Source organism: Mercenaria mercenaria, unplaced genomic scaffold, assembly GCF_021730395.1.
Source record: "Mercenaria mercenaria strain notata unplaced genomic scaffold, MADL_Memer_1 contig_2122, whole genome shotgun sequence".
NCBI lineage: Eukaryota > Metazoa > Mollusca > Bivalvia > Venerida > Veneridae > Mercenaria > Mercenaria mercenaria.
In genome coordinates, this window is record NW_026460161.1 from 1 (window position 1) to 72,089 (window position 72,089).

Consider the following 72,089-nt stretch of genomic DNA (forward strand, 5'->3'; position numbering starts at 1 on the left):
CCGTCACCAAATCTTTCAAAGAAATGTCAGATAAAGTGACAGGCTCCTCGAGCGTTTCACACCCATATGCACCACCTATAGATGTACATATACTGTCATTAGTCTCTAGAGACTCTTCACCTGGAAACAGAGGATATTGGTCCACATTTATGCTACAGTTACTGTCGCAAACATCAGTTAGTTCCTGCTGTTTATCAAGTAAAGGTACAAAATGATTAGCATGAAAACTAGAAATTGAAACAGGGGCAACCATCGATGTCCACATCAACATTATTCTAGGAATCTTATCTGCACAAGTGCTGCTTCCTACAATTTTTCTTGTGAAAGCAGAGGATAATTCCGGCTTAACTTGAGGCGGATAATAGGACTGTATAGATTCATCTAATGCATATATATGCGCCATTTCACTGAAAGAATTCTCTTTCAAAACGTCATTCAAAAGTTTATCATAGTCACTTGTGACAATTCTAATATCGTTAATGAAGTCGTTGTGTTTTTTATTTGTGTCATAACATGATTTATTTAGTATCATTTCTAACACAGTCAATAACCTTAGCAGGATATGTGCATGCTCATCTCCCGACAACACACGTGACACAGCTCTATAAAGGCAATTCCCGTCACCTATAGTGCGTAGCGGAACATATGCTGAATTCATCGATAATTGGTACATTTCCAGAATTTTGACAGCGTCCTTGTCTATTTCATTTGTCGCAGAATCTGGTGTATGTGTAGGTAGTTCTACACCGTAAGTTTCCAACAACATTGATTCAGATTTTGCCTGATTGGTCAAACTGTTTCTGCGGTTTGACAACAAAGCTGTATGCAGTCTGGAATAAAAAAAAAAGTTAACAACAAACTGTACGATATCCGCTCGATTTACATGTTAAAACATATAACAAACTAGAATGTGTCTGTAGGACACAGGGTGTGCCCCCCACTGGTACATTTGTCACAAATAAGTAGCAATAATTCAAATGTTTGCAGTCTTAATGGGGTATAGCCTCAACAAACATTTTATGAAAAGATTCATTATTCTAGGCGCTATACTTTTTGAGCTATGAGCATAACAAACAAAAAATCCACTATTTTGGCTATTTCAAGGGCCATAACTCTGTAATAAGAGCTAAGATTCTCAAGAGGAATGCCAAATGTGCAAGGTCACATCACGATAAAGACTCCAGCAAGGTTTCCTGAATTTACATCAAATACTTTTTGAGCTAGGTATATAATTAGGTGAAAAAGTGCATTTTTTTACTATTTCAGGGGCCATAACTTTAAAAATAAGGGGTGGAGCCAGCCAAAAAATTAGAGGTGTGCAAGTTTATATCATGATAAAGACTTATGCGAGTTTTCAACCATTTATATTAAATACTTTTTGAGCTAGGTGTGTCACAAGGTGAAAATGTACATTTTTGACTATTTCAGGGGCCATAACTCTAAAAATAGGGGGCAGACCCAAATGAAAAATAGGAGGTGCACAAGTTCATATCATGATTAAGACTCATGCAAGGTTTCATGAATCTATATCAAATACTTTTTGAGCTAGGCATGTCAGAAGGTGAAAATGTGCATTTTTGACTACTTCAGGGGCCATAACTCTGGAAATTGGGGGCAGACCCAAATGAAAAATAGGAGGTGCGCAAGTTCATATCATGATTAAGACTCATGCAAGATTTCATGAATCTATATCAAATACTTTTTGAGCTAGGCGTGTCACAAGGTGAAAATGTGCGTTTTCGACTATTTCAGGGGCCATAACTCTGAAAATAGGGGGTGGAGCCAGATGAAAAATAGGAGGTGCACAAGTTCATATCATGATTAAGACTCATGCAAGGTTTCATGAATCTATATCAAATACTTTTTGAGCTAGGCATGTCACAAGGTGAAAATGTGCATTTTTGACTATTTCAGGGGCCATAACACTGAAAATAGAGAGCGGAGTCAGATGAAAAACAGGAGGTGCACAAGTTCATATCATGATTAAGACTCATACAAGGTTTCATGAATATATATCAAATACTTTTTGAGCTAGGCTTGTCACAAAATCAAAATGTGCATTTTTTACTATTTCAGGGGCATAACTCTGAAAATAGGGGGTGGAGCCAGACGAAAAATAGGAGGTGCGCAAGTTCATATCATGATAAAGACTCATGCAAGGTTTCATCAATTTATATCAAATACTTTTCGAGCTAGGCGCGTCACGAACTTCGGACGGATGGACGGACAAGACCAAATCTATATGCCCTCACCACTCATTCATGGGGGGGGGGGGGGCACAAAAAGAGTTTAAATGGTTTAACTCTTAATCGTTTTTAAACATAAATATTTCAGTAAGTTAGTTTTAAAGCCTCTTAAGAAATATATCAATAATTTTCCGATATCTAAGGGTAAGCCAACGCTTAGCCCCCCTCACTAGGTGTTTTACGCACGTGAAACCAACATCATCGAGTAACAGAATCCTATTAAACATGTAAAATTGGTAAAATTCTTGTCGAATTCAATAACAAACTTACAACATACACATTTAAGACGATCCAATGCATTCAAATTTATTTTGGCGTTAAATTTAATATAAAATATCCTAACGATATTCATGAAATTTGATTCAATTGTTCCGAAAATATAAGATAATAAATGTACAGAGTTTGGTTAATAGTACTGTTTATGCGAAAAAAGAAGAGAATAACCACAGTTTGCGTTGAAAATGTACTGAAAATCTGTTCATATTTTTTTTTGTTACGAAACACGATAAATCATCAATTAATGAGAAAAAAGCGCTTACCATCTATTTGCTTTTTTTCAATATCATAAGAACGTGAGAATGTACATGTAGCAATAAGGAATAGTTTATTTGCGTTTTAGCAGGAAATCTGCACGTGTCATCATGCCGCTGCTTTTGCAATGATAACATGTACACACTCAACAAAATTCGTAATCGGTCAGTTTATATTGTATAACTGTTAATAATACATGACTTGTATTCTCTAGAAATTTCACATACCGACATTTGATTAGATACTGCAGGTTACTATTTATTTATTTTGACCAATATTGCATATTTTGCATGTGCAGGGCATTACTGTTTGGTAAATAATGCATGTATTCATACGAAATTTCTCATGCCGACACTTGAATAGGTACTGCAGCTAATTATTCATTTATTTTGACCAATATTGCATATTTTACATGTGCAGGGCATATGCGGCAACATGCACGTGTAAAAAAAACCACATCATAGTGATACTGACAAAAGAATTTTGATACAAATTGTTTGAAGCTGTCACTTTGATGCGTATTTCCATTTTTAATCTCATTTCCGTTTACAAGAACCTTTAATCGGTGATCTACCATCCGCGCTCTAATGTCGAAATTTAACCAAACTACAATATAAACTGACCAAGTGGGAGTTTTGTTGACTTTAGTAATAATGAAAAATGTTAACGTTAAGTCAAACAGTGCCTGGTAATGACGATTCTTCACTTATATTGCATATATATTCTTACCTTGCTAGGGCTGCGCTGGCATCATAGCCGGTTCCAGAGAATACACAGTTCTGGCATAGAAAGTTCAAATGAGCAGCTGACCAAGCTCGCAAATCTTTATCACTCAGATTTAAACTATGAATCCAATTCTTACGATCTGAACATTGTATGGTGTTTTGCAGACACTCTAAAGCACAGATGGAGCATGGATATTCCATAATTATGTGGCTTATTTGTTTCTCTGTTATTTTTATTTCTTATATATATGGGTGTGAACTTGCAAATTCAGCTGATGTTTCCGTTTTTAAATTTCTTGTAATAAAAAATCTGACAATACCCCGCTAAAAGTTAGAATAAGTGTCACCTTCAGGATGTTGCACACTGAGAGTTAGGCCAATATAATGTGTGCAATATTTGAATGTTAATTGAATTAACAAACAATTTATGACCAATATGTTTTAATAACTTGCCAGTTGCAGGTGACTTCCACTAGTTAATTTTCTTTAAAAAACATGGGAAAATATTTCACAAAAAAAAAAAAAAAAAAAAAAAAAAAAAAAACCCACATAATTACGCCGTAGATCAAAATGGTGTTGAAAAATAAATTAGAAGTCAGTGGAATACTTTGAATACAGAAGAATATTCTTAATCATTTGTGTAATTCTGGAAACAAAACTTTCTCAGGGAATAATAGTTATTTTCTTGTTTCGTTTAACAAAGAACAGAAATAAATTTAATATATGAATGAATATATTTCGTGTTTAATCAGTGTAATCATATCAAATTGATTATACAATTAGGACATGCTGTGCGTTATAATTATGACACCTATGTGTTTATTGCTGTCTCATAAAAACGTTTATTACAACTGCTGATCAATATATTTCTCAGGCGAAGGTGAAATGCAATTTTTTTTTCTATTTAAATAGAATATCATCAAACATTTTCTTTAAATTGACAACGGGACTGGTGAATGAATATCCTCGTCTTTTTTAACGAAGACAGAAGGGTAGGGGGCTTTCCCCTTGGAAATTTTTGAAATACAGGCATGAAATGGTGGCCTTTGGTGCATTTTAACGTCTGTAATTTTGAGATAATGGAGAGGTTAGTACCCTTTTGATGAGGGGGAGGGGGGTGGGGGTCAGGGGGCTTTCCCCCTGGGAAATTTTGAAATACAGGCATGAAATGGTGGTCCCTGGTGCATTTTCAGGTCCAAAATTTTGAGGTAAGGGAGGGGTTAGTACCCTCTTTATGAGTGGGGGGCCAGGATTTCCCCCCTGGAAAAATTATAAAATACAGGTATGGAATGGTGGCCTCTGGTGTGTTTCTTGGTCTAAATTTTGAGAAAATAATATTATTATTTCTTTGCCAAAATAGTAGGGTACTTCTAAGCAAAAATTAAAAAATACATTTGCATAGGTAGGTCTTCTCTGAATGACTTAAATTAATTGGAATTGGGGTCACGAAAATGTGTGTCAAAAGAAAAAAAGGCAAAAAGGCAATCAAGACTAGCATCATTTATAAAATGAAAATTTAATATGAAATAAGGCAAAGCCTCAAAGCGAGCTCAAAGAAATCGGATTAAGCTGAAAAATATATGCATCATTGTCACAAAGAAACTATTCACTACTCACAAGAATTCAGGATAACCTATTCACTTGAAAAAGTCTACATTTAGTGTCACCATACCTATAACAGTGAATGTCATACGTTGCAAAATTAATGGGAAGTCGGTGTCACGGTGACGTCATTATCGCGTTCCATTTTCTTTCTGCTTATTAATGACATTTTTTTCCATTTTCTGACCGATGCTTGATCTTTTAAATTAAAATAATATTTTTTTAAACAACTTGAAATCATTCTTTCATTGTTGTTGAGTGATGAATAATTTTTAGCAATTGAATGAAGTTCTGTATTCACTCCGGAAAGAAGTACTTCCTGTGAGCACCTATCCGCTAGGGTGCGCTTTTTAAAAACTTCCGACGAAACTTTTCAAATCCATCACCAAGTGTGCAAGTATACTTGCGTTACCGTAAAGCTCGATTCTCGAGGAGGCCCTTCGGGCCTGCTCTTCGAGCTCGCTATAACATATTTTCTATGACCAGAGAGCCAGAGTTAATTTTGTCCACCAAAAAAGTTCCTTAAAGGACTGATTATACCAAACCGGAAGTGACTACATAGTGTTACATGTGAAGTAGTCCAAGAAATAGTTCCATGCTGTTGATAAAATATAACAGAAACGAGTGAAATATGATGTGACAGTTACATTTTTGGTTTAGTTTGATTGCAGATTATATTGAGAAAAGATCTAAGCAACTGTCACAGTGCATTTCCATGTTTTAGTATATTTTTTTGATTAAAGTGTCTACCTACGCGTACTTGTTCGATTAGCATTTTCATGGAAGCATTTTCAGACGGTGTTGTTTTTTCTGAACAAATTTTTTTCTTATATTCAACATAACATGTCAATATTTTTTTATTTCTGGTAAGTAGACATGTTATACTAAAAGGCTATATATGGTTTCCATACCTTTGAAATGCTCTAAAGTACAGAAAATGGTGTCTGAAAATTTAATTCCCTATATGAAATAAAGAAGGAATCGAATTGGTAGAGTGTAACCTAGAAGAGTATTCGGATGTAACATATCGTCTGCTACAAAATCATGGAAGGTGAAAATTACAGAGAAATTGAAAGAAAAATGGAAAGAAACTGCATGCTAGAACCTGAAAAGGGCTGTATTGTTTGGACAGGGGCATGTTCTGGACATTTAGGGCCTAAATATGGCAAGATTAGGGCTAAATTTCCAGAAGATGCCCCTTCTAAAGTACATTTTGTTCACCGTTTGGCATATATGCTTCATTTTAAGTTGATTTTGACATCTAACCAGCCTCTCTCACACCTGTGTGGCCACTCTTTGTGTTTTAACACAAGTCACCTATCCCTAGAACCCATGGAAATTAATCATGACAGGAAGACTTGTGTTGCCAGAGGCATACGTCTTGGGCATACCGGCTACCCAAATTGTATTATTTAGAGCCTGAAAAAATCCCTGAAAGAAAATGTGACTTAAATCTAATTTTTGTGACAGTGTCTTGTTTGTTTTGTTAGTATGTACAAGCTAGACCACTGAAAACATAAGAAATATGTAGAAAATATACAGAAAAAGCACTTTATTTGAACCAACAGCATAACTTCTTATATACATTTGTCACACATTTTTTCTGTATATACATCTAAGCTTCTATATCACTTATCATGCAGTCTGATCACTAAATCATGCAATTTTAGGCACTAAATTATGCATAGCAGTGGTCTTGCAAGTGTTTCACGCCGATAATTTGGTTTAGGATCTGTAAGGCCTGACGAGTAGTGATTTTTTTCATGAAGTTTGTACCGCCGAGCCCGAGCAGCATACCGAGCTCTTTTCGCTTTCTGTTTCATGTCCGACCGAAGCCGGGTAACATCTGTTTTTTCAGTTCTTACAATTTGTTTTACTACTTTTGAACCCTTTTGAAATGTAGCCTTAAAGAACTCAGTTTTTAGTAAGACAGATTCAGCATAACCATGGTTTAACTTAGTAATTTGCCCGTGTATGCGTCCTGACGGAACGGGCAAATGTTGTCTGTTTGGGAATGACCGCTTGATATGAACGATTTGACGGCTTCACATTTTTGTGTTGATGTCATAAGTTTGGTTTTACTGATGCTGTCAGGACCAAGGAGAATATTAATGCACTTTCGCAAAACATTTTCATCGCATTCAGTCATTCGTTACCTTGACATTTGCCGGCATATAACTGTAAGCATGTTTGAAGTTACCGCAACAAACCAGGCTATCATTTTTACATGTTTGTCCGCAGTACCCTTTAAAACACATAAACAATGGCAGATATTACTTTTTGGCATATTTTTTTTTATTTTACTTATGTCACCATTATGTACTTTGTGAGCTTTTGAGCTCAGCAACACTTCTCAGCTTTACAGAAATAGCAAACCTATTTTTAGATTTGATTTTGTTTACTACCGCATTTAAACATTGAGCTACTGAATGGGGCCTTGTACAATTCACGCCGCATTGAATTGCTAAGATGCCTGACATTCTTTAAGTGTGTTTACTTTATTGTTTTGAGATTTTTCAATACCGGCATGACTCTTTGAGTCACCATCTCCAGTGTAGGAAGCTATTGCGCTTTGACAGTTTACTTGCTACCTTTTGACTCCATCTACCCTCATCACCAATTGAATCAGTTTCAGGAACATTAGCACTACAGTGTCCTTCATGATTTGGACATTCAACATTTCTACCATTATTGCGAAGTCTGGCAGCTACTACACAAAGTTTACTGCCAACATGAAACCCCTATGATTTTTTTTGATTTGGTATTGTTCTCGCATAAAATAGTCGCAACGATTGTACCCGCCTGAAACGGGGTTGAATCCGAGTTAAATATAGGATTATTATAACAAGAGTCTCCTTCAACATTCACTAAATCAGGCTCTTTTGACCTATTTGTTCATTTACTGTTTTAAGATTTGTTTGAATATCACACATGCTTTGTTCATTTAGTACTTGTAAAACCTGGCCAACTTTTAATGCAGTTTTGTGCATAGAAGCTACACACGGTAAATTTATGTTTGCGTTATTTAGTATCGGCAAGCGCCAGTATTATTTATTGGGGTGGTGTATAATCCTAATTGCAAACCTATATTAGCTGTGGCAGCTTTTTCTGCCACGTTTACCAGTATCCACCTCATCATAAGATTGTGAAACTGACTCAAAAACATGCATTTTGTACATTTGAGTCTTTCACGCCACACTACCCCCACTTTTGTGACGCCTCACCATCAAACACAAGATCACCTTCACATTCACTGTGTACAGCCCTGTGATTTCTCATTTCAGAATTGAACATAGCCTGTACATTCACGGGAAGATACAGTTTGTTAGTTCGCAAGTCCGGGTGAACAGAATCAGTTTGAGCAGTACCATACTTATCGATAATCCCAACACTATCTGGTTTGGCCTGAGTGGTTTTGTCATTGTGGCATTGCCATCAACATCTTTAAAGGTTAGTACTTCAGAGTTCTCATGAACTGTTGCATTGTGAACCTGTTTTTCTAACCTAACATACTATATTCTAACTTATCAGTGTTATAACAAAGTTTCATACCTTTAGTTGTGCTAGGAGCACCTTTCTTGAACCCAACACTGCGGCAGTGTTTTACTTGTTTCTCCAAACGAACCATTTTATGCAATTTAGTGACAAAAAAAAAATAGATAATATTTTATAACTAATAACTAACACATGCATATACTGTTAAATTTTAACATCTTAATCTGTACAAAACAACAGGTTAAGTGACTATGAACAAAACAGGAGATAGTGTAGAACCCTGTGGAACACCTGAGGAATTTCACACCTTCACAGCCAGATGCACAGACATGACAATATACCTTAATAAAGCCCCTAGCATGGATTATCTTGTCTCTAAATTATTGTAATCACTAAATGACACTTTGCTTTTTATCAAATAACCAAATTTAACATGTTCTTTGGTTATAGAAAGTCATTTGTGTACCATCTTAATTGCAAAATTTGGAAAATATGGTGCATTTTTTTTATAAAAAAAAGTATGTTTCAAGCCATATTAAAAGTAGGAAATATGATCATATGTGAAATTTTTTACTTTTTATTATTCAAATGTCATCCCAGTAATAGCCAATAGCAGTTAGAGTCTTCAGTTTTAAGAAATACAAAAAATATATACATTTTCCTATCAGAGGTATTTCTGTAAAAAATCAGAAAATAGCAATTGGCCGAGCCTGAAAAATATCATCATTTAAAAATGCATATTTTGAGAGAATGCATGCATGGATTCCTTTCAAATTTTAACATGTTTGTAGTAAAAGGTGGACCTAAAGGTCAGTGTATTAATTTCAAATTTTGTCCACCAAAAAAGTTCCTTAAAGGACTGATTATACCAAACCGGAAGTGACTACATAGTGTTACATGTGAAGTAGTCCAAGAAATAGTTCCATGCTGTTGATAAAATATAACAGAAACGAGTGAAATATGATGTGACAGTTACATTTTTGGTTTAGTTTGATTGCAGATTATATTGAGAAAAGATCTAAGCAACTGTCACAGTGCATTTCCATGTTTTAGTATATTTTTTGATTAAAGTGTCTACCTACGCGTACTTGTTCGATTAGCATTTTCATGGAAGCATTTTCAGACGGTGTTGTTTTTCTGAACAAATTATTTTTCTTATATTCAACATACATGTCAATATTTTTTATTTCTGGTAAGTAGACAGTTATACTAAAAGGCTATATATGGTTTCCATACTTTGAAATGCTCTAAAGTACAGAAAATGGTGTCTGAAAATTTAATTCCCTATATGAAATAAAGAAGGAATCGAATTGGTAGAGTGTAACCTAGAAGAGTATTCGGATGTAACATATCGTCTGCTACAAAATCATGGAAGGTGAAAATTACAGAGAAATTGAAAGAAAAATGGAAAGAAACTGCATGCTAGAACCTGAAAGGGCTGTATTGTTTGGACAGGGGCATGTTCTGGACATTTAGGGCCTAATATGGCAAGATTAGGGCTAAATTTCCAGAAGATGCCCCTTCTAAAGTACATTTTGTTCACCGTTTGGCATATATGCTTCATTTTAAGTTGATTTTGACATCTAACCAGCCTCTCTCACACCTGTGTGGCCACTCTTTGTGTTTTAACACAAGTCACCTATCCCTAGAACCCATGGAAATTAATCATGACAGGAAGACATTGTGTTGCCAGAGGCATACGTCTTGGGCATACCGGCTACCCAAATTGTATTATTTAGAGCCTGAAAAAATCCCTGAAGAAATGTGACTTAAATCTAATTTTTGTGACAGTGTCTTGTTTGTTTTGTTAGTATGTACAAGCTAGACCACTGAAAACATAAGAAATATGTAGAAAATATACAGAAAAAGCACTTTATTTGAACCAACAGCATAACTTCTTATATACATTTGTTCACACATTTTTCTGTATATACATCTAAGCTCTATATCACTTATCATGCAGTCATGATCACTATAATCATGCAATTTAGGCACTAAATATGCATAGCAGTGGTCTTGCAAGTGTTTCACTGCCGATAATTGGTTAGGATCTGTAAGGCCTGACGAGTAGTGATTTTTTTCATGAAGTTTGTACCGCCGAGCCCGAGCAGCATCCGAGCTTTTCGCTTTCTGTTTCATGTCCGACCGAAGCCGGGTACATCTGATTTTTTCAGTTCTTACAATTTGTTTTACTACTTTTGAACCTTTTGAAATGTTAGCCTTAAGAACTCAGTTTTTAGTAAGACAGATTCAGCATAACCATGGTTTAACTTAGTAATTTGCCCGTGTATGCGTCCTGACGAGGAACGGGCAAATGTTGTCTGTTTGGGAATGACCGCTTGATATGAACGATTGACGGCTTCACATTTTTGTGTTGATGTCATAAGTTTGGTTTTACTGATGCTGTCAGGACCAAGGAGAATATTAATGCACTTTCGCAAAAACATTTTCATCGCATTCAGTCATTCGTACCTTGACATTTGCCGGCATATAACTGTAAGCATGTTTGAAGTTACCGCAACAAAACCAGGCTATCATTTTTACATGTTTGTCGCAGTACCCTTTAAAACACATAACAATGGCAGATATTACTTTTGGCATATTTTTTTTTATTTTACTTATGTCACCATTATGTACTTTGAGAGCTTTTTCTGAGCTCAGCAACACATCTCAGCTTTACAGAAATAGCCAAACCTATTTTTTAGATTTGATTTTTGTTTACTACCAGCATTTAAACATTGAGCTACTGAATGGGGCCTTGTACAATTCACGCCGCATTGAATTGCTAAGATGCCTGACATCTTTTAAGTGTGTTACTTTATTGTTTTGAGATTTTTCAATACCGGCATGACTCTTTGAGTCACCATCTCCAGTGTAGGAAGCTATGCGCATTGACAGTTTACTTGCTACCTTTTGACTCCATCTACCCTCATCACCAATTGAATCAGTTTCAGGAACTTTAGCACTACAGTGTCCTTCATGATTTGGAACATTCAACATTTCTAACCATTATTGCGAAGTCTGGCAGCTACTACACAAAGTTTACTGCCAACATGAACCCCTATGATTTTTTTTGATTTGGTATTGTTCTCGCATAAAATAGTCGCAACGATTGTACCCGCCTGAAACGGGGTTGAATCCGAGTTAAATATAGGATTATTATAACAAGAGTCTCCTTCAACATTCACTAAATCAGGCTCTTTTTGACCTATTTGTTCATTTACTGTTTTATAGATTGTTTGAATATCACACATGCTTTGTTCATTTAGTACTTGTAAAACCCTGGCCAACTTTTAATGCAGTTTTGTGCATAGAAGCTACACACGGTGAAATTATGTTTGCGTTATTTAGTATCCGGCAAGCGCCAGTATTATTTATTGGGGTGGTGTATAATCCTAATTGCAAACCTATATTAGCTGTGGCAGCTTTTCTGCCACGTTTACCAGTATCCACCTCATCATAAGATTGTGAACTGACTCAAAACATGCATTTGTACATTGAGTCTTTCACGCCACACTACCCCCACTTTTGTGACGCCTCACCATCAAACACAAGATCACCTTCACATTCACTGTGTACAGCCCTGTGATTTCTCATTTCAGAATTGAACATAGCCTGTACATTCACGGGAAGATACAGTTGTTTAGTTCGCAAGTCCGGGTGAACAGAATCAGTTTGAGCAGTACCATACTTATCGATAATCCCAACACTATCTGGTTTTGGCCTGAGTGGTTTTGTCATTGTGGCATTGCCATCAACATCTTTAAAGGTAGTACTTCAGAGTTCTCATGAACTGTTGCATTGTGAACCTGTTTTTCTAACCTAACATTACCTATATTCTAACTTATCAGTGTTATAACAAAGTTTCATACCTTTAGTTGTGCTAGGAGCACCTTTCTTGAACCCAACACTGCGCAGTGTTTTACTTGTTTCTCCAAACGAACATTTTATGCAATTTAGTGACAAAAAAAAAATAGATAATATTTTATAACTAATAACTAACACATGCATATACTGTTTAAATTTTAACATCTTAATCTGTACAAAACAACAGGTTAAGTGACTATGAACAAAACAGGAGTAGTGTAGAACCCTGTGGAACACCTGAGGAATTTCACACCTTCACAGCCAGATGCACAGACATGACAATATACCTAATAAAGCCCCTAGCATGGATTATCTTGTCTCTAAATTATTGTAATCACTAAATGGACACTTTGCTTTTTATCAAATAACCAAATTTAACATGTTCTTTGGTTATAGAAAGTCATTTGTGACCATCTTAATTGCAAAATTTGGAAAATATGGTGCATTTTTTTTAAAAAAAAAGTATGTTTCAAGCCATATTAAAAGTAGGAAATATGATCATATGTGAAATTTTTTACTTTTTATTATTCAAATGTCATCCCAGTAATAGCCAATAGCAGTTAGAGTCTTCAGTTTTAAGAAATACAAAAAATATATACATTTTCCTATCAGAGGTATTTCTGTAAAAAATCAGAAAATAGCAATTGGCCGAGCCTGAAAAATATCATCATTTAAAAATGCATATTTTGAGAGAATGCATGCATGGATTCCTTTCAAATTTTAACATGTTTGTAGTAAAAGGTGGACCTAAAGGTCAGTGTATTAATTTCAAATTTTGTCCACCAAAAAAGTTCCTTAAAGGACTGATTATACCAAACCGGAAGTGACTACATAGTGTTACATGTGAAGTAGTCCAAGAAATAGTTCCATGCTGTTGATAAAATATAACAGAAACGAGTGAAATATGATGTGACAGTTACATTTTTGGTTTAGTTTGATTGCAGATTATATTGAGAAAAGATCTAAGCAACTGTCACAGTGCATTTCCATGTTTTAGTATATTTTTTGATTAAAGTGTCTACCTACGAGTACTGTTCGATTAGCATTTTCATGGAAGCATTTTCAGACGGTGTTGTTTTCTGAACAAATTATTTTTCTTATATTCAACATAACAATGTCAATATTTTTTTATTTCTGGTAAGTAGACATGTTATACTAAAAGGCTATATATGGTTTCCATACCTTTGAAATGCTCTAAAGTACAGAAAATGGTTGTCTGAAAATTTAATTCCTATATGAAATAAAGAAGGAATCGAATGGTAGAGTGTAACCTAGAAGAGTATTCGGATGTAACATATCGTCTGCTACAAAATCATGGAAGGTGAAAATTACAGAGAAATTGAAAGAAAATGGAAAGAAACTGCATGCTAGAACCTGAAAAGGGCTGTATTGTTTGGACAGGGGCATGTTCTGGACATTTAGGGCCTAAATATGGCAAGATTAGTGGCTAAATTTCCAGAAGATGCCCCTTCTAAAGTACATTTTGTTCACCGTTTGGCATATATGCTTCATTTTAAGTTGATTTTGACATCTAACCGCCTCTCTCACACCTGGTGGCCACTCTTTGTGTTTAACACAAGTCACCTATCCCTAGAAACCCATGGAAATTAATCATGACAGGAAGACTTGTGTTGCCAGAGGCTACGTCTTGGGCATACCGGCTACCAAATTGTATTATTTAGAGCCTGAAAAAATCCCTGAAAGAAAATGTGACTTAAATCTAATTTTTGGTGACAGTGTCTTGTTTGTTTTGTTAGTATGTACAAGCTAGACCACTGAAAACATAAGAAATATGTAGAAAATATACAGAAAAAGCACTTTATTTGAACCAACAGCATAACTTCTTATATACATTTGTCACACATTTTTTCTGTATATACATCTAAGCTTCTATATCACTTATCATGCAGTCTGATCACTAAATCATGCAATTTTAGGCACTAAATTATGCATAGCAGTGGTCTTGCAAGTGTTTCACTGCCGATAATTTGGTTTAGGATCTGTAAGGCCTGACGAGTAGTGATTTTTTTCATGAAGTTTGTACCGCCGAGCCCGAGCAGCATACCGAGCTCTTTTCGCTTTCTGTTTCATGTCCGACGAAGCCGGGTACATCTGATTTTTTCAGTTCTACAATTTGTTTTACTACTTTTGAACCTTTTGAAATGTTAGCCTTAAAGAACTCAGTTTTTAGTAAGACAGATTCAGCATAACCATGGTTTAACTTAGTAATTTGCCCGTGTATGCGTCCTGACGAGGAACGGGCAAATGTTGTCTGTTTGGGAATGACCGCTTGATATGAACGATTGACGGCTTCACATTTTTGTGTTGATGTCATAAGTTTGGTTTTACTGATGCTGTCAGGACCAAGGAGAATATTAATGCACTTTCGCAAAACATTTTCATCGCATTCAGTCATTCGTACCTTGACATTTGCCGGCATATAACTGTAAGCATGTTTGAAGTTACCGCAACAAACCAGGCTATCATTTTTACATGTTTGTCCGCAGTACCCTTTAAAACACATAACAATGGCAGATATTACTTTTGGCATATTTTTTTTTATTTTACTTATGTCACCATTATGTACTTTGTGAGCTTTTCTGAGCTCAGCAACACATCTCAGCTTTACAGAAATAGCAAACCTATTTTTTAGATTTGATTTTTGTTTACTACCGCATTTAAACATTGAGCTACTGAATGGGGCCTTGTACAATTCACGCCGCATTGAATTGCTAAGATGCCTGACATCTTTTAAGTGTGTTACTTTATTGTTTTGAGATTTTTCAATACCGGCATGACTCTTTGAGTCACCATCTCCAGTGTAGGAAGCTATGCGCGCATTGACATTTACTTGCTACCTTTTGACTCCATCTACCTCATCACCAATTGAATCAGTTTCAGGAACATTAGCACTACAGTGTCCTTCATGATTTGGACATTCAACATTTCTACCATTATTGCGAAGTCTGGCAGCTACTACACAAAGTTTACTGCCAACATGAACCCCTATGATTTTTTTTTGATTTGGTATTGTTCTCGCATAAAATAGTCGCAACGATTGTACCCGCCTGAAACGGGGTTGAATCCGAGTTAAATATAGGATTATTATAACAAGAGTCTCCTTCAACATTCACTAAATCAGGCTCTTTTTGACCTATTTGTTCATTTACTGTTTTAAGATTTGTTTGAATATCACACATGCTTTGTTCATTTAGTACTTGTAAACCCTGGCCAACTTTTAATGCAGTTTTGTGCATAGAAGCTACACACGGTGAAATTATGTTTGCGTTATTTAGTATCCGGCAAGCGCCAGTATTATTTATTGGGGTGGTGTATAATCCTAATTGCAAACCTATATTAGCTGTGGCAGCTTTTCTGCCACGTTTACCAGTATCCACCTCATCATAAAGATTGTGAAACTGACTCAAAAACATGCATTTTGTACATTTGAGTCTTTCACGCCACACTACCCCCCACTTTTGTGACGCCTCACATCAAACACAAATCACCTTCACATTCACTGTGTTACAGCCCTGTGATTTCTCATTTCAGAATTGAACATAGCCTGTACATTCACGGGAAGATACAGTTTGTTAGTTCGCAAGTCCGGGTGAACAGAATCAGTTTGAGCAGTACCATACTTATCGATAATCCCAACACTATCTGGTTTTGGCCTGAGTGGTTTTGTCATTGTGGCATTGCCATCAACATCTTTAAAGGTTAGTACTTCAGAGTTCTCATGAACTGTTGCATTGTGAACCTGTTTTTCTAACCTAACATACCTATATTCTAACTTATCAGTGTTATAACAAAGTTTCATACCTTTAGTTGTGCTAGGAGCACCTTTCTTGAACCCAACACTGCGGCAGTGTTTTACTTGTTTCTCCAAACGAACCATTTTATGCAATTTAGTGACAAAAAAAAAATAGATAATATTTTATAACTAATAACTAACACATGCATATACTGTTAAATTTTAACATCTTAATCTGTACAAAACAACAGGTTAAGTGACTATGAACAAAACAGGAGATAGTGTAGAACCCTGTGGAACACCTGAGGAATTTCACACCTTCACAGCCAGATGCACAGACATGACAATATACCTTAATAAAGCCCCTAGCATGGATTATCTTGTCTCTAAATTATTGTAATCACTAAATGACACTTTGCTTTTTATCAAATAACCAAATTTAACATGTTCTTTGGTTATAGAAAGTCATTTGTGTACCATCTTAATTGCAAAATTTGGAAATATGGTGCATTTTTTTATAAAAAAAAGTATGTTTCAAGCCATATTAAAAGTAGGAAATATGATCATATGTGAAATTTTTTTACTTTTTTTATTCAAATGTCATCCCAGTAATAGCCAATAGCGTTAGAGTCTTCAGTTTTAAGAAATACAAAAAATATATACATTTTCCTATCAGAGTATTTCTGTAAAAAATCAGAAAATAGCAATTGGCCGAGCCTGAAAAATATCATCATTTAAAATGCATATTTTGAGAGAATGCATGCATGTATTCCTTTCAAATTTTAACATGTTTGTAGTAAAAGGTGGACCTAAAGGTCAGTGTATTAATTTCAATTTTGTCCACCAAAAAAGTTCCTTAAAGGACTGATTATACCAAACCGGAAGTGACTACATAGTGTTACATGTGAAGTAGTCCAAGAAATAGTTCCATGCTGTTGATAAAATATAACAGAAACGAGTGAAATATGATGTGACAGTTAATTTTGGTTTAGTTTGATTGCTAGATTATATTGAGAAAAGATCTAAGCAACTGTCACAGTGCATTTCTCATGTTTTAGTATATTTTTTGATTAAAGTGTCTACCTACGCGTACTTGTTCGATTAGCATTTTCATGGAAGCATTTTCAGACGGTGTTGTTTTTCTGAACAAATTATTTTTTCTTATATTCAACATAACATGTCAATATTTTTTTATTTCTGGTAAGTAGACATGTTATACTAAAAGGCTATATATGGTTTCCATACCTTTGAAATGCTCTAAAGTACAGAAATGGTGTCTGAAAATTTAATTCCTATATGAATTAAAGAAGGAATCGAATTGGTAGAGTGTAACCTAGAAGAGTATTCGGATGTAACATATCGTCTGCTACAAAATCATGGAAGGTGAAAAATACAGAGAATTGAAAGAAAAATGGAAAGAAACTGCATGCTAGAACCTGAAAAGGGCTGTATTGTTTTGGACAGGGGCATGTTCTGGACATTTAGGGCCTAAATATGGCAAGATTAGGGCTAAATTTCCAGAAGATGCCCCTTCTAAAGTACATTTTGTTCACCGTTTGGCATATATGCTTCATTTTAAAGTTGATTTTGACATCTAACCAGCCTCTCTCACACCTGTGTGGCCACTCTTTGTGTTTTAACACAAGTCACCTATCCCTAGAACCCATGGAATTAATCATGACAGGAAGACTTGTGTTGCCAGAGGCAATGTCTTGGGCATACCGGCTACCCAAATTGTATTATTTAGAGCCTGAAAAAATCCCTGAAGAAAATGTGACTTAAATCTAATTTTTGTGACAGTGTCTTGTTTGTTTTGTTAGTATGTACAAGCTAGACCACTGAAAACATAAGAAATATGTAGAAAATATACAGAAAAATGCACTTTATTTGAACCAACAGCATAACTTCTTATATACATTTGTTCACACATTTTTTCTGTATATATACATCTAAGCTTCTATATCACTTATCATGCAGTCTTATCACTAAATCATGCAATTTTAGGCACTAAATTATGCATAGCAGTGGTCTTGCAAGTGTTTCACTGCACTATAATTTGGTTTAGGATCTGTAAGGCCTGACGAGTAGTGATTTTTTTCATGAAGTTTGTACCGCCGAGCCCGAGCAGCATACCGAGCTCTTTTCGCTTTCTGTTTCATGTCCGACCGAAGCCGGGTACATCTGATTTTTTCAGTTCTTACAATTTGTTTTACTACTTTTGAACCTTTTGAAATGTTAGCCTTAAAGAACTCAGTTTTTAGTAAGACAGATTCAGCATAAACCATGGTTTAACTTAGTAATTTGCCGTGTATGCGTCCTGACGAGGAACGGGCAAATGTTGTCTGTTTGGGATGACCGCTTGATATGAACGATTGACGGCTTCACATTTTTGTGTTGATGTCATAAGTTTGGTTTTACTGATGCTGTCAGGACCAAGGAGAATATTAATGCACTTTCGCAAAACATTTTCATCGCATTCAGTCATTCGTACCTTGACATTTGCCGGCATATAACTGTAAGCATGTTTGAAGTTACCGCAACAAACCAGGCTATCATTTTTAATGTTTGTCCGCAGTACCCTTAAAACACATAACAATGGCAGATATTACTTTTGGCATATTTTTTTTTATTTTACTTATGTCACCATTATGTACTTTGTGAGCTTTTCTGAGCTCAGCAACACATCTCAGCTTACAGAATAGCAAACCTATTTTTTAGATTTGATTTTGTTTACTACCGCATTTAAACATTGAGCTACTGAATGGGGCCTTGTACAATTCACGCCGCATTGAATTGCTAAGATGCCTGACATCTTTTAAGTGTGTTACTTTATTGTTTTGAGATTTTTCAATACCGGCATGACTCTTTGAGTCACCATCTCCAGTGTAGGAAGCTATGCGCATTGACAGTTTACTTGCTACCTTTTGACTCCTTCTACCCTCATCACCAATTGAATCAGTTTCAGGAACATTAGCACTACAGTGTCCTTATGATTTTGACATTCAACATTTCTACCATTATTGCGAAGTCTGGCAGCTACTACACAAAGTTTACTGCCAACATGAACCCTATGATTTTTTTTTGATTTGGTATTGTTCTCGCATAAAGTAGTCGCAACGATTGTACCCGCTGAAACGGGGTGAATCCGAGTTAAATATAGGATTATTATAACAATGAGTCTCCTTCAACATTCACTAATCAGGCTCTTTTTGACCTATTTGTTCATTTACTGTTTTAAGATTTGTTTGAATATCACACATGCTTTGTTCATTTAGTACCTGTAAACCCTGGCAACTTTTAATGCGTTTTGTGCATAGAAGCTACCACGGTGAAATTATGTTTGCGTTATTTAGTATCCGGCAAGCGCCAGTATTACTTATTGGGGTGGTGTATAATCCTAATTGCAAACCTATATTAGCTGGTGCAGCTTTTCTGCCACGTTTACCAGTATCCACCTCATCATAAGATTGTGAAACTGACTCAAAAACTATGCATTTTGTACATTTGAGTCTTTCAGCCACACTACCCCCACTTTTTGTGACGCCTACCATCAAACACAAGATCAACTTCACATTCACTGTGTACAGCCCTGGATTTCTCATTTCAGAATTGAACATGCCTGTACATTCACGGGAAGATACAGTTTGTTAGTTCGCAAGTCGGGTGAACGAATCAGTTTGAGCAGTACCATACTTATCGTAATCCCAACCTATCTGGTTTTTTGGCCTGAGTGGTTTTGTCATTGTGGCATGCATCAACATCTTTAAAGGTTAGTACTTCAGAGTTTCATGAACTGTTGCATTGTGAACCTGTTTTTTTCTAACTAACATACTATTTCTAACTTATCAGTGTGTTTTACAAAGTTTCATACCTTTAGTGTGCTAGGAGCACCTTTCTTGAACCAACACTGCGGCAGTGTTTTACTTGTTTCTTCAAACGAACCATTTTATGCAATTTAGTGACAAAAAAAAATAGATAATTTTTATAACTAATAACTAACACATGCATTACTGTTAAATTTAACATCTTAATCTGTAACAAACAACAGGTTAAGTGACTATGAACAAACAGGAGATAGTGTAGAACCTGTGGAACAACTGTAGGAATTTCACATCCTTCACAGCCAGATGCACAGACATGGCAATATACCTTAATAAAGCCCTAGCAGGATTATTTGTCTCTAAAATTATTGTAATCACTAAATGACACTTTGCTTTTTATCAAATAACCAAATTTAACATGTTCTTTGGTTATAGAAAGTCATTTGTGTACCATCTTAATTGCAAAATTTGGAAAATATGGTGCATTTTTTTTTATAAAAAAGTATGTTTCAAGCCATATTAAAAGTAGGAAATATGATCATATGTGAAATTTTTTTACTTTTTATTATTCAAATGTCATCCCAGTAATAGCCAATAGCAGTTAGAGTCTTCAGTTTTAAGAAATACAAAAAATATAAATTTTCCTATAAGAGGTATTTCTGTAAAAATCAGAAAATAGCAATTGGCCGAGCCTGAAAATATCATCATTTAAAAATGCATATTTTGAGAGAATGCATGCATGGATTCCTTTCAAATTTTAACATGGTTTGTAGTAAAAGGTGGACCTAAAGGTCAGTGTATTAATTTCAAATTTTGTCCACCAAAAAGTTCCTTAAAGGACTGATTATACCAAACCGGAAGTGACTACATAGTGTTACATGTGAAGTAGTCCAAGAAATAGTTCCATGCTGTTGATAAAATATAACAGAAACGAGTGAAATATGATGTGACAGTTACATTTTTGGTTTAGTTTGATTGCAGATTATATTGAGAAAAGATCTAAGCAACTGTCACAGTGCATTTCCATGTTTTAGTATATTTTTTTGATTAAAGTGTCTACCTACGCGTACTTGTTCGATTAGCATTTTCATGGAAGCATTTTCAGACGGTGTTGTTTTTCTGAACAAATTATTTTTCTTATATTCAACATAACATGTCAATATTTTTTTATTTCTGGTAAGTAGACATGTTATACTAAAAGGCTATATATGGTTTCCATACCTTTGAAATGCTCTAAAGTACAGAAAATGGTGTCTGAAAATTTAATTCCCTATATGAAATAAAGAAGGAATCGAATTGGTAGAGTGTAACCTAGATAATAGTCTCTACCTGTAGGCAAGAGTACATAACTCTGTCAATTATTTTGGCTGAATTATGGCCCTTCTTGTACTTGGAAATTGGTTCTGTTTTCGTACAAGTCCACGCTTTGTCAAAACTATTTGACATATGTCTTGAACACTTGCTTATCATCATGATTTCAATCTATAGGCAAGAGTATATAACTCTGTTTTGGCTGAATTATAATAGCCCTTTTTGGCCTTTAAAATTGGTTCAGTTTTTCGCACAAGTCAACGTTTTGTCAAAACTGTGGCTTTGAAACTTTGAACACTTGTTTATCAATATGATTTCCATCTGTAGGCAAGAGAATTATTTTGTCTATTTTGGCTGAATTATTGCCCTTTTTGGACTTGGAAATCAGTTAAATTTTTCATACGAGTTCATATTTTGCCTAACCTGTTTGTCATATGGCTTTGAAACTTTGACTACTTGTTTACCATCACACTCTACATTATGTAGGCAAGACTACATAACTAGGCCTAGTAGGCTAAGGACATTAACTCAGTTTAGCCCTGTTTTACATAGAAATAAGTTAAGTTTGATTAAGTATGTATATTTTGAAGTGCATAAACATGTACGTAAATTACAGCTATTGAATAAACATATTCTATACAACAATTCTAACACGATCCGATTCATTTTCCTATTAAACAAAGAAGGCTGAAAACAGTGAATTATTAAACAACAATTCACTGTTTTGACGTCACAACTATTACATCATAGCGTCAAGCGGCGTAGCGGCGCGCTGGAAAAGAACCCGAGTGAAAACGGGCAAATATTTAATGCATGCCGACAAGGGTTTACTTTAAAGTCCGTGGTAACGTGTTAGAATCGAAATAATATATCTCATTTAGTGATTTGCTCTTGAATAAATCACTGTTTGTCGTTCAGATGCGTAGCATTATGTCACTCGGGCTGCGCCCTCGTGATATAATTCCTTCGCATCTGAACGACAAACAGTGATTTATTCAGCGACAAATCACCGATGAGATATATTATTTCTTAATTATCTTAAAGCTGCTCGCCCTCAGTTTGGTCGAAAATATTCAATTTCACAAAAGCAACCTTTTTATAACAAGAATGTAAAATGAAAAGGCATGATCAACAAAATAAGCGAAAATCTACGTAACGTTCTGAGAAAATGGCTTATGGAAACAGGTTTACGGTTTGAACCAATTCACCGCTCTATATGGCTATATTGGAAAAATAATAAACCGTTTGCAACGCTTTACTTTTTCCTACATAACCATATAGTGCTGTGAATCCGTAAACCTTTCTGCGGGCGAGCAGCTTTAAGGAACTCATTTGAAGATAATTTGTAACAATTATGCGAGTCTAATTACATGAAATCAATAACTGATGACAGCTGGTGATATATTTTCATTACTCTTGGAAATCTTTTTAAAAGTGCCATTTGTCCACATAGTATAATTATATCAATTACTTGAACAGTTAAAGCTACATTATAAAAGTAAAGTACAGTGGGTCCGTATAAAGAAATAAAATAATTAAAAAGAAAAAAAAAAAATTCAAAATTCCGCCCGCCAGCTACTCTTTAAAGCTTAATACATGTTTTACCAGAAAATCTGTTTTAATGAGAGTAGAACACAAAACTGACCGGCTTTTAGCTTTGCATTATCTGCTCTACTGCGATCGCGTGACCATGCCGGAAATAAACCGCACTTGGATAAAATCACGCGTGATGTAAACAAACGAAATGGGACTCACACAAGATGATATCTTAAATATATATATATAGAGAGAGAGAAAATAAAATTCACAGAGAAACGTAAAATAAGCCGAGCGTTGGTATGCGCCGAGCATTGGTCGGCCCGCTCTAGGTCAAACATGTTTACACTGTTATGGTGTGTTATTCAGGTGAGCGGCCAAGGGCAATCTTGACCCTCTCGTTTATTTTTTTATTTTTATTTATTTATTTATTTTTTTTTGGCTGGTTTTACAAAAGTAGGGTGTTTACTAGTATTCTGCAGACCACTTTCTGAAATGCGGCAATATGAGGATACATGACTTCAGTTTACTTGAATTTCACTGCATACTATTCAACACCCCTTTTACTTTTCGTTTTCTTGAAGCAATTGTATGGATATCTTGTGTAAAGTAGGTCTACGACGGAGTAAAAATCTAGAATCTGTAACAAAATTGTTCTGAAGTAGCTGAATTTTATATGAAACAAAGAACAATTTTTATTGGTATATAGCCTATTAGTGGCAAATCAGGTATTTTTCTCAAAGTGCCAGTAGACAGAGCGGAATCTCATAATTCTATTTCTAATCACGTATAACGACATTTGGGCATAAAACAGATACTTGTTTTTGGATTCTGTTTTATTTTTGACCAAATTTTCGCACATGGGTGATAATTTCGCTAAATCTGGTGCAGATCAATTCCCATATTTTTATGATTTAGACATGAAATCACGATGGATTTGTTAAATTCGTGGCATTTTTGATGAAATGGCCTCATTTTACCTTCTGCGCATGAAAACATTTGCTTAACTAATGTAAAACACTCGAAAAATGCGAAAACTTGCACATGAGGTGACAATTTTGGCCAAAAATCGGGCATGGGTTGGCCTTAGAAAATCGGGAATTTCTCGACTTTAACTTAGGACTTGTAAATGGAACTGCACAGGTTGTCTTTAATGAAGGTTTTCTGATAAATAAATGCAAAAATTGCCGAAAATGAAATAAAATAGTTCACCTTATAAAGACTCGCCCGTGTATACTGTGAGGTCCACCTGTCCTATCCTGACTTGAGCTCGCCAATGCGAGCGGACGAGTGGAATTTTACAACCCTGTGTCGGTAGCAAGACTAGCGCTCATGTAAGGTATCGTTAGGAAAAAAGATTTTAAGACACCAGACAATGATTTTATCATTGGAAGAAAGTATTGTTTAAAAAAAAAACAAATAAGGTAGTTAAAGTTGTTTAGACATTTTCAAAAAGAATCGTTACACTACTTTACACATTTTTTCTTTCATCTTCAGTTCCAGTAAGAAAACGAACAGGACGTTGAAAAGGACGAAACAGAAAGCTGAGAATTTGCAAGAATTATAGATAGGATGGCTAAAAAAGTAAACTATTACACGATTACACACAATGGCATTTCCTTATCAACCACATACTGACACTTCCCATCGCGTGAACCCTTACCAGACTACACTTGTTTAAAGGAAGAAATGAGCAAAGGATCCAGTAAGTTTTGACATTAGATTTTTCTGCTCAATATGATTCTTGTCATGTGATAGAAACGAATTTTTTATTAAATAAATGTATCAAATCGAGCTCAGTGATCAGAAAGAATTGTATATATGTATACCCGATTGTATGATTTATTGAAATTAGGTATTAAGTAATAAAGTAATAAATTAGTGATCATTTTGTTTTTATTAACTATTTTCAATTCAATATTTTTTTCTAAATAGCTTATTTGTAACGCCTTAAAATTACAGCCATGGATCGGCATGAATGGATGTTCCCTTTCTCAGTGGTCTAAGGAAAAATGACTGAATGCAGGTTTGCAGAAATAACAGCAGATCAAAATCTGGTGTGGCACGATGACAAGTAAAGGTAAATATAATTTGAAACATTTTTGAGTCGTTCATTGATAAAATCTGTATTAGTGATAAATATATATATGGACATCAAGAAAGCAAAACATTCAAGAAGAACAGTTGCAATACAAGCGTATTGTACACACATGCTTTTCAGTGAATTATCAAAATATTAGCTTGAAATACATCTGATATTTTCACAGTGAAAAATATTATTAGGTTAATTAACATTGTTCCTACAATACGGAGATATATTTGGAAGAGTTGCTGAGAAAACCATATTGGACGAGCCGCTAGGAATCCAAATATATCTCGTATTGTACAGTACAATGTTAAATAACCTTTTTATTCTATATCTATTTTATTTAAGTTTGAAATGATTCTTCTGCTTTCTTGATTTCAAGACGCAAATCAAACACATAGAGCGCCCGTTTCACCCGGTTTACATTCGGAACATTTTCTCGCGTTTCGGGCTTTTTGTAGGTTTAACATTGGACAGTTGAACCGTCCAAATACGAAAAAAATACAGGCTCTTTTGTACACATGTGCATCAAATATGGTAATATATTGTACGGTCACGTGAAAACGGTGTTGCAAATTAACGTTCACGATTGGATAGATGAAATAGACATAGAATGATATAGATATATAATACATATTCAACTAGTAAGGCTGTAAAATGGGTTCATTTTAGTATAAAGGTAAAATAAAAAGAAAGTGTTTGTTTTACTCGCAATATCAAAATATCTTTCACTCTTGAACAGTCCATATGTTAAATTTTCACTCGCGACAGTTCCACTCGTGAAAATAGATGCAGCATCTGATATGAACTCGATAAAGGCGTTTCAATCTTGCACTGAAACAAACAAATATCCTTCATCTATGTTTTAGCAATGTCATAGTAATAATAGTATGTAACTTTTTCCTTCTTTATTTAAATATACAAATATTTAAAATATTTAGACTTCATTTTCAGCACTTTAGAGCATTTCAATGATATGTAAACCATATATGGTCATTTAGTATGACATGTCTTCTTATCAAAAATAGAAAAATATTGACATGTTATGTTACATATTAGAAAAATAATCTGTTCTGAGAAACATCAGCCATTAAAAATGCTCCCATGAAAATAGCCCTTTAGCAATTACGCGTATGTAGACATTTTCTCAAAGAATAAAACTTATTTCTGGAAATTTACAATGAAAATGGTCTATATCTTTTCTCATTACAATAAGCAATAAACATAAGCCAAAATCATAACTGCCACATCCTCATATGCCTCATACCAGATTTCATCAACAGCATGGAACTACATCTTTGACTACTTCACATTAACACTGAGTAGTCACTTTCTGTTTGGTGTAATCAGTCCCTGTGCAGCTAGCGTGCCGCATAGCTCTTTATAAATATAGATTGGTTCTACAATATGATGTGTATGTATGTATGTGCGTGCTTTCGTGCGTGCGTGCGTGCGTGCACATGTATGAATATACAGTAATTTTATTATTTTATCCAAAATACGCTGTCATATGGAATCAAAAGGGTTTTAAAGAGTAGTTCTGATATAAAAAATGATGATATGATCCACACAGTAGAAACACCATAAAGGGGATGACTAAGCAGAAAAGGGGACAAATATCCAATTAGTCCGTCCCTTGCTATTTGCCATGGAGTCTCCCATTTAACCCGTCGCCAGTCCTATATTTTACAAAATACACGAAAAGCGTGTATGATTAGTGTGGAACACAAAATATTTCCGTTGTATATGACACGTTCTAACATTTCAAAGATAGGACAGTAAATTGTGTTCATATGTTATACGTTTCTACATTACATTTCAGGTAAAAGCAAAGAAGTCAAGCACCGTCATAATCCGTCAAGTGCAACACAACAATGAAAAATGCAGACTGTGTTCTTTAAAGCAAAAACACTGATTTATTTCTCGTCCAATCTTCAGCGAATTTGGTATAGATATGTGTTCAACAAACCCTGTTGGCTTAATAAGTGAAGAAGTTATGTATTTTATGACAATAATAGTTTAGTCAATAAGCGAAGCGAACATTTGCAGCGCTGTTCTACAACAGTACAAAAAGACCATGCCAGGACGTGTTACTGGCTGTATCAGCACAAGAAGTGGCATAAACATTATTGCTTCACTAGTTAATAACACACCAGAGCACAAAGTGTTCCGTGTGGGCTATTGTGGTTTCGCTGTGTCCGTCAGCAAACAATTGAAACGTTAACACTATAGTAATCACAATGTTAATTTAATTGTTCATAATGTTACACTTAAGGTAGTTCTGCACATTTAAAAAACCGGAAGTGGTGATGTAACGTCATTTATCCGGAAAACGTAGAATAAAGCCTTGATTCGGCGTACGGAAACGAAAATCATTTCATAAACTAATCGTGAGAAAATTTATTACAATGGCACTGTCAATTTCTTTCTAAAGTTAAAATATGATATTAAAACATCTGACAAGTTAAATAATTTAAAAACATGTGTTTAAATTGGCTTTAAATGTGCGGTTCACTTAAATCATGGTCATCACAAAAAAAAAAGCACACGGACTTAAATATTGTTCATGATTTCATCAAATTATAGACCAGGCTATAAGTTTATTTACGACTGTGAGAAGTTTCATTAAAATCTATATTGTTGAAAAAAAAAACATGAAATTTGTGATCTTCTCAGAAACATTGTGTGAGTTCCAAAAAATTCAAACCAGTCTAGCAAAAAGTCAAGCACACGACCCTAACATTTTTATTTGCTGAATTTTCTATTCGTATTCTGAAGTTTTGAAAAAATTGGGTTTAATCGAATTCTACATTGTAAAAAAAATTCTACCCAAACGTGCAGAACTGCCTTACTTAGCCATCTGAGATGAAACACTTGGTCACTAGACATATTAATACTAAAACCTTGCTTTCACTTTTAAAGCCCACATTTTCAAACCCACCTTCACAAAACTTTGTAAGAATAGCTTAAACGTAATAAGCGACATATAGAGAATAAATACTCGGTTTGCTGTAGCAGATGAAAAAGTTGATTTCATACATGATATTTTCATTTTGATGTAAATGAGCTGCTAAACGAATTCTTTTACCGCTGTTTGGCACCATATAATTTTTCCTGTGTCTGCTGTGTTGGTACCGTAAATAAAATCAATATACATGAAGTCAAAAGCTAGGTCACTAAATTAAATTATAGGAAAACATTGTTTTCACACTAGAGGTTAGGTTTTCTAATACTAGTAGATCTTCATAAAACTTTGTCAGAATGTTATATCTTTATGAAATTTTTGTCAAGTTTTAACCTGTTTTACCTGAGATCCTAAACTAGGTCACAGTGTCAGATCATAGAAATACAAATTAACGATCTAGATGCCAAATCTATCATTTGAGACGCGCCATGAGAAAACCAACATAGTGGCTTTGCGACCAGCATAAATCCTGACCAGAGTCTGGTCAGGATCCATGCTGTTCGCTTTCAAAGCCTATTGCAATAACGATCCATGCTGTTCGCTTTCAAAGCCTATTGCAATTAAAGAAACCGTTAGCGAACAGCATGGATGACCAGACTGCCCAAATGCGCAGGCTGGTCTGGATCCATGCTGGTCGCAAAGCCACTATGTTGGTTTTCTAATGGCGCGGCTCAATTTTGATCATCATAGAAATTAGTCAGAATTTTTGTCCTCATGAAATCTTTGCCAAGTTTGAAATTGCTTTACCTGATGTCAACACTAGGAAACTTTAGTGTGCAAAATCCTTTTCTAGTTGATCATCATAAGTTATCGATTTCTCTCTATGAAATCTATGTCAAATATCTAGATAAATATTTAGGTCACTAGGTTAGGGCGATTCCAGAATTAACTGTATGGGGGTGTCGGACGGCAACCGAATTTTCTATTGACGGGTGGTGGGGTCCATCGGAAAATCATAATTATGGGTGGTGGGGTCCATCAGAAAATCATAATCATCGCAAGGTGGTGGGAGGATTGTAAAAATATTAAAAATATGGGGGGAAGGGGTGTTTGATCATCTCTCTTAATTACTTACGGACATTTTCTTTACTGACCGTGATACACGGAACACAATTTTGACATTACCGATCTAAGAAATATGATCTTTTTTTTTTATTTCTGTTCATTAAATATTTCATTTTTCTGTCTCATTCCCGTTGAATTTGCGGTCAGCGTCCATAATCGCCGAAGGTTTGTCAATCAACATTTACTGACGTAATATAATCGTGTCACCGATTATGTACTATATCTCGCACTTGTGTAGAATTCAATGAAATCCCTGAAGACCGATTGATATTTCCTTTTTTCCGCCTTTCATTCACACTCGTATATTCTGACTGGCACGTTACGTTGTTATGCCGCCAGTTAAGGATGTTTCGCATACGCCGGGAAAAGAAATAGAATGTGAAATTGAGGCAGGCCGAAACGAAAACATGCGTGAATTGAGTAAAAATTATTTGCATGAAGATCAGTCGAATTTTTCCATGCTCGCACAAATACACAAAAAACTGGCGTTCACATTCCACGTAAAATCGTATGTTAATAAATCAATGGTATCGATTTCATTATCCGATGCCGACGTAAATAACATATCGTCATTATCCATATTAAGGACATATCTGACTCAGGTATTTCAATATATTTATGAAGCACTAGCCGATTCGGAAACCTTTTTACAATGAATTGTGTAAGTCGCTAAGAAAACCAACATCATAATATTCTCGACTATGGGAAGTCACTAATGTCGCACACAATTATATTTACTGCAAACGTTTTCTTTACTGTTATATGTGACCTAACATGTAATTAAACTATACTGAGTACATCTATAAACTTGGTCAACAGTCGTTATGTTTGACAAGAAACCTGCATTTTGGTTTTGGATGATGGTCCGGTTTATACACAAATTTACAATACTACTATACAAAATTCAAATATACATGTATACGGAAAGTATGAAAAAATCGGTAAAAACATTGCGTTTTTAGATGTGATGAGTATATTTAAATTGTTGCACACGCGGTTTATCTATTTTTCTATAACAGTTAGAAGTCATGGTGTGAAGTTGTGTTTATCTGAGTTGGGAGTAAAAAGACAAAATATGGAATATTTAAGCAGTGTAATATAAAAAAATTATATGATTATCTGAGGATTGTTGTAAAGATTATTTCTAGTGCTAAATTAAGAAGAAATTAAAAGTAGAATTTGAATAATTATGGATTTTCTGTAGAACAATAGTATTTTCTGTCGAAACTGAATTCCGCTCACGAATTGCCAGAGGTGTATAACAAGGTAACTGTTTATTATACATTAAGTGATCTTGATGATATACAGTTGATCGGATTATGGCTATTGAACTCTGATCCTTTATAAGCTATTAAATGGATATGACTGATGTCATAGAATTTGAACCGGTAACCCTGAGTGAAAACACAGAAGTTAAGGCACCGTTCATTGCAAGGAAAATGACTTCTCCCGAGAACAGTAACTCTCAGCCAGAGTTAGCCACGCTTAGGCCAGTTCCATTGTATACTAACTTTAATGGACAAACTCAGCTAGCTGAATACATGCCTGAGACAGGCATTGATAATGCATCATTTGTACAGCATGGTTATATTGAAAATAGTGCACAAAACACACACGATATAACATTTGAAGATTCTATTATATGCCAAGCAGATGACAGCTTAACAACGGAAAATAGTCAACCCATATCAAATCAGCAGTTCTTCACTCAGTTAGATAATGCGTTGTATAATCTGCCAAAAGATTTATATGTTGACCAGCTCATAAAATTGACAAATGGTGACGAAGGAAATATTTCTATGTATCGCAACATTCTACTTCAAAGGGCGAAGCAATCCGAATGCTGTCCTCAAGGTGTTCTCGTAATTCGCCGCACAACTAAACTCTAAAATTGCTCCAAGAGAAATGCTAGCGACTGTCATGCATTGCAGGAATTCATTAATAACGGTGATCCGAGGGTGATAAGTGCCCTTTTTACAAAGAAATTGCGGAGTATAAAATCTGAGCCGGTTGAAGAAGTACCGACTGAATACCTACCAAAAACATTGCTCATTGAGATTGCACAGATGAAATCGCAAATTGGAGAGCTTATAGTCGACGTGCGCGATTTGAAAAAGCGAAGATTTCAAGATAGACAAATAATCTCATCCCTTGAAAATTTGAATTCAGTTAACCAAGCTAAAATCAGTGAACAAGAGAAAGAAATATGCCAACTGAAAAAGTCCCTTGGAAAAGCAATGACCGCGAAAATGCATAAAGGTGATGAAGAAACAAGCTTTAAAACAAAGTGTCAAAACAATCCCAACATAAGCAATGCAAGCAACACCGCTTTGCTGTCAAATGAAACTATTCAAAACATAAATGACAAAGAGCATAAACTGCAACTCTCAAAAAGCACAAGTTCTGTGGAAACTAAATCCCAAACCGACGAAGCTCTAAATGATAGAAACAGTTTGTCCCAGATGAAAAATAAAGATAATATCAATCCAAGAAATAACTCGGGTACCCTGCCAATATCCAACAAACAATCAGAAGCTAAGCAAATCGATGCAATCCAAACAACTCCGAAAAGAAATGAGGGACAAAATCACATTGAAATAAGAATATCGAACAGAAATACCGATTCTCTTTCTCATACAGAAAATGATAATTATCAAAATCTTACAGAGAAAAACCCATGGGATATTTCCCCAAAAGCATGGTGGCTACAAGATGAAAATGACAATGATAACAGTTATAGTCACCAAAATGACCACGAGCCAGTATTTGAAAGTGTCGGGAATAACCGACAACCCGATAATAGAAATATGAACAAAGAGTCTACACAAAATGATTACACAGAAGAGCCTTTCTTCGAAAGCGTAAAATCTCGGCGAACTCAGCGATATTACATAGGTGGTATTGACAGGCGCTCAAATAGCGCAGGATTAGCAGATTTCTTACATTATTATAATATCAAACCTGCAGCGTCAAAATTGATAAAAACTAAGAAAGGTGCTTTTGCGGCAAAAATTACTGTGTACAAAAATCAGTGTCACATAATGGAAGATAAGACTACTTGGCCGGGAAAAATGTACTGTCGAAAGTGGATTTCCGAAAATCGGTGGAGAGATAGCGACAATCGTCAGTCTAGCAAATACAACTCCAATGATGACTATTAAGTACATTATTTGTGTGTATTTCCTGCTAACTTTACATAAAATGGACAACAGTAATAATTGCAATTTACTTACATGGAATGTTAGCGGTATTATGTCCTCTGCAGGAAGCCTAAGCGTTTTGCTAGACAAATATAGTATAGATATTGCTGTAATCACAGAACATAAATTAAAAACATGTCATGACGATTTCATGAATTCACTGCATGCTAATTACCTGTCTTGTATTACATGTACAAATGATGTTAATCAATTGTCCCGGTGTGGTAAAGGAGGCGCTGCTATCCTTTACAAGAAAACACTGGCATTTTCAATAAAACATATTGAGGGCATTAATCATGACCGTATAACTGGCATTGAAATAGTACGAAAAAATGCGTTATCATTATTCCTTTTTGCTGTGTACATGCCCTCAGCTAATTACGAATATGAAGCGTTCACTGATTGTATTGACGTATTACAAAGTTTATACTTCCGTTTTAATCAGTCGGGTATAGTAGTCATATCTGGCGATTTGAACATTGATTTAACCATTGGATGTAAAAATGAACGACAAAAAGCATTCAGGAGCTTTCTTGATCAAAATAGCGCCATACCTGCAGCAACTTCAGGTTGTACATATACGTTTCGGCCAGCTCAAACAACATTAGACTATGTTATCATAAACAATCATCAACAAGATATGTTATGCTTCAACACGATCTTTGATGACGAAATATGTCTGGTTTCTGATCATTTGCCCATTCTGTCTGTGTTTGCCTTTCCTGTTGACGCATATTCCATACCAAAAAACCAGAGTGTACAATGGCAAAAATGCACACCAGATAACATATCTGAGTATCAAGTTAAATTGTCCATGTTGCTTAAAACGATCGATGTACATGAACTAGAACAATCTAATTCTTCCTCAGAGGTCATTGATTGCTTGTATGACCATATTGTATCTTCTGTTAAAATTGCTGCATCAGAAATGTTACCTTCATCTAAGTTTAACATCCATTCTAAACCATATTGGACTAAAGAAGTAAAATCTGCCCACTCATTGCAAAGAGAAAAACGTAAACAGTGGATGGCCGCTGGAAGACCGCGAGATGCTTTAAACAGCTTTTTCAGGTCATACAAAAATGCTAAACTCTGTTTTAGAAATGCCCAGAAGAAGGCCATATTTGACTGTGAAACAAAATATTATGATGAACTGAATAACGCAGCAGAGTGTGACATGCGCTTATTCTGGCAACTTGTAAATAGAAAGAAAAATAGAAGATCCGGCTTAGTAACAGAAATTTCCTTTGATGGAAATTCATTTAGAGACCCATTTGAAATTGCCAATGCATTTAGACTTCACTTTTCCAAAGTGTTTAGCCCAAAAGAAAATGATAGCTTTGATGAATCCCAATATGAGGATATCAATACGCGTTTTGCTGACTTCCTAGCAGAAACTGTTAGTTACACATGCGACGACATACTGAATAAACAAGTAGATATTCTAGAATTATCAGAACTTGTAAAGTGTCTGAAAAAGCGAAAAGCACCGGGCTTTGATGGCATTGTACATGAGCATCTTATAAATGGTGGTCCCACACTCTTAGAGTACCTAAAATCTCTGTTTGATCTTATACTTAAACACTCGTATGTCCCCGCTCAGTGTAAACTAGGAGTCATCATCCCTGTGCTCAAAGACGGAAAGCCAAACACAATTACCAGCAGTTACCGACCTATTACCCTGTTACCGGTAATCTACAAATTGTTTGAAAGTTTGGCACATGTCAGGTTAAAAAACTGGGTCAAACGTTGTGGTAAACAATTTCCTAACATTCAACAAAATGGTTACCAAGAACACCTAGGATCAATAACTCTGTCATTTAACCTCCAAGAGACAATTGCCCATTATATGGAACATTCAAGCAAGGTATTCGCACTATTCTTGGACACAAGTGCTGCCTTTGATACAGTATGGCATAATGGCATGTTTGTTAAGATGTTAGACTTTGGAATTAATAAGCGCTTTGTAAGGACAATACATGCCAGCTATTCAAACATTAAAAGCTGTGTTCTTGTAAATAGTGTTAAGTCTGAGAGTTTCCCAGTCCTGCAAGGGGTGCGACAAGGGGGAGTCCTGTCCACTTGGCTCTACCTTTTATATATAGACGAATTACTAAACACTCTACAGCAGAGCCATAATGGATGTATCATAGGTCATCTGAAGTGTGGCAATCCTACACTTGCGGATGACCTTACCTTACTTTGCCCTAACTTAACATCACTAAAGCTATGTACAGATATTGTTAGAAACTATGCATCACTTTGGAGATACCAGTTCAACGACTCAAAGTCTAAGCTAGTTGTATTTGGTGATTCAATGTCATCCGAATACTCATTTAACATTGGGACATCCAATATAGAGTCCTGCTGTAATACTAAACATGTTGGTATTGAGCTTCATAAATCGCTCAGCAGTTCCAGTGCTGTGTATGCACGGTGCAGAAAAGCCAAGTCATCATTGTTCTCAGTCCTGTCTATAGAATCCCAGCCAGGGGAAGTAAATCCATTAGTACTGGCAAGCCTGGTCGAAAAGGTCACCATTCCAGTCACACTGTATGGATGCGAATTGTGGCATAATCTAACCCAAAAAGATTCATTATTACTTGAACGCTTTTTGCGACTAGCAGCCAAAAATTACCAACTAGAACACGTACTGATATGGCCCTCTCGCTCTTAGGATGGCGTTCCTTCGAATCCCTTGTAGACAGACGGAAGCTATGTTTCCTACATAAGCTCTGTCAGATGCCAAATGAATGCCTTGCCAAGCAAATTTTTGATCTGCGGCTAAATCTTTTCATGCTGAAAGGAGCTAAAAATCAGTTAGGATTTATCCCAGACATATGCCGAATCTTGGTCAAATATGGTTTATTCAAATATCTGAATGACTACATCCAATTTTCAATATTCCCGAGTAAATGGACCTGGAAATCCATGGTATCGAATAGCATTAATTCATACCAGGACATTAACTGGGAAGAAAGAATAGAATCTGACCCCGAGTTCTGTAGATTTAGATCTATTCACACAGTATGCTCCCCCTCCAGATTATACCTATTAGCAAATACGAAACAACTTATACGTTACGTTCTAAACGTGATAAGAATACTAACGTTCGTAGATATGCGCAACGTCGTAAGCTGTCTAGTTTGTCAACGTCAAGAATGTGATATAAATAGGCACATTATTTCGGAATGCCCTGTTTTCGCTGAAATTAGAAAGTCATTTCTTCTAACAGTCCTCCAAAATTTTGGACCGTCAGTCTATCAGCACATTCGCTGTGGAAGCTCAGAGCATTTTTTGCGCTGTTTAATAGATCCCGATATTCTGAATTTTCTAGGGTATGATGCTAGCAAGTCCCGGTGCTATATACACATGGCGTATAACTTCATTTGCACTGTACAGAGGGCATACAAATTATTTTGTTAATTCAAAATAAGATGTAAATTTGCCCTAAGAATGTACTGAAGACATATTCATGTTGTTGTTGTTGTTTTTTTTTTTTTTTTTTTTTTTTTTTTTTCTCCATTTAGATATCTTGATTTCGTTTCGGCAAGATACCTTAATACAAGGGGGGAAAAAACGACCATTTTAAGTATACGAAGTGATCGTTTTATATAGTTTATTTAAACGCGAGTTTCAGATTCCATTGAATTGTAAAAAGTCCTAACAACTTGCTTTATTAGTAGTCTAAGTGATATTTGCTCTATCTATTTGGTGATTTATGAAAAGAAATGCACTTAAGATTACATCTTTTTGATATATGTGTTAAATGTATGCCATTGAATCTTAATATATGTATATGATTTTGCTGTGTAAATATCGAAACATACTATAATAATGAACTCTATTCACACATGTTTGATAATTATGTATTCCTTGTTTATACTAAATTTGTTTCATGTTTTCTCATGTACATGTAAATAGTTGTTATATATGTTATAATCACTGAAAAGTGGAAATAAAGAGTATATATATAACGTCAATTTCTTTAAAATATACTTGCATGATTTATGTTGAGCATAATAAAAAACAAAAGCCACGTGTTCCGATTTGATTTGCAAGGAACTTGTCTTCTATTAGCTTCCAGTCATATTCTGTTCCCAAATTAATGCAAATGATAGACAGACCTATCATAAATAAGTGCATTCTTGCAGTTTAAAGAATTAATGACAAAGCCAGCATCGTAAAATGAAAACATTTTTTAAAAGACTTATTTAACGTGGAAGTAAAATAAATGTGACTTGCGTAATATGACACATCTCTTTTCCTAAACATTACCATTCTTGATTTTTTCCATTATACGTTAAACAGTATGTGGACAAAAAGATCACAAGATGTTACTTTCGCGTTTAGCCATTTAAAGGCACTGACCCCCAGATTTTCGCTATAAGTTTGGTCATATTTTGGACAATAGAACATGAGATTTTGTTTCTAATCTGTCTTAAAATGCCAAATCAAGAGCGCGAGAGACAAAAAAACATGCTCGAGTTGGGAATCAAACACAGGCCGCCGCGGCAATAAAAATTTCCTGCGGTCCTGACCAATACACCACTGAGGAATATGCGCGTAACGGTCGTTTAATAAATATAAAGGCAGTTTACCTACACTATACCAGTACTTTGAATGGAAAAAATCGCAAAAAACAACTAATTCTTAGGTGTTTCTATAACATAATCTGTCAGTAACTAAGTTTTAAAACCTTAAGAAATACAACAATAGTTTTTTTGATATCTAATTTTTTTTTTTTTTTTGTTGTCGTACGATCTGGAGGACAGTGTCTGTAAAACAAGTTTACCAAAACATGTACTGCGTGAAATCATTATTCTAAAAACGGTTGACAAATATTCCATATATCATGTCCAAAGAAATGACAAGTCTTGTCGGCGTGGGGCATGATACGTGTATGTTTTATGACTCAACATGATATTTCAGTAGAAACTACTGGATCGATATATACATTTTCGTACATTGTTCGGAAGATTTTCCTTATGTTTGATTGAACATACCTGCAGATGTGAACGTTAAGATGGAAACGTGAATAATAAAAGAGGAATATATGCGTAAAAATCAGGTCTTCTTGATAACCAGAAGCAGACGTTTCTTCTTTGTATTTAGGCGGGAAAACTGCACGTGCCTTCCCGGATGCTCCTTCGGTAATGACCGCGCGCTTATAGAAAATTACGTACTGGCGGTATATTTTCGCGTCACAAGAAACATTACTGTGTTAAAACGTTCATTTAATTGTAAACAAAATGCTCTACAACCTAATGAAAATGCATGCTTAAGAGTTTTAATTTATATCGTGTCTGTACGTCCGTGACAGGCTCATATAATATTTTGCATTCGAGTTCTATGGCGTACCGTTAGGGTCGAAAATGCCGATTTAGCTTTAAGACAATTCGATTTAGTACGACCCAGGGTCGGACATATTCCAATTATTATGACCCTGGTTGAGAATTAGCTTAAAGCTATTTCATTTAGTACGACCCTGGGTCATACAATTTCAATTTGTATGATACTAAATCGAATTAGTACGACCCTGAATTAAGACAAATCTATTTAGCTTTAAGACAATTCGAATTAGTACGACCCTGGGTCGGACATATTCCAATTAGTATGACCCTGGGTCAGACATATTCCAATTAGCTTTAAGCTAATTCCGAAATAGTATGACCCTGAATTAACATAAATCTATTTAGCTTTAAGACAATTCGAATTAGTACGACCCTGGGTCGGACATATTCCAATTAGTATGACCCTGGGTCAGACATATTCCAATAAGCTTTAAGATAATTCGGAATTAGTATGACCCTGAATTAAGATAAATCTATTTAGCTTTAAGACAATTCGAATTAGTACGACCCTGGGTCGGACATATTCCAATTAGTATGACCCTGGGTCGGACATATTTCAATTAGCTTTAAGACAATTCGGAATTAGTATGACCCTCAATTACAGCAGCCATCTTTAGTACGACCCTGGGTCGGACATATTCCAATTAGTATGACCCTGGGTCGGACATATTTACAATTAGTATGACCCTGGGTCGGACATATTCCAACTAGCTTTAAGACAATTCCGAATTAGTATGACCCTCAATTACAGCAGCCATCTTTTGTACGACCCTGGGTCGGACATATTCCAATTAGTATGACCCTGGGTCGGACATATTCTAATAAGCTTTAAGACAATTCCGATTTAGTATGACCCTCAACTACAGCCGCCATCTTTAGTACGACCCAGGGTCGGACATATTCCAATTAGTATGACCCTGGGTCGTACTAAATTGAATTAACTTAAAGACATATTATTTAGCTTTAAGACAATTGAATTAGTATGACCCTCGGACAAAATACCAGAATGCACCAAATTCACTGACCAATGAAATCAGGTGTTACATTTTCCTGTACATAATCGTCTATATCCAGAGGCCACCATAGGTCAGTTGAAATAAAATTTTGAAATCTTGAAAACAGTTATCATAAAATGTCGCTTTCAAGTTTCCTTGATCGTGTGAGGGATATAGTAAATGGTGTATTTGATACGCGTACACAAAACGGTGTAAATGATCAATCGATTAAATATTCGCTTATGAGGCTTAATTAGTTGCTTTTAAACATTAGTGCGCATATGTACCAGGTTCCAAGCTTATCAGATGGCCAGTGCCATAAATACACATTATCTGATTCTTAATGGGACATCATGCTGACGAGACAACAAGCCTGAAATTTCAAAATCAAAATTGATTTCCAGCTGCAGACACTTGTCCTAGGCAAAATAACGTATCTGTTGAGGCATGTTCTAATCTCTGGCCTGGCCTGGCCCGGCCTGGCCTGGCCTGGCCTGGCCCGATGAGCCCAATTTTCGACTAAGCCGGGCCAGGCCAGGCCAGGCCAGGCCATAGATTTCAATTTCGTAAAAGGTGAAAGTGATTTTTATAGCATCTTTAAAATCTGACTTTTGGAATAAGTTTGGATATTTCAGACATTATATAAATACATTTTGAACTCTCACTCTGTAAAATTATACACCTGGGAATAAGCCTGTAGCTAACATAACTATTATGTCTAATTTAAAGGTGATGCCTGATTAATTGTTATGACTATTATCAGGGGATCTCCACCTCAATTGACTCTTGACTGGTGGCTTGGTTTTCCCCCAATATGAATAAGCTAACTAAGTTTATTATTTTGTCTATTGAGGATTATTTAGTATTGTCCGAAATTATTGAACTAGCACTCAAGAATATTCCATATGCTTCCGTAAAAAAATTGGTGCCCAAACATAAATAAAAATATAAATATTGAAAACCAAATAAAATATAAACATTTCTTTACTGCCAGGTTGTACATGCAGATAAAGTTGTGCTGACAAAACGTTCAGCTACCAATCTCGGGACTGTAAGTTCGAAACCGTGACCTGTTTGACCATTTTCATTATCATTTTTTTTTAATTTCCTCTGTAAACTAAATAGAATGCAGGAAAATTGTCACTTATCATGATTTATTGTTCATTTATTGAAAGAAATACACAAGTATTTGACATTCTTCTACATACAAGTTATTACCATAACATGTTGTAAGAATAAAACCAGTATCAATAAAATGACATTATATTGATTTAATGAAAACAATCTGAATTGAAATCGAACCCATGGTAACATGTGTGAAAGTCGCAGAACTTATCACTACGCCACTGTGTCATTGGTAAACTTTGCATGTTATTTTGGTCAATTTAGATATTTTCAGGTTACAAATATGGTGTAAAATAAAGAGTGGCACCTGTCAATACTAACGGACAACAACTTTCAATTTCTAAAATAATGCTACCTCCGTTCTAGAATCTGGGATAGTATGGTGCGGGGAAGCGATATATAAATTTTGTAGTTTAGGTTATACATATACTGAATATTTTTGTAAGATTGTTTTTATATTGATCTAAGTATGTGGAAAAAAAATCCTACAAAGTTTTGTGAAACAGGCTCAAGAGCATCTTTTAGCATTAAATATATCACTTAGAAATAACATAAACACAATGCACCATTATTTTTTTTTTGTGCAAGACAAATATCAATAATCTGAAATGCCAACACCCTGACAATGAGTTAGAGGTCCCATAATGAATATTATTTTTATTACTCTTCCATAAATTGAACATCAGCTTAACTAAACCAAACACATTAAAAGTTCAACTGAACAGTTAAAAGGTCAGCTAAGGATAGTAGGGACACAACCTGTAATTACAATTCGCAAAGAGATGCGTGCAAATATTCAGTTATATTGCAGCAGGTAAACTTATCAATGAAATTAGCCCTTAGTTTTAAAACCAAGTGTTAAAGTTGACTTTAAATAATTTGATCACAGAAAAAAATGGGTAGTTATCATTTAGTTACACCATTTTCTTCAGTGCAAATCTGTATTTCAAATAAGATAAATGATGGCTAATTAATGATTCTCCAGGGGACTGGTTTCTCATTTTGTTTGACATGCAGCAAGTAAACAATGCAGGTTAATACTGCCTGCTATTGTAATTGTATATTTAGATTTCATGCCATTCATTTCTCTATGTACAATAAAATCTGGCCTGGCCTGGCCTGGCCTGGCCCGGCCCAGTCGAAAATTGGGCTCATCGGGCCAGGTCAGGCCAGGCCAGGCCGGGCCAGGCCAGGCCAGAGATTAGAACATGCCATCTGTTGAGAATGCATATATAACCATATACCTGAATCACTGCAACAATCACTTAAGATTATTATTATTGATTGCAAAAAAGGAAAAATGTTACGTAAGCAAGATCAAATAAATGGCACGAAATACAAATACAATAAAAATATAAATAATAATAACATAACGTTTGTTATAATACACTGAAAAGAAAAGAAAAAATGCATTATTTACTTCTTTAATATCTTTTGAACAAATTGTCTTAGAAAAATAGTGGTAATACTCACCTTTCATTCTTTTTGAAATTTAATTGAAGAAAAAAAACTTCATTTCATCATTTTTGTCAATCTAAAATCTGGTTTTATATTTGTTATTCATTGATAAAACATAATATGTTGATGTGCTTATAGAGAAATTGTTGTAAAACAACACACATTGCAGTAACAATATTCTTATACAGTATGTTAGTAAACTACTTGGTATCCAAAAACAAAATTTATTATCAACACAAAAGTTTCGAAAATTTTAACTGATCTGGATTTTAATGAAACTTATCAAAAGCAACGCAAGACATAAATAGGAGGTGTCAAGCAAACTTTTCATTTGATATTCCACAGTTTCCATTGAATATCGAGGCCAGATTTGTCAAATTCGGAACTGGATAAACAGAAAGTTACATTGAACCACATACTTTTGCTAAACATTTCCATTATACAATGTATTTACAAAGTATAACGTAATAGTGCTAGATATGTTTCATGATTCAATTAACAATATTTCAGTGGTAAATAACTTTCTTGATTGAATGAATTACCACAAGAAAAAACTGATGATTTCATAAATGCAAAATTAACGGAAATAGAAATTATCAATTTGAATTTATCTATGTTATTTTTGTCATAGGTTTTAATTTTTTGTGGTGAAGATTTTGTCATTTGTAATATGACATTATGTAGATATTGCATTCCTGAGAGAGTGATATGAAAAATGTTCCGCATATAGCTCCCCGGTCTTGTTGCAACATGACCACGTAGTTGTTACTAGTAATTCATTTATATGATTTAAGATATTGAGACTGATTTCTAAAAAGCAACTTTAAATATAGAATAGTCCGTATCCACATTTTTTTTCAGTAATGTGTGAGACGATGGCTCTAGGATTAGAACTCAGCATTCGTATTTATATAGTGAAAAACGAAAACCGAGCACGGCCACTAGCATCAATTTTTATATTTGACTGAACAAAAAGATTTAGCAAAAACAAGCAAAAAATGAATGTCGGGTTTGAAACCCGCACCTGACGGTCATGCTCAATGTGAGGCATTTGATAGAGAATGACAGACCGGTTAGAAAATTAAGTTACCGTTGAAACATCGTGACATTATCCATTATCGCGAGTTCTTTTAAAGAGGGTTACTGCGTTGTTTTTGCAGGGGCTTCTGCACAAACAAAACTAGAATTCTGTCGATAGCATACGAATGTCCCCAGTCCAATGTCGCAACACCGCTTAATGTCGCAGCAGTGTTAAATGTCACAAAATCATCTGCCGCTGTATGTCGCACCTTTAACGTTACATTTGTCGCAAGAACTTGCCCATCGTTATTTGTAGCAACACCACACAGTAAATAACGAAAAAAATAACTTAGGTATGTTCAGGGGTCATAACAACCTGAGATAAGATAAAGTGTGTACGTGCGTGCCAAAGTATGCACTGAGTGGACTATTGAAAGGGTTTAGAAATTACATACTGTTTTGAACTGCATGTTTGTTTTTCAATGTAATTGATTTGATTTTTAAAGGTTTGGGCCTGGATGCGGTACTCGCCGCGGTACTTAGAGTTGTTTTAGGTCTAAGCTACACTACAACATTTTATCTCGAGCACCAATATCTTATCTCGAACGCACGGGATCCTTTTTTGAATTGACGATGTCTTATTTCGATCACACGAAATTTTATTTCGATTGCTCGTAATAATTTAATTTAAAAATCATAACGTAGTCGCCGATAACTTTCATACACGATACATTTAAAAAAGACAATTGACCTGTCAAAAAAAGAAGAAAAGAAGGCTTTACTAGCCCAGCCCAGTCCGGTCTGATTCGTTTAAGTAAAAGCTGCAACAAGTTATATTTTTGTAATAGGGAAATGTTTGATAAATGCGACATGAAACGGCCTTGCCACCGAAGGATCGAACCCTGATATGTTGAAAGACAACCAGTCATAAATTGATGGACATGCGAGTAATACGAAATTCCACCGACTTTGATAACGCTTGTTCATATAAAGACGTGCACAAGGGAGACTTCAACCTGTTCGTATTATCAATTATATATTAATTGTATATGCCCGCAGTCAATTAACCTATCATCGTTCCTGTGTTTTGTACCGTGCAGTAGTAGAAAACGAATGAATACCTATTAATTGATCATGGGTTCTATTTCTTTGTTTGAATTATACAATCAAGGCCATAGTAACTCATTATCCGATGATCATCACTACCGACAATATTCCCTAACTCTCCCTTTCCATCCCTACAAATTTACTGCCCAGCCCCCTCCCCGCTCCCCCGCCCCCACCCCCCCCCTCTTATTTTTTTTACTATTTGTGTCTTAGATTCCCGTATCATCACTCACCCATTTCCTTACCCCTACCCCGTCATAGAGTGTTATTACTAGACGTCTAGCAAAGGCCAAATTGAAAAGTCAGACATTCAGTCAAACACTTGTAAAATACTAATATTCCAAGTTTCACATAAAACATTGTATTGCTTGAATCTGACTCTATCTTAATTATTACCTTTTCTTCCAATCAGCTCATGCCTTGAATTTAACGGGTTTCCTACATTTGTTCAACCTATCCAAAGCCGTGTCTCAATAACCTATCTACGGAAGTGTTGCTTATCTTGTAATGGAAGTCCAGTGCGCCATGCTAATTGTCAATTGCCAAATACCTTATGAAGAATATTTCGAAAACGAGTGACATATATTACAATGAAAGGCCGATGCACCATGCTAATTGCCAAATGCTAAACAGTAAATATTTTAATGCTACATCTAATTACGTAATGCAAAAAAAATGACAAATATGTAATAATAAATGCAATGTATGTAATATTGAGCATTAAGTATTTGGCATTTAGCGTTAAAAAATGCCATTTCGGATTAAGTAGTTGAATTTATCATTGGTTATTGAGCATTTATCAACTGGCCATTACCATGGTACATTGGCCTTTCATAATGCAACATACCAAATGCTATATACATGTGCCTGTGGAAGGCCGATGCGCCTTTCTAATTGGAAAATCGTTACTGAAAAATGCTTTTTACCACATGCTTGAATCATATATTGGCTGTCAAACGGTAATTGTCAATGGTAAATGCTAACTGTTGAAACAATAAACGCTAAATGCTTATTGCTGAGTAAATAGCTGACAATATCAGTGGATGAATGCATTCTTTATATAGTATATACTCATTGTTCATCGCTCTATGTGATATTTTAGTAAGCATTCTACAGCAAAAAGTTACGGTTCCATGTCCCCATAATAGGTGCAACATATTACTGCTTCAAATCAGTCAGGTAGATTTTTTTCAAAGGAGTAAAGTGACATTCATTAGTAGAAAAAAAAACTGATCATATATGTATAAAGCTCAATAATTTGAGAATTACCATTTATCATTTGACTATAAGAATTAGTTTGTATAAAATTTAGCATTTGACAGTAACCATTTTGTATATAGTAGTAGTTGCAGCAGTAGCAGAAGTAGTAGCAGTAGTAATAATAGCAGTAGCAGCAGCAGCAGCAGCAGTAGCAGTAGTAGTAGTAGTAGTGTAGAAGCGGTAGCAGTAGCAGTAGCAGCAGCAGCAGCAGCAGTAGCAGAGTAGTAGCAGTAGTAGTAGCAGCAGCAGCAGAGTATTAGCAGTAGTAGTAGCAGCAGAGTAGTAGCAGTAGTAGTAACAGTAGTAGCAGTAGTAGCAGCAGCAGAGTAGTAGCAGTAGTAGTAGCAGCAGCAGCAGCAGCAGCAGAGTAGTAGCAGTAGTAGTAACAGTAGTAGCAGAAGCAGTAGCAGTACTAGCAGTTGTAGTAGCAGTAGTAGTAGCAACAGTAGCACAGTAGTAGCAGTAGTAGTAGCAGCAGCAGCAGCAGAGCAGTAGTAGTAGTAGTAACAGTAGTAGCAGTAGCAGCAGCAGAAGCAGCAGCAGCAGTAGCAGTACTAGCAGTAGTAGTAGTAGCAGCAGTATCAGAAAAAAAGTACCAGTGGTAGTAGTAGCAGTAGTAGTAGCAGTAGTAGCAGCCGCAGCAGCAACAACAGACTAGTAGCAGTAGTAGTAGCAGCAGCAGCAGCAGCAGAGTAGTAGCAGTAGTAGTAACTGTAGTAGCAGTAGCAGCAGCAGAGTATTAGCAGTAGTAGTAGCAGTAGTAGTAGCAGCAGCAGCAGCAGTAGCAGTAGCAGCAGCAGCAGTAGCAGTAGCAGTAGCAGTAGTAGATGCAGTAGTAGCAGCAGCAGCAGCAGCAGCGGAGTAGTAGTAGCAGCAGCAGCAGAGTAGTAGCAGTAGTAGTAACAGTAGTAGCAGCAGCAGTAGCAGTACTAGCAGTTGTAGTAGTAGTAGCAGCAGTAGTAGTAGCAGTAGTAGTAGCAGCAGCAGCAGAGTAGTAGTAGCAGTAGTAGCAGTAGCAGTAGTAGTAACAGTAGTAGCAGTAGCAGCAGCAGCAGCAGCAGTAGCAGTACTAGCTGTTGTAGTAGCAGTAGTAGTAGCAACAGTAGCAGAAGAGAAGTACCAGTGGTAGTAGTAGCAGTAGTAGCAGCTGCAGCAGCAGCAGCAGCAACAACAGAGTAGTAGCAGTAGTAGTAGCAGCAGCAGGAGCAGAGTAGTAGCAGAAGTAGTACCTGTAGTAGCAGTAGCAGCAGCAGAGTATTAGCAGTAGTAGTAGCAGTAGTAGTAGCAGCAGCAGCAGCAGAGTAGTAGCAGTAGTAGTAGCAGCAGCAGCGGCAGCAGTAGCAGTAGTAGCAGCAGCAGCAGTAGTAATAGTAGTAGTAGTAGTAGCAGAAGCAGTAGCAGCAGTAGCAGAGTAGTAACAGCGGTAGCAGTAGAAGTAGTAGAAGTAGAAACAGCAGCAGTAGCAGTGTAGTAGCAGAAGCAGTAGCAGTAGTACTAGCAGTAGCAGTAACAGTAGCAGCTGTAGTAGTAAAAGTAGCAGTAGTAGTAGTAGTAATAACAGCAGCAGCAGTAGTAATAGTAGTAGAAGTAGCAGTAGTAGTAGTACCAGCAGCAGCAGCAGCAGCAGCAGTAGCAGAGTAGTGGTAGTAGTAGTAGTAGTAGTAGTAGAAGTATTGATCGTACACTCTTGAGTCCTCTCCCTGGAAAGACCAGTACTGGTGAATTATGATTAGGCTCGATCGTGACCTCAGTTGGACTCGAATCTTGGGTCAAGCGGCTATCGACATTTTCAAAAGCTATAACAATACAAATTAAGTTTTCTAATTAATTAAAGGGTGATTCGGGACAAATATAGTATTGAAGGTAATTTAGTAACTTTTACAAGCCCTTATTACTGAACAAAAACTGGAATTTCAAACTTATGATGTGCTGTTTTGGCTGTAACTGTTGGATATTCGTTATTATCACATGATTGACGTCGCGGGAATGTAATAAAGCCATTACATAAAAATGATAATACACTAGTGTAATAAACCTTTGACGTCGACGTCGTTTAAAGTATAGGAGACGTTGGTCAAATTGACTTGTTTTGATAGCTAAAGAAAGAAGAATTTTTGATGCTCGGCAGGAAAAATTATCATGTGATAAAAAGAATATTACATTTGTGACTTTCCACATTGAATTTATTAAACTTGTTGAATAAAATTGATAAAATGCTCGGCAGAGCATCGCATTATATAATTTTATTCAACTCGTTTAATAAATTCAATATGTAAAGACACTCATGTAATATCTTCTATTTTTCAACTTTAAAGAGAGTTTATTTGATATGTGTGCATTTCCGGCAAAGCGTTCGCTTTTTTGTGGATACTGTAATATGATTATGGACTAGCTCCTAGACTATGACATATGTTTTTTACATTTTTATAATTGAATGTAACGAACTGAGACAGTCTATATCCTATGGCCAATATGATAACTTTAACATCATTCCTCTGTGAAAATCTGTAGAATAGACTGGCTTTTGTCTCTATGAAATTGGGTTCGTCAAAAAAAAGGTGAAAAATGCAGAAATATATTTATTATCAGTCTTGTGGTAGTCTACTATTATTATGGCATGCGAATAATATTCGATTATTAAGCGATCACTATTTCAAGTAAAATGATCTTAGTCTGGAAGTGATCTTTTTACATCATCCCTCGACAAGAATACGACTAATCCAATTAACTGAAGCGTGCGTCCCCTGAAATAAATATTTTTAATTTTAAAGTGACCGATTTATATTCATCAAATGTGAAAGAAAAGACAAATGGACTGGGAAACAATTCTAACAAATGACGTTTCAGCTGAGATTTTGGCGTAACACCAAATGGCGCTATAAAATTAATGTCTACTTTATGAAGAAATCATTTTAAAAAAAAACAAAATAATAAGTACGGACGTGTCAACTATGTGATTCTGCATGTTCGCCCCAAATTTAGGTCATTTAGACAGTAATCTTCATCATCATAAATCAATGCGATGGGAACTGATGTACTTATAGGCCTATCGTGTGTCAAGTTTTACTGAAAAGTATTCAGTCGTTTTAGTTTAAAATGTAGGGATAACGCATGTTTTTTCGTGTTATAACGTCTGCAGAATCCCGAGGGATTCGTTGGTACCCGAGCCCGTAGGGCGAGGGTACCAACGTATCCCGAGGGATTCTGCAGACGTTATAACACGAAATGAACATGCGCTAACGCTATTCTAGCATAAAACGCGGAAAAATACTAATAAATAAATACATCCTACCTCAACGCCATTAAATTTCCATGTAATGCGCGGGAATGTCTGAGTTGTTTTTTACGTTGACGTCATTTTGTTTTGAATTATCCGTTTTGGGGCCGAATGACGTTTACGCTTTGCCACGGAACTCGCATATATAAAAAGGTGTTATAACAGCACGCGAGCGCGAGAATCTCTCTGTTAACACACGTTTTCTCTCCTGTTAAAACACCCCCTAAATGTGACAAGAACAGCAGTTTTATGCTAGAATCAGTTTTTAAAAAGCAGCATTTGTCAATTTGACCAGTTTCATCAGCCGTTGCCACGGTGACGCATATTAAATGTCAGGTCTTATTTTTACTCAGTTATTTTAAAATAGTAAAGGAATGTTTCCTATGATAGGTATGGCAGATATAATGAAAGATTTTCCGTATTATATGGCCGCTATATGGTTCACTGAGTTACCAACTGTTGCTACAGTTGAACTGATTTGAAAATTCTACAAGTCTGAAAGTTCGAACTTGCCTGCTTTGAATAGAAGTACCTGCCTAATACTGGTGCTATATTATATTTACGACATCGTTATGTAAACGGTCAGCATTATATTTTGTTAGCCACTGTACTGTACTCCAAAGTACTAGAATAGCAAATCGCAACACAATATCAACGGTTTCAGAAAACAAAACTGCATACGAACGCGTGCATTTCAACCACTATGCCAACGGACACGTCCATTTCAACCACTGCTGCATACGGACACGTGCATTTTAACCTCTACTGCATACGGACACGTGCGTAACGATCACTACTGCATACAGAAAAGTGCATTTCGACCACTACTTTATACAGACACGCGCATATCATACACGTGCATTTCAACCATTTCCCGAAGCAAACGCAACACAGAAATAGCAATCATGTAGCCAAATATTTAGGGGTTGCGCATGATACGCAAAGTACTACAGGTATGCAACTTAAACCCCTAGCCCCTAAATTGCGTTTTAATGAATTTGGATTTTGAAAAGCACCAATTGTAACTTCCTTTTTGTAAATGATAATGCTGCACGCTATTTTGGTGATCTAATTGCAACCAATGTTTGCACGGATGCATTCGATATTAGAGCTAATAGAGTAAGGCAGATTCTGTGTGTATAACTTAACGATCTCTCTCACTACATAGGTATCTCGTAACTTAGAACTTTCGTAACCAGTGAAAGGAGCAATTAGTGGAATGACAAAACTCTTAGACCACTCAAATTTCCAGTCACATGTCTAACGACGTAAAGTTCGAGTCCTTTAATTAATGTACATCCAATTGTTTACTGCTCGCAAAAAGGGGTTGTTTTCGCAAAATAATTTTCGTAATATTGGCATACAGATCTACGCCATAACGATAAATAAAATATTGCCTGTACAACGTATAGTTTCCAAACTAAAATGATATTTATGGACTTTGTTTACAATATTCCGTTTTAATGTCATTTTGTGGAGAGGACCGTTAGCTAATTTTAATATAACTCGTGGCCGAATCTATTGGAAAATGTTACTAAATTATTCCCATTGTAATTGATATTAACAATAAATATTATTAAATTAAAAATAGATAGTTTTAAAATATACAAAGTTTATATTTACGTGTGTATAAACTAATGTAGAAGTTAAATTGAAGTTATATCGAATGGATGTTGCAACAAGAAACGCATAAAAAATTAAAAACCCGACTTAATCCTGGTCTTGGAAAACCGAAAATTTTAATGCCATCCAAGTATGAAATTGTTAGGAATCCATTAAACTTTGTCTTGTATAAACGTTTAGCAATCTAATTTGATAAATGGCCATTTGGAACTACGGCAAACTGCCCATTAGGAATCACAGCTAACAGACACGGTATAAATGTTTAATCATCTATGTCCCAAAGGGTCAATTTATCTACCAAATCACTAAACAAATTTCGTTTTTTTTTTTATTTTCAACAAAACAGGATTTGTCCTCACGAGTATGTTAAAGCAAAATGTAAAACAAAGATCAAAAGTTATATCAATCGATAATCAATATGACATTACAAATGAAATTTTTCTATACTTTTCATTTTTGTTGTCTTTTTTTTTTCTTTTTTTTTTTAGAAATAGGGACCTAGGTTAAAAGATACATAAACTTCACCAAAGGCTTCAGCAGTTTTTGTTTTTTGTTTTTTTTTTACTCAAAAATCTACAATCTGTCTTGGAAAGACATATAAACAGGCAGTATCTTAGCTATTTATCTGAGTCTAACTGTCGCTTGATACCCGGAGTCATTTTTTCTCTTCTACAAATAACGCATTAACGGTTACAAAATTGATGTAAATAAGTGGTTTAGTGAATTCTGCGATGTTCTGCCAAACTGACAGGTTTAATTGCATGAGTACTTGGAAAAGACAATCGCTGTACTGGATAAAGAGAGTTTAGATGCGAGCAACTTGCTTGACGAGTGCTGAGTATGTAACAGGTATTTTGATTGGCCACATCTTAGTTACTATATTTAGCGTCAGGGTCGTACTAATTGATAAGAATCATTTAGCTTTAAGCTAATTCATTTAGCTTTAAGACAATTCGATTTAGTACGACCCAGGGTCGGACATATTCCAATTAGTATGACCCAGGGTCGGACATATTCTATATAGTATGACCCTGGTTGTGAATTAGCTTTAAGCTAATTATATTTAGTACGACCCTGGGTCAGACATATTCTATATAGTATCATATTAAATCGAATTAGTACGACCCTGAATTAAGATAAATCCATTTAGCTTTAAGACAATTCGAATTAGTATGACCCTGGGTCAGACATATTCCAATTAGTATGACCCTGGGTCAGACATATTCCAATTAGCTTTAAGACAATTAGGAATTAGTATGACCCTGAATTAAGATAAATCTATTTAGCTTTAAGACAATTCGAATTAGTACGACCCTGGGTCAGACATATTCCAATTAGTATGACCCTGGTTCAGACATATTCCAATTAGCTTTAAGACAGTTCGGAATTAGTATGACCCTGAATTAAGATAAATCTATTTAGCTTTAAGACAATTCGAATTAGTACGACCCTGGGTCGGACATATTCCAATTAGTATGACCCTGGGTCAGACATATTCCAATTAGCTTTAAGACAATTCGGAATTAGTATGACCCTGAATTAAGATAAATCCATTTAGCTTTAAGACAATTCGAATTAGTACGACCCTGGGTCGGACATATTCCAATTAGTATGACCCTGGGTCGGACATATTCCAATTAGCTTTAAGCTAATTCCGAAATAGTATGACCCTGAATTAAGATAAATCTATTTAGCTTTAAGACAATTCGAATTAGTACGACCCTGGGTCGGACATACTCCAATTAGTATGACCCTGGGTCAGACATATTCCAATTAGCTTTAAGCTAATTCCGAAATAGTATGACCCTGAATTAAGATAAATCTATTTAGCTTTAAGACAATTCGAATTAGTACGACCCTGGGTCGGACAAATTCCAATTAGTATGACCCTGGGTCATACTAATTCGAATTGTCTTAAAGCTAAATAGATTTATCTTAATTCAGGGTCATACTAATTCCGAATTGTCTTAAAGCTAAATCGGCATTTTCGACCCTAACGGTACGCCATAGAGTTCTTAATATTATATTTATGAGTTCAACTTTCAAAAAGAAAGGATGTTAACCTTTATACACTAACAGGCATGTAATTACGATTGTTTCACCGGTAAACGAACATGTTTTACGAGTGAGGTTATAATAAATCAGGTTGGTGGGGTATAAACATTTTTCTATTCTATTTGCGAAGTTTCGAAGCGGAATGAAGCATTTTGGTGACTCTTCAACGTTTTTGAGATATAGAAAGGGAAAACGGTAAATACTACCGCCATCGGTTATAACAATAGACCTCTCCATGTTTCGATTTTTGTACATTTAATAATTATAGGTGGTGGGAGTTAGTGGAAAATTCATAATTATTTATGGGTAGTGGAGGAAAATAAAAAAATATGGGTGGTAGGGTTTTTCAAAAAGTGCCTTCCGATCCCCATATAATTTATTCTGGAACTGCCCTTAGAAAATAGAAAGATCTTGTGTCCACTCAAAAAAGGCATCATTTTCAATCGGATCTTCATGAGACTTTATGGTAATGTTTGTCTGACTTAAGGATGTACGAGCTTTTTTAAGGGTATCCGCCATTTTGAAGAAATGTTTCGTCGAATATTGCTTTCTAACAGAAGTTTTGCCAAAAATTAATGCTAAATAATTAAAATATGGTTAATAATGTACCATTTAACCAAATATATTATGCTTTTTGCGAAAATAAATTTTTCACCCTTATTTTTGGCTGGCATTTGTCTAAAATTGACGTAAGATTTACAATGGGGTAGGGGTAGGTAATTTCAAATATCTATTAAAGTAGATCAGGCATGATCAACAATTAGGTAAAATTTGTCGTCTTATCGGTAAAATTATCCCCCTTGAAATCACCTGGCAGTGCGATATCGATTTTTATCTGGTTGATATTTTCCAATAGAAACAAAGAAGGAAAAAAAGTTTGAACAAATATTGTTTTAATTAGAATGAACACACAATATTTATTATCCTATTGAAGTGTTCGTCATTCTTTTCTCTTTACAAAGATACAAAAAATATTTATCTAAAATGAAAAATTAATGCTTCCCTTGGCGATTAAAAAACATCACTATCAGTCTCTGTTTACGGCATATAGTTACTGAATAAAATAAGCAAAAACCTGTGATACGTATCTTATTCTTTTCCCTGTAGCCACTTTATTCATATCTTGAGAATATTTATTATCCTATTGAAGTATTCTACAGACAATAAACTTTTTATATATGTTTTTATTTTGAAATTATTTTAATGTCTTCTTGCTTCCCTAGACGTTTAAAAGTTGGTGATTTTTGTATTATTTCTTTATTTGCCGTGTCCGTGGTATTTCCGGACGCGTGCGGAAACGCACGAACTCGCCCGAAGTTTAGCTGCCGATGATACAGAAAATATGATTGTTACAACATAGTATTAAGTGATAATAACAGTGCGGGAATAATTTCAGTTATATTAAGGCGAACCATAGTTTTTGGGAATTACAAGCTTTCCGCAAAATAAATGTTACAGAGAAAGATGCTGACGTATCATGTTAATAAATAAAAAAATTAAGACATGATGCACGTTGCAACTATATATATTTCTTTCTAAATCACTGTCTCGTATTTTAAAGATTCGTTTAATTATACTTATACCCCTTAGTTTAAGTTTTAACCATAAATATGTTATAAAGAATTTATATAATGCAACATTTGAGTAAATTGTTTGCGGAGCCTTGAAACAGCCATATTAAAGCGCTTTTCGATAGTTGTTTATTACCAATTTGCAAGTTTGTTGCTTATCAACTCCTTTTTATTAGGGGATTAGGGACGATCAGGTCTTTTTATTACAAAGACAATAATCTTCTCGGTGACTGCGTAAGAGCATTTTGAAAATTGTTTGAAAAAGTTTGGTTTTGATATTTTTTCTGACTGATACATATAATGTTAAGCTATAAATAAAATAAAAGTTTTCAAGATAGCACTTTATATTATCTAGAAAATATAAATTAAAACAAAAAGAACAAAAAATACCAAAATTCACCACTTTTTAATAGTTTTTTTCTTAATAAATCTCTTAGATGCACGGTGACCCCAACTTTTGTTCTTTCCATTTTGAAGCATTTTTGTGTGTGTCATTAATGCTGCAAAATATTTTGAAAATCTTAACGTCAGAATTTTTTTGTAGATCTAAATACGTTTTTCCATTGAAAATAAAGTGGGTAGGGTAATTATGTCAACATGTAAAAATTAAAAAGATTTGTTAGTGACATATATGCTTATATAATACTGACATCACCATATATTCATATTAACCTGTAAGACCTGAAATCCCTGTAAGATTAAATAGGATATTATAAAGTACCAACATTTTTTCAATTTTACAAAATTTCAGAAATGCGTAAACAGTGGGTGAAGAAAATACCCTATAAAATTAAAACAAGTTCGGTGACCTATGTTTTTTTTCGGCTCTTGTTTGTCTTAGAAACTCATGTTCTTCAAGCTCACAGGGTATGAAAAAATTCTTAACGTTAGAAAAAATTCGCTCGTACATCCTTAAATGCTGGATACATGTTAACTTCGGTAAAAAAAACAAGATCACTAGGTCAAATCAAAACGATGTACGGTAAAACTTCATAGAATAATAACCCTTAATAGGTCTATTGTTTAAGTTTCAAGGTCACACTGACATTGAGAATGGACTTGGTTTCCGCTCAGTAACTAACGCACACTTTGGCCAACAGTTGTCAAACTTCACATGATAATTGTATATGTGCAGATGATGAATCCTTTTTTTGGAGGGGGGATCAGTAGGTCCAAAGGTCAAGGTCATAGTGAACGCGAAACTGAGATCGGTTTCCGTTCGGAAACGTATGAACCCTTCGACATCTTCAAACATTTTACGTTGACTGCCGGGGGTCAGTTAACGACCATTATTCATTCTTGAGTTAATATGTCCAAGGTCAAGACCACAATAACTTTTACACTGAAAACAGTTTCAGCTCAGTAACGCTTTTGAATACATTCACAAACTTTATAGGATAATTCCTCGTGGTCAGTAGATGACCCTTTCTTTTTGGTGGTTAGTAACTCGTGATGATCTAAGGGCTGAAAATGAGTCGACATGGATTATGGAGGACGCATTTGTTTTATATATATACATGTATTTTCTATTCATGCATATCGATCAATTCTAGAATTATTCTTGTCAGAAAGCGCTATGCCGATATCCAAATGAATTAACAGATATTTTCTATGTCAAACTTTTTCATGTAAGCGGGTAGTTCAGTATTCATTAGGTAGCAGTTGGTAGTTTCCAGCCACAGATTCGAATTGGCCAGGGTCAAAATCTGTCATTAGAGATAAAACCTTGAAGTGAAGGCTGTTTTGATGTTTGAAATATTTGTTGATGTGAGTTTGTGATTAACAAGTTTAAGAATGGTATGTTGCAGAAATTCTGGCAGATACGAATGTAAGCTTGATGGCATCATTTTCATATAACTGCTTGAAATGCATATGTACCACTATCAGCATTGAGCGTCTCGTGAACTGTCAAATGTCATATAGGCCTCACAGAGTTGAAAATAGTGAAAAAAGTAATCGGTAGACAGGTATTTTTGTCCAGCTCTGCAAGTAATACTTGAAACTGAGTACAGAATGCAAGTGGCCATTTGGCTCTATCATTTCCCCTAACATTTTAAGGGCCCAGTTGGAGATATTGCTAATTTGGGCTGAAATGTCATGTATTTTCGCGGGCTGAAATTATCTTTCAGGTGGCTTGTGGATTTAAAAATCTATGCTTTGTATGAAGTTTACTATGTATTTTATTTCTTCTTCAAGTAAGATGTAAACCGGTATCTTTTTATTTTCAGGTCTGCATCTCGTAAGATATCGGAAGCCGTCTGACTTGGCCACATCGCTCGGAAGTCCGAAGTACTAGAAAAAAACCGCCATCTGCTACCTTAAGACATTTGTGAATTTTTGTAAGTACTATTTCATGCTTTCTTTTGTGTTGTTCAAGCTCTCCAGTATGTGTTATTTAAAAATCCGAGCTGAATGGATTCATAACATAGACAGATGTTGTTTGATATGGTAGAAGTTAAGGGGAGGTAACTCTGATTTTACCGGGTAAGTAAATCTTATTTTTGTTTGTAGTGTAGGGTTTTCTTAAAATTTCTAGCGGGAAACACATTTCTTTAGTAGTTTATATCAAATTTAAAGGAAGAAGGACTATTTAAAGGAAGTATATGTGCAACTTTTTGGCATTTTGTAAATACATGGCTGTTTCACAAGGCTCGGAACTGGATTTTGTGGTGATATTTCTTTCGAAGATATTTCTCGAGTGGCAGGTATGATTTCAGTTCTTAGAAATTTCTATTGTGGCTTTATCGGTGTCAGGACATGACGACAGAAGAAAAGTGTAGAGAGTGGATACATCTTGGGTGCATTTAAGGTCCTGGAGTGAGGGAACATTTGCAGATATTTGTTTTTAATTAAGAGAAGATACGGTTTCTCGGAGATGTACTGGGAGATTGCTCGAATTCGTTAAAATAGGTAAGTTTGGCAACAACAACAACAACAACAACAACAAGTGCATTGTAAAATATTTATTTAAAGCTATTTTATACTTACTGTATGTAAGGTAATATGAAAAAGTACTTGTAAACAGGGGCGGCTTTTCCTGAGCTTGCGGATTTGAAGTACAGTTAGTCTTGGGTAAGTAAGCTGTGCTGCTTTTAATTCTGTTCCTCAAGTATGCAGGGCTGTGCACAATGCTAATACAGTACATTTATGGCCATCATGTAATAGTAGGTAAGTCTTTTTTTAATGTCAGAAAGATAGATGCAGTAAGAAATATGTGTGTAAAATGGGGCCAAATCCACAATATTGTAGACATTGTTTGGACATGTGCAATTTGCAAGAAGAACAAAGCATTGTTTAAATATTGGTAAGATTTTATTTGTCATAGATCATTTTCTTAGAATCAGGTGCCAGACAGTCCATGGAGATGCATGTCTTGGTCCTTAAGACATTTGTCAATTTTTGTAAGTACTATTTCATGCTTTCTTTTGTGTTGTTCAAGCTCTCCAGTATGTGTTATTTAAAAATCCGAGCTGAATGGATTCATAACATAGACAGATGTTGTTTGATATGGTAGAAGTTAAGGGGAGGTAACTCTGATTTTACCGGGTAAGTAAATCTTATTTTTGTTTGTAGTGTAGGGTTTTCTTAAAATTTCTAGCGGGAAACACATTTCTTTTGTAGTTTATATCAAATTTAAAGGAAGAAGGACTATTTAAAGGAAATATAGGTGCAACTTTTTGGCATTTTGTAAATACATGGCTGTTTCACAAGGCTCGGAACTGGATTTTGTGGTGATATTTCTTTCGAAGATATTTCTCGAGTGGCAGGTATGATTTTAGTTCTTACAAATTTCTATTGTGGCTTTATCGGTGTCAGGACATGACGACAGAAGAAAAGTGTAGAGAGTGGATACATCTTGGGTGCATTTAAGGTCCTGGAGTGAGGGAACATTTGCAGATATTTGTTTTTAATTAAGAGAAGATACGGTTTCTCGGAGATGTACTGGGAGATTGCTCGAATTCGTTAAAATAGGTAAGTTTGGCAACAACAACAACAACAACAACAACAAAAGTGCATTGTAAAATATTTATTTAAAGCTATTTTATACTTACTGTATGTAAGGTAATATGAAAAAGTACTTGTAAACAGGGGCGGCTTTTCCTGAGCTTGCGGACTTGAAGTACAGTTAGTCTTGGGTAAGTAAGCTGTGCTGCTTTTAATTCTGTTCCTCAAGTATGCAGGGCTGTGCACAATGCTAATACAGTACATTTATGGCCATCATGTAATAGTAGGTAAGTCTTTTTTTAATGTCAGAAAGATAGATGCAGTAAGAAATATGTGTGTAAAATGGGGCCAAATCCACAATATTGTAGACATTGTTTGGACATGTGCAATTTGCAAGAAGAACAAAGCATTGTTTAAATATTGGTAAGATTTTATTTGTCATAGATCATTTTCTTAGAATCAGGTGCCAGACAGTCCATGGAGATGCATGCCTTGGTCCTTAAGGTAGCAGTTGGTAGTTTCCAGCCACAGATTCGAATTGGCCAGGGTCAAAATCTGTCATTAGAGATAAAACCTTGAAGTGAAGGCTGTTTTGATGTTTGAAATATTTGTTGATGTGAGTTTGTGATTAACAAGTTTAAGAATGGTATGTTGCAGAAATTCTGGCAGATACGAATGTAAGCTTGATGGCATCATTTTCATATAACTGCTTGAAATGCATATGTACCACTATCAGCATTGAGCGTCTCGTGAACTGTCAAATGTCATATAGGCCTCACAGAGTTGAAAATAGTGAAAAAAGTAATCGGTAGACAGGTATTTTTGTCCAGCTCTGCAAGTAATACTTGAAACTGAGTACAGAATGCAAGTGGCCATTTGGCTCTATCATTTCCCCTAACATTTTAAGGCCAGTTGGAGATATTGCTAATTTGGGCTGAAATGTCATGTATTTTCGCGGGCTGAAATTATCTTTCAGGTGGCTTGTGGATTTAAAAATCTATGCTTTGTATGAAGTTTACTATGTATTTTATTTCTTCTTCAAGTAAGATGTAAACCGGTATCTTTTTTATTTTCAGGTCTGCATCTCGTAAGATATCGGAAGCCGTCTGACTTGGCCACATCGCTCGGAAGTCCGAAGTACTAGAAAAAACCGCCATCTGCTACCTTATTGAATGTACTGAAACTTTCCTTCCACATTCGTTTAACTGTAAATGTGCTCTTTTAATTGAATGACATGAACATTTAAATAATACCCGGAAAGCCTTCAGGCGATCGACGTTGGAAGTTGAGTGTGTATATCAGTTTTAGCTCGACTGCTATCCTATTCGACCCGGCGCCGGCGTTTTTTCCGCGTCCTCGCCTTGGTTAAAGTTGTTTACACTTTCTGTTTATCTTTGTTATTACTTGATGGATTTGCTTCAAACTTAAAATAGTTATTCCTTATCACCACCCACATCATATGGTACAAGGGTCATAACTCATGCACCAATATTAATTTTCATGAATTATACCCCTTTTTACTTAGAATTTCAGGCACTTTAATTTTATCTCAGTCACTGAATCGATTTGATTCGGACTTCCACAAAATCACCTACATCATATGACACAAGGTCCATAACTCTGGCATGATTTTCATGAACTATGTTCCTTTTTACTTAGAAATTTATGTTAATTTTGATGCATTTTAAAAATTGTTTATCATCATCGCCTACATCATTTGACACAATGAGCGTAGCTGTCACACCTGTTTTTTATGAGTTATCCCCCCTTTTACTAAACATTTCAGGTTATAGTTCCTATGAACTTTCACTCTATCTATTTTTAAACAAAACTGATTTGATTCAAACTTTAAATTTTTGTACCACATCACCACCCACATCATATGATACAAGGGCAATGGGGACTCCATTTTACAAAGGACCTTCATGAAATTTGACCAGAATGTTTGAGCGTATGCAGTCTAGGTCATGTTCAAATATTGGTCATCTGGGTTAAAAAACACTATGTCACCTGGTCAAATCAAAGAAAAACCTTTAGTACGTAATAGGGGCTGCATTTTACTGGATATTCATTAAATTTAATCAGAATGATAGCCTTGATGAAATCTTGGTCAAGTTCGAACATGGGCTATCTTGGGGTAAAAAACTAGGTCGCTAGGACAAATCAAAGAAAAACGTTGTGTATGCGATAGTGGCTGTATTTTTAGGCATATTAGTTTTCAACTGTCCGTCCGTTCGTTCGTTAGTTCGTTCGTCACAACGTTAACTTTTTGCATGAAGGCACTTCACTCGCGAACCACTGCACCCAGGACCTTCACAACTTTACATGCTGATAGTACTTACTGGGTACACTACCCCTACTGCCTTTGGGGTTACCAGGTCAAAGGTCAAGGTCACAGGGGCCTACGTTAACTTTTTGCATGAAGGCACTTTACCCGCGAACCACTGCACCCAGGACCTTCAAACCTCACATGCTGATAGTACTTATTGAGTACACCACCCCTACTGACTTTGAGGTCACCAGGTCAAAGGTCAAGGTCACAGGGGCCAACGTTAACTTTTTGCTTGAAGGCTCTTTACTCGCGAACCACTGCACACAGGACCTTCAAACTTCACATGCAAATAGTACTTATTAAGTACACCATCTCTACTGACTTTGGGGTCACCAGGTCAAAGGTCAAGGTCACAGGGGCCAACGTTAACTTTTTGCATGAAGGCACTTTACTCGCGAACCACTGCACCCAGGACCTTCAAACTTACCATGCTGATAGTACTTATTAAGTACTTCACTCCTACTGACTTTGGGGTCATCAGGTCAAAGGTCAAGGTCACAGGGGCCAACGTTAACTTTTTGCATGAAGGCACTTTACTCGCGAACCACTGCACCCAGGACCTTCAAACTTCACATGCTGATGGTACTTATTGAGTACACCACCCCTACTGACTTTGGGGTTAAAGGTCAAGGTGCTGCGGGGTCATTTGTCACCATTAGTGACAGCTCTTGCTCAATTGGGGTTCATGAAATTTGGTCAAAATAATTATCTTGATCAAATCTAGGTCAAGTTTGAATATAGGTCACCTTGGGGGAAAAGCTAGGTCACTAAGTCAAATCAAAGAAAAACCTTGTGTAAGCAACATGGACTGCATTTTTCACCCGATCTTCATGAAATTTGATCAGAATATTTGTCTTGATGCAATCTAAGTCAGCTTAGAATATGGGTTATCTGGGGTCAAAAACTAGGCTACCTGGTCAATCAAAGAAAAACCTTTTGTACGCAATAGGGGCTGCATTTTACACTGGATATTCATAAAATTTAGTCGGAATGGCTGCCTTGATGAAATCTAGGTCAAGTTTCAATATGGGTAATATGTGGTCAAAAACTAGGTCGCAAGGTCAAATCAAAGAACACCGGATCTTCATGAAATTTGATCACAATGCTTGTCTTGATGACTTCTAGGTCAGGTTTGAATCTGGATCATGTTGGATCAAAAACTAGGTCATCCAGTCAGATCAAAGGAAAAGCTTGATAACACTTTAGAGGTCACGTTTATGACCATATCTTCATGAAATTTGGTCAACATGTTTATATTGATGTTTAAAGTCTTGGTAGATTTCGAATGTGGGTCACGTGGGGCAAAAAACTAGGTTACTAGGTCAAATCAAAGGAAGTTTTTATACACTCTAGAGGTCACTTTTTTGCTCAATTCTGTCTGAAACTTTTTGTCAGAATATTTGTTTTTATGAAATCTTGGACAAACATGAATCTGGGTCATGTGGGGTCACTATGTCAAATCAGAGAAAATACCTGTTTACCCTCAAGATGTTTGGTCCAATTTTAATGAAAATTGTCAGAATATTTGTTTCAATGAAATCACTAGGTCAAACATGTTTATACTGTTATGGTGTGTTTCTCAGGTGAGTGACCTAGGGTCATCTTAGCCTTTATGTTTATGATTTTCTCACTGGTATGGACGCAGCTTTGTAGAAAGTTCAAATTTACTGTCCCTTGCCCCCATTTCCTTAATAATGTCATTAGACTTTAATGTCTGATAAAATTAATAGTTACTAGTATGTTATGATGCCATGACTTGTATATTGTGTAACATGTTATATATAAATCAAAACTAATAAAATGTATAGATTCAAGAATTGTATTCTGTTTATAACTGCAGTTTAAGAAATAATAAATAGCAGAATTAAGTTATTATGTATTAAGACAATGTTAACGATAGGTCAGTGAGTAGTGTCCTATACAAATGTTTAGTCCTAGCGTTCAAATAAAATGGCGTAAATAGTTATAGTAGGTACATTGTATGCACGGCATACACTGTAGATCGAGGTACCTGTTCGTAGTATAAACAGGGTATGCATAGCAGGTCTTTTCCTGGTAGATACGATGTATGAATTGCATCCCTTTTCGTAGTTTAAGTAGGGTATGCATTGCATACTTTTCGTAGTAAATACATGGTATGCAATGCATACCTTTTCGTAGTGTAAGTAGAGTATGCATAGCATACCTTTTCGTAGCAGATACATGGTATGCATTACATACCTTTTCCTAGTATAAGCAGGGTATGCATTGCATACCTTTTCCTAGTATAAGCAGGGTATGCATTGCATACCTTTTCCACTATAGTATAACTATGGTATGCATAGCATACCTTTTCGTAGCAGATAATTGGTATGCATTGCATACCTTTTCCTAATATAATCAGTAGTATAAACAGGGTATGCATTGCATACCTTTTCGTAGTATTTTCTATAAGCAGAGTATGCATATCATACCTTTTCATAGCAGATAAATAGTATGCATTGCATACCTTTTCCTAGTAAGCAGAGTACCTATTCGAAGAAGGATCAGGGTATGCATAGCATACCTTTTCGTAGTAGATACAGGGTGTGCATGGCATACACTGCGGTTAATATAAAACTATGATGAATACATGGTAATGCAGCTTATATGCAGACCTGTATCCAAACAAGACAAGTTTTTCAGAGGCATCATATTATTGCGGGTTTCATGTATTGTTACATGAAGACAGTTTAATAAAAGGTAAGGCCTCTGCAACATTTTACTTCAGCAATATGACTATTTAAATCAGATTATGGTTATTATCCGATAACCTTACTTCCAGTCCGTCCCGTTACTCTGGACCACATCATTTAACAAGGACGAGTGAAAAATCCATAAGTAATTTGTTTTAATGAGACACATGTTCCAGCTGCGAAATTGTGTCCACAGTTAAGGGTTTACATATGTGAGGTTGGACATTTTTTCTCAGATTGATAATAATTCTCAATCTATAAAATAGCTCGTTTCATGCCTATTTCAGGCTACAAATGCATAATTGAATAAAATAAAATATTTTTTCTTCCCTTAAAACAATCAATAACCAATATATATATAACAAATTACGCCCATTTCCCCCATACTTTATATAGCATTACGCCTCATTACGCCTCATTTTGCATCATTACTTCCATAAATATACATTACTGTGTTAAGGCACACCGTTGCTAATCGGATCCATCGGGTCTCCCTTTTAGCTATCCGTGGAAGCTATCGGTGAAAAGGTATAAATACCTAAATCATAGTTAAATGTGGAAATTACTCCCCTTGATCCATCTTCAGCGTGGAGGTTGACTAGGTAAACAGTTACAACAACAAACAAAACGTCAAAAGGAACGAATACAACAGATTGCAGCAGTAAGGCTGCAAAACAACAGCAGATTCGCTGCCTATAAAGACAGCAAAACTTTTGGACACCCAGCGTTCGTACAATCATGACAATCCTATTTAAAAACCAAGGCAGTGGCCGGGAGTGGCAAGCCCAGGCCAGGGTCTGGTAGCGGTTTGACATTTCCCGCATTGAGTGCACGCACGCATCAGGTCAAAGTCACAAATTAGCTATATAGCTAAATCTCAGCCTATATTATAGGCTAGAAATAGCTATAAAACCAATAACAATTGTTTTAACATATGGTGTATATTTAAATGTAAAATAATTATTATCCCATTATCCTGTGGTTTATGAGGGTGAAAACAGGGGGGAAAAAGGGACAATCACAAAAGAATGGAGATCTATGCAGTTTTAGTTTCAATGAATGTTGCGAATCTCTGCGGGATTAGTCATTTATAATTGTCTTATACTACGATGATTATCACAAGTGAAAAATTCAGTGATGATTTATCGCAAAGGAAGTGTCTAGGGGGTACGGATCCGTTACCTTAGAATCTAATTCTTGGAGGTTACGGATCCGTACCTCTAGACAAGACTGTTAGGGGTTTTCTAGGGGTACGGACCTCGTTTTTATAGCGATTAAGGGTAATTTTCAAATTTTGTTGAAAAACGAAATAACAAATAAACACTTCATCAGAATTCACCTTAAACTTCGGATCTAAATGGTGTACAGTTTAACAACAGTCATTCGATTTTTTTTACATTTCTTTGGAACGTAAATAACCGAGGAAACACCAAATAAAATCACGAGGATAAGAACTGGCAGAAAAAAAAGCGTAAAAAGATTAAACAAAATAATATTAATTATGTTGGGGAAAAAAACTATTTTTATTTGATTATTAATTCTAACTGTAGGGCATTTATGTTTTTCACACATTTGTAGCCGCCCGTTTACAAGATACAAGGGTCGTTTTCACAATATCAGTGCATTTATTAATGTCGCTTAATTTATTATTAAACAATCAGTTCGTGCCGATTATCATTATACCTTGTTACATAAACAAAATAAATAGGTGCACGTTATTATGTAACTTTTTTTTATTTTCTTTTTTTGCTAAAATTTCAAATTAAGGGATTGATTAATTCATCAATTTTCCTTGCTGTTATCAACAATTTATTTGGCAACAAACTAATCGGCATGGAATAAGTGTATTCATTGGAGTTCCTCGGTTATTTACGTTTTGAAAGAGAAGGTAAACAATCGGGGGGTAAACGATGGTTATCTCTAAAACCAATTATTAGATCCAAGTTTTTAAGTGAAAGACTTTAAAGTCTTACTTGTTATTTCATTTTTCAACAAAAATTTATGAATAAATAACCCAAATCTTAGAAAAAAATGGTGGTCCGTACCCTAGACACTTGCCTATCGCAAAAATACTGCAACAGTTATTGAAAATGTGATTACAAAAGATCATGGATTTGTGTTATTGTCTTTCATTTCTAAACCCTTTGGACGTAAATTATGGACCATTTTGCATCTTGTTTTCACATATTTTGCTTATTGGTTATTGGTACTGGTTTTATAGCTACTTCTAGATGTTTAGCTATATAGCTAATTTGTGGACTTTCCTGGGGACCTGACGCATTGAATGTTGCTAGTAAAACCTATGTTAAACCTAACCCTAAACTTTAGTCACTATTATAGTATGCTCACTACGGGCTACATCCCATAGGGGCGATTTATGTTGACTGTCGGAGCAGGTAGTCAAATAATATCAGAAGGTAGAATCGAAAATTCTAATCAATTTCAAAAAAAATAGAAATTATAATTTCTAATATTCTACCCATATTTAAAAAATTTTACATAAATTTTTTGGTTCTACCTGGGTCTCATTAAGTAGGACTAAGGATCGGTAACTTAACGGAATGAAAAAAAAATACATAAAGGATGTATTAAATCTTTGACGAATGTTTACTGTATGTGACTTAAAAATACTCACTTATAGAAGCATGTGTCGTTTAAATTTTCACACGGCAATCGAATCTGATCAAATACATCCATTATAGAAGCACGCATATGGAAGATTATGTGGACAAATGATACTCAATGCAGAAGCATGCTTTGATGATATTTCACGTAGCTATCTGTGACGATGTATGTGACGAAATAATACAGGTGACGCATGCGTTGTTAAATTTAACATGGTATATGGTGGATATATGTGATCAAATATAACCCATTTATAGAAGCACGCTCTGATGTATTTTTCACAAAGCTAATCTGTGACGATGTATGTGACCAAAATATACACATTGAGAAGCATGCACTGATGATATATTCACGTGGCTATCTGTGGACATTGTATTGTGAAAAACTATACTCCACTATAGAAAACCTGCACTGATGATATTTCAGGTTGCAATCTGTGACGATGTATGTGACTAAAAATACTCTCCATAAAAGCATGCGTTGTCTACATTTCACGCGGCTATCTTGTGATGATGTATGTGACCAATTATTACTTCATTCTAGGAAAGCATGCACTGTTATGTCAGCGGCTATCTGTGACTTTATTGAAGCATGCAGTGACATTTTTTCTCTTAGGTATCTGTAGGATTTGGATGGAGTACTCAGTTAATCGGATCCGATTCGATTATTAGGTGAATAACGGTTTCAATTTTGCAAAGCTGCGAATCGCTCTCAAACAATTAAACATCGCATAGTGTACTTTATCTTCATAAATTTCTTTGACCAGTAATTAGCCTACAGTACTATTTTCCGCCTAAACACATAGACTTTAACCATATTCAATTAGTCTTAGATTTGCTCATGGTATATCTACAAAATAATACTACCACAATAATTATGATCTTATCAATTAATTATTCACACTGCTTCCAAAAGATAAAGTCTGTAAATTCCTAATGAAGTCAAGCAGTTGGAAGTACCTTGATAAGGTTGTCAGTAAAGAAAAACAGCATTTCAATATATGGCGGGTGATGTTAATGGTTCGGATTCGATTTCTATCAAATGATTATCCGTGTTTCAAAAGTTTGAAATCGTCCCACCCCTAGTTTCTGTAACGACGTATATTAAATAATAATAAATTAAATATGCTCTACTTGTAGAATCTGGAATAGCCCTCTAGCTATGATATATCTTTTTACAAATTTTATTGAGTGAATGTAGTGAACTGAGCCAGTCTATATCTATGTCCAATATCAACATCAGTCTTGTGTGAATATCTCTAAAAATAGACGGGCTTTTGTCTCTATGAAATTGATTTGTAAAAAAGGGAAAATATAGAAAATATGTTTTTATCAGTCTAGTGGCTAGTCTAACTGAGTATTAAGCTCTGATGATATTTATTGTAGCTATTTCTCGACGATGTATGTGACTAAAAAAAAATAGGAAAAGTGAAAACATACTCTCAATAGAAGATGTGAGTTTACATTTCATACGCAGCTACTATAATGATATTTTTGATCAAAATTTACCCATTAAAGAAGCAGGCACTGATGATATTTCACATGGCTATCTGTGATGATGTATGTACCCCAAATAAACTCACTGAAGAAAGCATCGGGTTAATGATATTTCAAGTAGCTATTTGTTGACAATGTATGTGACTAAAATAAAGCTTGCAATGTATCATGCGGATATATAAATTTCACGCGGCTTCGTGACGCAGTTTGTGACCCAAAATACAGTCAAACCTGTGAAATCAAAGACCACTTCTTCGGAACGATGCAAAAAGTTGTCTGTGTTCAAAGGTGGGTCTTTATTCAGGGGGAAGGGTCACTTTCTCAGTTAGCACATTATCATGCTGATAAAAAGCTTCTTGCTTTCTTTATGTTCTATGTATTAATTCGTCCGGTGCAAACTTGCAAATTTTCAATCAAGCAGTACTTATTGTGTTTGCTTTAATGCAAAAGTCGTGAAAATTCAGCTGATTTCAAAAATTTTCATCCCGGAACGGTCCAGCTGGGTCGTTATTGGGGGGCAAATATGTCTCTTGGGAATCAGTAAGGCCGGTCGCGGTCGCCAGGTTGTCGCTATTCACGGCCCTTTTATGAGCATTTTTATACGGGGGACCAAAGACCGGTCGTTGTCGACAGGTGGTCGCTATTTCCGGGTGGTCGCTAGCACAAGTTTGACTGTACACCCATTAGAGAAGCCCACACTGAAGATATTTCACATGGCTATCTGTAAAGATGTATTTGACCAATCATACTCATATGTGACCAACCATACTCATTATAGAAGCCTCGGTAGCCTAGTGGTAGAGAGTCCGCTTCGAGTACAGGAGGTCGTGGGTTCGATCCCCGGCCACATCATATCAAAGAGGTAAAAAATGGTACTACTAGCTTCCTGGGGGGCCCCCCCATGGCGCAATCACTCACCACACACACACACCTACCACATTATAGAATGCCATGCACTGATGGTATTCCATGTGGCTGTCTGTGATGATATATGTGACCAAATATACCGATGTAGAAGAAAGATCTGTTGATATTTCACGCAGCAACTCCTGTTACGATGTATAGTGATGAAAATCATGCATTAGTTTATTACATGTATCAACGCGGCTATGCTGTAACAGGGTATGTGACTTAATTGGGCCCATTATGGGAAGCATGCAGTGAAATATTTCACTTCGCTAAATAGTTGGTATGTTTATGACAGGCAGTTTTTTATTTTTTTTAAGATTACAGTTATCTCGTGCGCAGACATCTTATCTTGAGCACACAAGTTTCTTACCTCCCTGCTTCGACATCTTTTTCTCGTGCACAACTACATCTTATCTTGAGTGCACAACTCTTATCTCGTGCACATGGCATCTTTACCTAGAGCGCACAGCTTCTTATCTCGAGCGCTCAAACATCTGTCTATATATATTAAGGCCATCGTGGGTATCGGTCATAAGTATGACTGTCATCATTTTTGCTTTTGTTATGTTTATTACCTTTTGCTTGAGGGTATGATTTTATAATTAAAACAAATTGAACAAAAAAGCCAACAAAAATCTGATGCTGACAATGTGCAATTTAATGCTATGAGTCAAACTGCGATTAGTAGCTACTGTAACATGCAGTAAGCATCACTAATTATGTTCTTTTAATTTTAAAGATAGGATGACCAATTATGTGCACCCCTCTCCCAAATGATGTGATAAACTTGTACTTGTGGGAAGTTTAAGTCTGAATTAAATAGGTGGGACACTAATTATCTACTTGTCGGTATGTTTTTACTAATGACCTAAGCTCACACAAAGGGCCCGAATATATAAATAAGATGTCGAGCGCTCGAGATAAGATGTCGTGCGCACCAGAAGATGTCGAGCGCAGGATATATGATGTTCTGCTCTCCTGAAAAGATGTCATAAGAATAAGATAAAATGTTGAGCACACGAGATAAGATGTTGTGTGCTCGAGATAAGATGTCGTGCGCACAAGATAATTTAATATAAAAAAAAATAAATGCATGTCCTAAAGATACCGTCGTATTAGTGGTATGTTTATGACATGCAATTTTTTTTTTGGATAAAATTTAATTAAATTTACTGATGATCTGAGTTAGCAAAAAGGGCCTTAATATTATATTGATAAGATGTCGTGCGCAAAAGATAATTTAATCTAAAAAAATTAAATGCATGTCCTAAAGATACCACTGTATTAGTGGTATGTTTACGACATGCAATTATTTTTTTTGATTAATTTTAATTAAATTTACTGACGATCTGAGTTACCAAAAAGGGCCTTAAAATATATTGACAAGATGTTGTGCCCTCGAGATAAGATGCCGTGCGCACGAGACAAGATGTCAAGCGCTTGAGATAAGATGTCATGTGAATGAGATAATATGTCGAGCGCTCGAGATAATATGTTGTGCGCACAAGATAAGATGCCGTGCGCATGAGATAAGACGTTGATCGCTCAAGATTAGATTTTGCCTGCAGGAGATAAGATGTTGTGCGCACAACATGATATATATGGCGATCGATCGAGATAAGATGTCATGAGATTTTTTGTGCTCGAGATAAGTTGCCGAGTGCACAAGATAAGATGTTGAGTGCTCGAGATAAGATGTAGTGCACACAAGATAATACGTCAGGTGCTCAAGATAAGATGCTTATCACTCGAGAAAATATGTGGAGCCCTCGAGATAATATGTCAGACGCAAGATATAAGATGTTCATCGCTCGAGATAAGATGTGGTGTGCATGAGATAAGATGTTCATCGCTCGAGGTAAGATGTTGTGCACACGACATAAGATGTTGATAAGATGTTGAGCACACGAGATAAGATGTTGATCACTCAAGATAAGATGTTGTGCACACAGGATAATATGTTGAGCGCTTGAGATAAGATGTTTTGTGCATGACATAAGATGGCGATTGCTCGAGATAAGATGTCATGCGCATGAGATAAGATGTTACGTCCATGAGATAAGATGCCAAGCACACGAGATAAGATGCTGAGCGCTCGAGATAAGATATAGTGCACATGAAATAATATAATCTTAAAAAACTAAATGCATGTCCTAAACATACCATCGTATGTGACGAATTATATAACGAAATATATTCACTGTATCTGATAATATTTCACATGGCTTTCTCTGACGCTGTATGTGACCAATCATACTCATTCTAGAAGCATGCACAGATGATATTTCACGTGGCTATATGAAGATGTATGTGACCAATTATACTCATTCTAGAAGCATGCACTAATGATATTTCCCGTGGCTATCTGTGACGATGTAAGTGACCAAATGTACTCTATTAAGAAGAATGAACTGATGATATTTCACGTGGCAATCTATGACGATGTAGAAGACTAAATATACTCATTGAAAAAACATGCACTGATGATATTTCACGTTTTAATGTGACGTGTTGTGTGACTAAAATACGGGACTATAGTAGTAGCTTGTTTACATTTCACGCAGCTATCTGTGACGGGGTAGTGACCAAATGTTACCAAATATAATTTTAAGCTTACAGTTGGTTTATTTCACTATAGCTAGCTCTGTTGACGTATTAGAAATTTGGATAAACACATCGTCACAGATAGCTACGCAAATATCTTTAGTGCATACTTTACTGTGAGTATATTTTGGTACCCACATCGTCGCAGATAGCTACGGGAAATAATCTTTACTGGCATAATTGTACTGTGAATCATATTTGGTTTCAACACATCGTCACAGATTAGCTTACGTGAAAAATCTTTACTGCATACTTCTACAGTCGTATATTTGGTCACACCACATCGTCACAGATAGCTAACGTGGAAGTATCTTTACTGCATACTTCACTCTGATTATATTTGCTCACACACATCGTCACAGATAGCTACGTGAAATTTCTTTACTGCATACTTCTACTGTGGAGTATATTTGGTCACACACATCGTCACAGATAGCTACGTGAAATATCTTTACTTCGATAATTCGACTGTGAGTATATTTGGTACACACATCGTCACAGATGCTACGTGAAATATCTTTAGTGCATACTTCTACTGTGAGTAAATAATTTGCGGTCACACACATCGTCACAGATAGCTAGTGAATTATCTTTTTTTTAGTGCATACTTCTACAGTCAGTATATTTGGTCTCACACATCGTCACAGATAGCTACGTGGAAATAACTTTAGTGCTACTTCTACTCTGAGTATATTTGGGACACACATCGTCACAGTAGCTACGTGAAATATCTTTACTGCATACTTTTACTGTGAATATATTTGGTCACACACTATTCGTCACAGATAGTACGTGAATATCTTTAGTGCATACTTTACTGTGAGTAAAATTTGGTACAACATCGTACAGATAGCTACGTGAAATTTCTTTAGTGCATACTTCTACTGTGATTCATATTTGGTCACACACATCGTCATAGATCGCTACGTGATCTATCTTTAGGTATATTCTCAGTATGTATATTTGGTCACACACATCGTCACTGTTAGCTACGTGAAATATCTTTACTGCATACTTTTACTGTGAGTATATTTGGTCACACACATCATCACAAATAGCACGTGAAATATCTTTCAGTGCATACTTCTACATGAGTATATTTGGACACACAACATCGTCGCAGATAGCTACGTGAATTACTCTTTAGTGCAAACTTCTACAGTAAGTTTATTTGGTCACACACATCGTCACAGACCAGCTACGTGAAATATCTTTACTGCATACTTTTACAGTCAGTATAATATCTTTAGGGCATACTTCTACTGTGAAGTATACTTGGTCACACACATCGTCACAGATAGCTACAGTGAAATATCTTTACTGCATACTTCTACTGTGAATATTTTGGTCACACACATCGTCATAGATAGCTACGTGAAATATCTTTAGTGCAGACTTCTACAGGAGTTTGTCACACACATCATTTCACAGATAGCCACGTGATATATCTTAGTGCATGACTCCTCTACAGTTAGTATATTTGGTCACACACTTCGTGTCAGATAGCTAGTGAAATATCTTTACTGCATACTTCCATGTGAGTATATTTGGTCACACACATCGTCACAGATAGGACGTGAAATATCTTTAGTGCATAATTCATACTGTGAATATATTTGGTCATTCACTCGTCATAGATAGCTACGTGAAATTTCTTTAATGCATACTCTACTGTGAGTATAATTGGTCACACACATCGTCAAGATAGCCTACGTAGCTATCTGTGATCGACGTGTGTGACTCTAACTATATCACAGCAGAAGTATGCAGTAAACTTATTTCACGTTAGCTATCTGTTGACGTTGTGTGTGACGAATATACTCACAGCAATAGTATGCAACTATTCTGTAGCTATTCGGTGACGTCGTGTGTGACAAATATACTCACAGTAGAAGTATGCAGTAAACATATTCACGGAGCTATTCTGTGACGAGGTGTGTGACCAAATATACGCACAGCAGTAGTATGCATGTAATTTATTTCACGTAGCTATCTGTTACGATTGTGTGTGACCAGATAGACTTACAGTAGAAAGTATGCAGTAAAGAATTTCACGTAGCTTTCTTTGACGAAGTGTGTGACCAAATATACTTTATGCAGAAGTTTGCTGTAAAGATAGTTTCACGTAGCTATCTGTGACGATTTGTGTTTGACCAAATTACTCACAGTGATGTATGCACTAAAGATATTTCACGTAGTATCTGTGACGATGTGTTTGATCCAAAAATACTCACAGTTCGAAGGTATGCACTAAAGATATTTTAACCCGTAAGTAATCGGTGACGGTGGTGTGACCAAATATACTCACAGCAGCAGTATGCAGTAAAGATATTCACGTAGCTATCTGTGACGATGTGTGTGAACCAAATAACTCGACTGTAGAAGTTATGCTCTAGATATTTCACGTCGCTATCT

The 72,089-nt window shown here is 35.6% G+C and overlaps 3 long non-coding RNA genes across 5 annotated transcripts; all 3 read left to right on the forward strand.

Annotated features, from left to right (window-relative positions):
- The first annotated feature begins 8,381 nt into the window (after window positions 1–8,381).
- Window positions 8,382–16,610, forward strand: LOC128552186 (uncharacterized). 2 transcript variants are annotated; one of them, XR_008368999.1, is made up of 4 exons: window positions 8,382–8,554; window positions 12,202–12,368; window positions 16,019–16,185; window positions 16,472–16,610. It is a non-coding gene; the product is annotated as an uncharacterized LOC128552186 (long non-coding RNA). The 2 variants fall into 2 exon arrangements; XR_008368998.1 differs by lacking the exon at window positions 16,472–16,610 and having other exon boundaries at window positions 8,385–8,554; window positions 16,019–16,268.
- Window positions 16,611–24,423: 7,813 nt separating this feature from the next.
- On the forward strand, window positions 24,424–27,108 carry LOC128552187 (uncharacterized). Its single transcript, XR_008369000.1, has 3 exons — window positions 24,424–24,593; window positions 24,851–24,968; window positions 26,797–27,108. It is a non-coding gene; the product is annotated as an uncharacterized LOC128552187 (long non-coding RNA).
- Window positions 27,109–54,711: 27,603 nt separating this feature from the next.
- Window positions 54,712–58,169, forward strand: LOC128552185 (uncharacterized). 2 transcript variants are annotated; one of them, XR_008368996.1, is made up of 3 exons: window positions 54,712–54,816; window positions 55,278–55,388; window positions 58,071–58,169. It is a non-coding gene; the product is annotated as an uncharacterized LOC128552185 (long non-coding RNA). The 2 variants fall into 2 exon arrangements; XR_008368997.1 differs by lacking the exon at window positions 54,712–54,816 and adding an exon at window positions 54,952–55,016.
- Window positions 58,170–72,089: the final 13,920 nt, after the last annotated feature.